This window comes from Solenopsis invicta, chromosome 14 (genome assembly GCF_016802725.1).
Source record: "Solenopsis invicta isolate M01_SB chromosome 14, UNIL_Sinv_3.0, whole genome shotgun sequence".
Classification (NCBI taxonomy): domain Eukaryota; kingdom Metazoa; phylum Arthropoda; class Insecta; order Hymenoptera; family Formicidae; genus Solenopsis; species Solenopsis invicta.
The window spans coordinates 13,512,715-13,573,662 of NC_052677.1; the positions used below are offsets into that span (position 1 = coordinate 13,512,715).

Genomic DNA, 60,948 nt, shown 5'->3' on the forward strand with positions numbered 1-60,948 from the left:
TTAACTGCTTTAGTACGAATCGGGTGTACCTATCTAAAAAATTGACATTAAGGTCTTGAGGTAGGTAAAGCTGTGTGTAAAAAAAAAAAAATAACGCTTAAAAAATTAACATTTCTTTCCGCCGAGTTGATTAATTAAATTTTCGTTTCCTCTTCTTTGCCTATATAACAGATTGGATTGTAATTTAGAAAAGGACGACGACTCGCCAGCCCAGAATTATTAAAGGCGATCTATGGCATCGCAGACTCGGCCTAAAAGAAATAAATTTATTACCTTGCTGAAAGTGTCTGTCTGTTCGATAAAGGATAATCGTTGGCTTATCCTGCGCAATTTATCATTACGAAAGGGGGTGGTTCCGAAGCCTTTTTTTCCTCCTTCTCCTCCCCCCCCCTCAATGTTCGCGGATCAATTATTGTCCCAGTCGGACGGTTTTCAACGTCGCGATAACCTTCAAAAATTATTGCCCGTTAAAATCTCGAACTGAGATCTCGCATAACTGCGAAACGGATGTGCGGGGCGTTCTGCGTGCTCTCGCCCGCGTTCTGCCGTGCCGAGGAAACATTATTAAATATCGCCGTTCGGCGAAGTTTAAGTATCTTCACGGCAAACCGGCAATTAACTTTTTCAATTAGACACACATTCCCGACGATCTTGGGCGTGGATCGTGACTGTAGATGGGCATCCAATGTGATACAAGGCGTCCCAAAATCTTATCTAAATTAATGATGAATCTCAAGAGGCCTAATTGGGATAATAATTTTCTCCAATTAGACGCAACAGTAAGCAGAACATTTTTATACTTTGGGACATTTAAGGATGCACATAAAAACTCAAGTGATACGAATCTTTGTATTCGCAATCAAGGATGTTCTAAATCAAACGCAAGTTCAATGTTTCCCTGGTGAAAATTTCTCTCAAAATTTTTCATATTTAATTTTTCACAATTTTTGATTTTTTAATTTTATAAGTTTTTAGAAAATTTTTCAGAATTTTTTACACAAATCTTACAATTAGAATATTTTAGAATTTACATTTATGAAAAATTCTAAGAAAAGATGTAGACTTTCTCAATATTTCTGAAAAATTTCTGTTTCAATTTATAAAAATTCTGTACAAAATTTTCACCAAAGCTTTATTGAAAAAAATACAACACAAGTGGCCTTTTTTCAATTTAATCGCTTTATCTTCACGAAAGGCGATAATGGATTATTATATTCTGATTACGCAATATTCAGTATATATAACACATGCATGTGCATAATGAATCTACACACAACTTATATAAATGTATACATCAATTATAAATAGAAAGGTGAACAGAACAATAGTTACAATTTGAATAACATTGTCGAGAAAGTTTTCTATTTCTGTTCGTTTCTGTCTATATTTTATAGTTAAAATAATTCCCAATAATTCTCCAGCAATTTTTGTACACTTCACATTCTCTAACAGTTTCTGTAAAAATTCAGTCTCATTGGTGAGCGTAGTGGAGTGCGTTTACTAATATTATTGTTTGTATTTGAATTTCGAGATACAGCACATGCAAAATTTGTTCGAAAAAAAAATCATAATTCTTTTTCTTCTTTCGTTTTATCTTTTATAAGAATTGTTTTTACACAGCTTTATGTAACATTATATAAGTACATGTGTGTGTGTGTATATTTTTTTAAATTTATAATTATGACGGTTTATTTCTATAAAACATTTCTATTCATATTCGAGAAAATATCTTTACAAAAATTATAAAAAAAAGAGATAAAGTTTGATAAAAGTTTTATTAAAGGAATTTTATCAATTTTATTAAATTGTTGAATATACAGCTAGAAAAGGAGTGGCATCTGTTGCGGGTTATTTTGTACATATGCATTCGCGCCCAGAGCCTGATGCGCGCGTCGTGAAAGAGACGGTGGGAATACAAGAAACGAGCCGGGAGGAACGGGAGGCACCTCTCGCGCTATCCTCGGATGTAATCAATTGAAGTTTTTGCCGGAGTGACTGGCTTTGCTTTAACAGTAAATGCTTGCATCGCAAGCATAACGGGTCGCAGTATTTTGCTGGCGCGCGCGGGAACACACTCGTTAGAACGCGCAACTAAACGGATCCAAATCCGGCTAAATAATCGGCAAACATTCTCGCGTGCAGGAGTTTATCGTACGTTATCGCCGTTATGATTACGGTCCACGTATAGCGAATTTGACGTCCGCGTAAAATTTATTTCTATGAATTATGAGGCAAGCTTCCTCCTTACCTCGTAAATTGATGCACGCCACCGATAAATCCCCGCCGATGACGCTTCGCAAACCTGTATACGCGAAACTTCGATAGCGTATTTCCGTCTGCGTTTCCATACGCGTTCGCGTTTGTTCACTTTCATCAGACGCGAAGGATCGATAATCAACATTCATCTCGCGCCAATGTGTTTGCCGTCACTTATCGACGAGTCAATTAAGCTTAATTACCGCGTAATCGATTTAATTATGCCTCGGCGCAACTCATTCGCGTACATGCACTGCGCGCAGGTGCATACACGTATTCCAATTACTTAACGCATCAAATGACGATAATTTCAAGCGCGAGATTACCGTATAGATCTTCAAGATCTCTCGAGGCAATTCTGTTCGGCACTTAAGAATGAAATTTTACGAGAGGCTTCGGCAACCTTTGCCTCTATCCACGAAGATCCACGTATATCCGTTGGAAGCTTCTTGTGGAACACTGTTTAAATTTCGCGCGTAAAACGTTTGATAAAAAGCACATCTTTAGGCTTTAAGTTAAACGAGATTTTACGTCGGATTTCATTAAACTCGAGATTAGCTGAGAAAGCGTTAAACGGGATTGGCAAAACGTTTCAGCTACGTCTCTATTATAAAAACGAATGGATATGATACCTATCATCGACGAGCATGTAATTAGATTTTAAATATATTCAAATTCCTGACAAACGCTTCAATTTCCTTTTACCCGCCTTGAAAAGCGGAATATTTAAGATGATTGCTTTACAAACGAGCGGGAGCTTCCTGTTGCTCGACTCTCGGTATCCTTCACGGTCGCTGCATTTTCCCGGCACTTCCCGATCTCCCGCTGTGTTTCTCTTCTTGGCTCGCAAACATAACGTTGAAGACGTGAGAGACACGGAGGAGCATTTTCGAATTACCAAAGCGTTCAATCGAACGTTTTCCCTTTTCAAAGCGGATCGGCCGTCCTCACGAAAGTGGAAACCTCGATCGTTCCACTTTCTAACGATTAACCGTTCCTCAATCTCGCGCGCCTTCAGCGACTCGCGCAACTCGTGCCGCCGCATTGCGTGTCGCCGATCGCCGTTACGGCGGACTTTTATCATCGCCTGCCTTTATTAGGAAACTAAATGCTTTTCCACGTCGACACGTGGCGTACATTGCGCGCAGCTGGATGCCGATAACGTGACAACGGTACGCGACGGTATTGCTCAATCGTGCGCTGTCGAGAAATCGCGCCAAGTTCCGCGCGATCGGCCGAAGCAATTTGCACTTGCGCTCGCGGCACGCAGCGCATTAATAATGCGTATATTTCTTTTTTTTTCGGAAATTTAGAAAGCAAACTATGCGGTCCGTGATATCTTAAGGGGAATAAAAATGTTTGTGAGGCTGGAAAATTCGATAAACTTTGACGGATTGAACTTTTTTTTTTGATTAGAGCATTAAATTTTCAACAGAACTAACCACATTCAACTATATTATTATTTATTTTTTACATTTTATAATAACAAAAAGCATTCTACTTGTTACAGTTTTTATTAAATTTTGCCGGATTTTTTCTTCTATAATTTTTTCTACAGTAGAAAGCTTTCGTGACATAACGCCATTTGCAATAATTGATATAAAATGTGATGTATATATATATATGTATATATGTTTAATGTAATTAAAATGTAGAGAAGGCCGACGAATAGTTAAAGCAGGATTTAGGAGCTTTATAATATTTCTTATGTGATTTTATAATGCAGTTTGGTTCAGTTAAATATTTCAACTAGGTCTCCCGCAATCTCCGCAAACTCGAGATCCGACTACAACGCAGCTTTACATTTTAATATTTTGTAATTTATAAATTAGCTTTTATTGTTATTAATTTATACGAACAGCCTACAAAAGGATGTCCTATTCAATTCATTTTTATGTTTAACATTAACAGATCAAAGTTTACCAAGTTTTTGCTACTGCAAACTTTCCTACCCCTTCTTCAAACGCGACGTATTCTGTGCATTATCCGTGTTTCCACCCCCGGATAATTCCGGTACACCAGAGGCTGTGCCGAGAATCGCGGATATCCTGGCGGTTTAATCAGCGGCGTAAGGGAGACGCGCGTCCTTTATAATTTTATAAGATAATTACTATCTGCCATTCACTCTCTTCTTAGGGCCGGCAATCGCGAGACCCCGGTATTTTTGCGTCGGTGCTCTGGCGCAAACGTTCATCTAGGTATTTGCAATATTTCACCCGGCGAGCGCGCGAGTCGCATAAGCACGACGCACACGCGATCGAGGTAAACTTCGCCGTATATATCCGGCGGGATTCGATTTGCCTTGGTGGCGATTCTTCCGTCCAATTTGCTCGGATAATATACAGTTACGAGCGACGGGGCTGACCGAACCTGCTCGTCGCTACGTCATACTTCGGGAGCAAACTGCCGATCCACGGATTCCGAATCCGTCCGAACGAAATGCCTTAATCGCTACATCGTTAGCCTTGCCCTGGACGAGCTTATCCGACGATAATTACTCGCTGCCACCGGAAAGCGACGGCCGTTATACCGTATATCCCGTACGCAAACCTGAAGAAAATGTACGAACGGGTATACGTATACAAGTATAAACTCGCGCGTTTAATGTACGAACGGAACCAACCCGCATATGCGAACGTCAATGGGCGGTAAAATGCAACGCGAAATCGTCCGATTATTATTAGCGTGTGGAAGCGTACGCGCGCGCGTCCCTTAACTAGCGGCAATCTATTTGGCTCGCCAAGTTCTTGGCAAAGTGTTCGTCGACGAAGAAAGTTGATGAAGTCGCTGACCTACGAGAACGCGTGGGGTCATAGGTGAAGGTGGTTAGACAGTAATCGCGCCGCGTTCAATTATACTTCATTATTCTACGATCGACGTTACGGTCTTCATCAGCATTTCGATCCGCACCGCTTCTCCTGCTCGATCGTTAACGATGCCAATTGCGGGCGTTGTTCGACACGCCTCATCGAATCGCTTAAAAATCGAGTTTAAACAATGAGCGCGCACGCTACATATCCTTCTTGAACGTCTCTCTCATCACCAAGTATCCGTATAAAAGTAAAAATATCAAATTTAAACTAATATAATAAAAAGATCGTACGTATAGCAATATTTTAAGTATAAGAAAAAGTTTAAAAAAATTTTCATAAAATTCTTTTTTATATTCATAGAAGAAAAAAGATCTGACGACTCTTACTTCTTATTTTAACAAAGGTGTAGTGTTTCATGATCATAATATAATTAGTGAATCATAATAATATAAATAAAGCACTAGTCCCAAACTTTTACTGGACCATTTTTAAAATCCTGAGCATCCTTGCAATACTTTCCCCGTTTATCTCAAAACGAGATGATCGCCTATCGTTTCGTTCAACGTGCAAGTGTATCGGCGACGACGTAAACTTACCCGCCGGGAACTAAGCGCGCTCGTAAACCATGAGCAGCCTAGGAAATCATGTTATGTCATTTAGTCGTAGGTCATTTCCATTATATTGGAATTTCTGCGGTGAGAAAAGAGAGAGAGAGAGAGAGACCGAGATGCCGAGAGCCGCGCGGCGACCTTAACCGACAGATACCCCGCTCGCATAGAGCACAATAGTTATTAACCTCGGTTACGTCGTCGGCATTCCTCTTCGAGGTATCTTACTAATAAGCGAGCATGTCGCGTTGTTGTATACACGTTGCGGCCGTCCACCGCAAGTTTCCCGCCCCGCTCGTTCGCCACGCCGCGCCGTCATAGTTCCACGAACGACCGGACGTCGCCGGTGAAAGCCGGAATGATCGACGCAGAAAATTTACTGATCCGTGCACTTTCGTCGCTCGACTGTAACAGCCGCTGCATCATTGCGAGAACGGCGGACTTCCGATAAAATCGGCGAACTTTTTATATAAGTTGAAATTTAAAAATATAATACCATTGAAATGGGGAAAGTTTGGATTTCTAATATATATTCGCGTATAAATCCGAACCTCACGATTTATATTCGCATTTATATCCGTATCAATCGCGTTTCGCGTAGAGAGAGAAAGAGAAAGAGAGAGAATGAGGACTTTTTTTTCGATGTACAACTACGATAAAATTTCCATCGTATATTGTAATGTGCCACGTTCTGCCATTGATTATAAAAGCGTACGATGTTAAAACGTTAATTTATTGTTATTATCTTATAATGTAACGTTGCAAAATTGGGCCTGCTTGAGTTTCGCTGCGATAAACACGGTGGTTTGCATTTTAGAAAGCGTATACCTCGCCGCCTCTCGCGGATTCATCAATCTGATGAAGAAATCCGAGTATACGCTCGATGGTGATTTCAATGCTTGGTCGAGTCTCAATGCCAATGCCTCCGCGTCCTGTTTTCTTCGCATGCTCGTCGTTAAGTTTAACTGAGCAGATAATTCATTCGCAGCGGGTGAATAATCTGTTTTGAACTTGGCTTATCTAATCTACGCGGGGCCGCGCGCTGCACCGAAAACAGCCCGTTCAGGTAGCTACATTTAGCGTCGTCGGGGATGCGAGGGCCGCGCGTGTAGCGCATAAGAACACGTAAAATGCACCTTGTCTCCGCGCGCGCGCGACCTTGAATCCTTCCGTTCGGGTTTCGAATATTCCGCCTCGCGATCGCGCGAGCGGCAGCGACGACGGCGGCGGCCTGCCTACACGTTTCTCCCGATCCTGATAAAAATGTTATGCATTCAACGCATGCTCAGCTCCGTCGTTCGAGCCGTATTGCCGCGGTGCGCGCTTAACTACCCTCGGCGCTCTTATAAGAATTCTCAATTAGTCGAGGTCTTTCCTACCGACCGAAAGAAATGGGAAGAATGACGGAGAAATGCCGATACGTTCTCAACATGTCCCGAGTAGAGTCTCATTTCGTTCGTTCTTTTCCTAATGCCGTTCGTTCGCGCTGCATTCCACGTGGATATTTTCGTATGACGGAAAAGACGTAAAAGAACGAACGTAAGAGGGGCAACGAGAGCAACATATTTTATCCTACGAAATTATTCTCCACCCATTTCTGTGTAAATTTGCCTCTCCTCCTCAACTTAGAATTACACGAATAAATAAAAGAAAATTGAATGTATAAATTTCTTCCGCGGAGCGGTGCGAGAAGGCATGGGGACTGGAGAACGCGCGCGCGCGAGCGCACACGCGCGGCCTTGGGAAGTCGCGGCCTTGCGCAATGCGCGCGTATCGCGGCCGATGCCGGGGCCGGGTCGCCGATGGGACCGTAGTTCTTCGTCGAATGATTTATCAGAGCCGAAAGATCGAGGCAGGTGAGTTACGGGGCGCAAGGTATATACGTACTACACGCACCTATGGTGCCGCGCGGATAACGTTGCGCGAGAGAGCGACTCGAACACGATGCCTTAACAGCGCAATTTATCAAGCGCTCCTTTCATCCGAACCGTTCCACGTAGCAATTAACGTGTCCACCGCGGGAACATCGTATTTTAAAGCTTTATGGCATCGGCACGCCCATGCGAAATTCACTAGCCGCCGCTCGCCGCGTATCTCGGCCGCGCTTTTTCTCCGCGCGTCTCTATCGCGCCGATCCGGCGATTTATCGGCTGTCGCGGTGACAGCGTCCAAGAAGATACGAAACGAGAGTCGAATAAAGATCGAGCACGGCTCGATAGATATCGTCCTTGCAACACACACGCGGTTTCATTCTACGATAACTAATTTTCAAACGAGAGAGAGAAAGAGAGAAAGAAAGAATCACTTATATCGTATAAACCATTGTGCGAGGAAAACAACGTTTCACCGAAATGATCGTTAACGATTATCATTTTATTAATCTCCCTTGCGTTTTAATCAAATTTCCGTTCAGCACACTTTATCGTCGTATGAAGTTACGAACCTACTGCTACGTATACTCGTTCTGTATACTAATCTCCAACGTCAGCCAAGATACATGGAGTGATACGCATGTATGCCGGGAGCCTTGAAAGGGTTAAGGGTGAATCACGCGGTATTTTCTCATCGCTGACGCAACGGTACCGGCGCCGCACCGCGATAACTTACACGGCGCTCTGACACCGGTGTGTACGAACCCACGTATACGCTATACGTATCTCCGATAAATCGATACTCTGTTTTACGGACACAGAACGAGCACGTCCGATTCCCTCGTCGGGATACGCGAGAGAGGAGTGCTCCTCCAGTTTAGGAGCGGCGGCCATTAGGAGCGCGGAGAGAGGAAACATACTTTAGACATTAACATTGCGGTCGTTTAGTGTCGGCGCGCGCTTACGTTTAAGGGAAAGACTTTTGCCCATCCTACCTTCTTCTTAATAGCCATTCCCGGCCGCGGGACAATGAGACAGGGGCGGATGTTGCTTCTCGATGCTCGAAACTTGTCAGCTTCGGAGTATAACTAAACTAGATTATCGAAGGAAGCTTATTTCTATCTACTCCACGCGATATGTAACTTTAAAAGACTGGGCTGAATACTTTCGAACGAGATTATTCCGCAATCTCGCGGCGGTTGAAGATCAGAGAAATTAATTTTATTATAGTGTTGTCTATTATTAGTTCTTCAATGAAGACGAAGCCTTCTCTTTTCCCCCCGGAAATTTGATTCAGATATTTATGTCTCTGCAGCCTGCATTTTAACGCCTTGTGCCAAGCTTTGCTCTCTCTCTCTCTCTCTCTCTCTCTCTCTCTCTCTCTCTCTCTCTCTCTCTCTCTCTTTCTCTCTTTCTCTTTATCCGTGAGCTCGCGCAATGGATGCATGCGCCCCTGCGACGAGAGGGTCGAGGATGCACCCACGTCGGGAGCGTTATCAATGGCGCGCTGCCAATGAGAAAGGCACTCGTTCCCGAAGAGGGACGCCCGCCCTCTTCTTTCCTCCTCTCGTTGGGGCGCATCTACGACACACCAATTACCGGGTTTATTCGGTGGACGCGACAACTCCATGAAACCGAGGCTTCACGACCGCGCGCGCGCGTCCACCACAATTACTTTAACCGCCGCTTGTACCCTTCCGCACGGGCCGTGCGTGCACGCATCGCGAGCGAGACGAGCAGGTACAACACGCACGCACTCGCAGCGAGACTTCTCGGCTCTCCTCTCTTTCTCTCTTTCTCTCTCTTTCTCTCTCTCTCTCCCCCGCGGAGAGTAACTTAATGCTGACGTAAATATATGCTTAAGGCGTCGTCGATGTCGTTTTTACTCGCACGTCCCGAGATCGACATGGTCATTACACGCATCGGAACGCGACGCCCGCCGCAATTCCTCCTAATGCCTTGTAATGGATAGAAATTTGTACGGTCCAAAGACCCGAGAAAGGGCTACGCGAATGATCATATAGGGTTTCATACGTGAATTATGTAATCGCGCGGGGAAGCACCGCCGACATTTTCATTAGTTAATATTATTGGAGGGTAATAAGAGAACGCGAGAGGTCGCGAGTACTAATAGTTGATTTGATTAAATCGTGATTTCATAGAAACAGAATTAAAAGAAAAGGGCAAAGGAGGGGTGGGGGGGTTCGTTATAAGAGAACGAGATTAATTTTCTTTTACTAATTTATATCTCTATTAATTTCTATAACGTACAACTCGAATGCTATAAATAGCAATCCCCATTTCTTCTCACCATCCTCCTCGCCGTCGTACGGCACAAAGAAATCTCCCTCCCTCTCTCTCTCTCTCTTTCTCTCTTTCTCTCTCTTTCTGCTTCCAGAACACCCTCTATAATCACGTTTAATTACGAGAGGAAAAAACGGTGAGAGCAAAGTAATCCGAGCGTGGCCGGCCTCCGAGCGCCTCCAATCGTTGCTAAATTATATCTCCGCACAGTAAGTGAATCTGGATCGTCTTTTTTTCACATTAATGCGAGCATCGCGTACACTCCTGCGCGAGCCCGGAACGTAATAGAATCCGGGCCTCAGGCCGCCCTTTTCGTGCTCTTACGACCCTCGGCGGAACCAGTTTACCGCGATCCTCGAGCGAGAGAATGGGGGAGAGAATGCGCTCCGTTCACATTAATCGAACGCAAACAGTTTAGGCTTACCCGCGCGGTCGTTAGATCGGATCGAATCGACGATTTCTGCGACGCGAAGGTGAGTCGAATGGCAAGAACTTCTCGTGATCACCGGAACGAGGTGACGCGAGTACCGATCGCGCGATCGTTACGCGCTCTCGTTTTCCTTTACTCGAGCGTTCGTCTCGTTTCTCCTTTCTGTCTTTTCTCTCTCTCTCTCTCTCTCTCTCCCTCGGTCCCTCACGAGGTCTATATCGAGGAGCATATTCCGCGCCCGCGGAACGATCTCGAGTCGCGACGTCGCGCCGGGAAGTACCCGGGATTCCAAGAGATATCGAACGATCTCGAATTGGATTAGGGCGGACGTGCGTATCGAGGCAAGACTCGGTCGCAATAAGTTAAGTAAATAGAATGGGTTTTCGCGAGCTAAATGCGCCGAGCGCGTGAATCACGACGATTTCAACCGCTTAAGTGGTCACGGAGTCTCGCCTAACGACGATATTTATATTCTCATCGTCACGATGGTCTTCTTCACGCTGAATTTACACGACTATTTTTTTTTCTCGACGGAAAATTTAGTGCAAGTTGCACGAATGCGATTTTATTCAGCAGAGTCGTGTTGCTAAAAACAGATGCAAAGCGGCTGGAGATAGCTTTAAATGGTTTTCAGTCGATACGTCGAGTAATCCCCGGTAGTAAATAAAGAGATCTTTGCAAGGATATTTATATTTTATATAATAAAATAATATTTAAAAATACGTGAAATATAAATAGAATACAATTAATATTAATAAGAGAAATTACACGAAGAAAAAGGAGAGTTTACGAGTCAAGCTGCAGCAAGCTTTTCGTTCCAATTGAAACGTTTATGTTAATGTATGTACAAATAATAAGAAAACAAGATACAAACGTTGCTCGTTAAACCAAAGGTCATAATCATAAAATGTCAACCAAATTTGCACGCAAGATGTTCAGATAATGCATACAAAAATTAAATTAAATAAGTTCTCCAATTTTATTGCAATTGTTATCTATTTGCTTGATATAATTATTTAATCCCTATTATTACATTACTCATTAAATTTTTTTGCAAGTGACAGAGTTTAAAGTTTTCTTCGATTCACAAGACGTTAATGTATTAAAAAAAAATTAAATAAAAAACCTATACACAAGAGGGTTTTTTCTACGATTTCCGCACACTCTCCTTCAGACAACGTCGAACTCCACGTCCGTCTGGACAAACGAACGAACGACCACCTGCAGTCGGCGGGGTAACGTCCTGTTCGCCGCAGGACGAAGCAAGCAGAGATGCGGCGACCACGTGCAGCCGGCCGGGCCGCATCGCGAGTCTCGCGGAGTCGGCGAAAGGGTCCGATTCGGAGGAATGTTAACGAATCGCGGAATCCCGCGGCAAGATGGATAACGGCGGTGTCGGTCCGCGTTTAGCGACGAGCCTCGCCCGGAGGAGACCGAGCTCCGCATTCGAATAACGCGTCGCATCGTGCGGTGCGCGAGCGCGCTCGTCGCGTCGGACCTCGTCGTCGTACGGGTCGTCGAACCCGCTGTTCGTTCGGCTCCTCGGTCGCTCCGGATGCAGCAGCCGCCGGTGCGGACGCGAGAGGGAGAGGGACAGCGAGAGAGACGGAGAGGAGAAGATGCGGCACATGTAAGATCGGGCAGGACGTATCGGGGAACCGAGAACAAAGTACCGGGGGCACCCATCCACGGCCGTGCCGTCGACATCGTCGTCGTCGTCGTCGTCGTCGTCTCTCGCCCGGTATAGTAAGATTGATCGCCGGGGTGTCGCGGCACCAAACTTGCGCCAGGAGTCTTCTCGGTCCGTAAACGAGAAGAGGAAATCGGACGGTGAACTGTCTCGGCTAATGACGCAGCTCGCTCGAGAGAATGCGAGTGAGCGAGCTGAGGCGAATTTTGCATCGTGTAAGAGTCTATTTCATTTTGCTTCCCACACTCGTTAATAAAACGCACAGCTAGAATATCTTTGGGTCAATGCTAAGATTCAATTAATATTTCTATACGCGTAAGTGAAGAAATTGCTAATGAATTATGGATAATATAAGTGTTCTTACGCTTCCGACATCGCACTCGATAAATGGTTTGCAAAAAAGAAAAGAGCCATCGATCGAGGAAGTACGCGCGACACGGTGTACGATCGAGCTATTACAACTATATATTTAGAGCAATAGGAGTAATCCTATCGTAAACACAGCACGTCGTTGTTATTCCCGGATAACCGTAATCAGCGTCTATGATAGCGCGTTTCTGCCGCGCGTCCGCTCTACTTCTTAAATAACTATCGCCCGCGATCGACTCGCGATAACAACACGAATCATAGACCGCAATCATCACAAACGGCAAATCCCAATGGAGAAACTTAGCCTTTCTCACGCCGGAGCGCGGGTCGACTTTTATGCGCCGGATTTTTCAGGAATTTTATTCAAAATTTTAAATAAGATTAGAGAATTTTTTAAATGAAATAAAGTTATTTTATTATACCTTTCAACGTTCCTTAATCTTTTATGATCAAAATGACTTCAGCGTGTTTAACTAATCACCGTATTCACAGTTTTCGTTCTTCAAAGTAAAAAAAATTACTGAACATTGTACTCTAAACATTCTTAAAAATATAACAAATACATCGATTTTATAAAGATTTTAATTGCACATTTTTAAAAAATCGCCAAAATAAACTTTTAAGAAAATAGGTTTTATTTAAAAAATCATAGCTTTGTTTTCTTTTTTTTTAAATAAAAAATTGAATTTAGAAATATAGAGCGTTAAACTTTTTTAGATCAAACAAATTGATCCCATGTACTCACGAAGGATTCATCGTACAATTATAAAGAAAAACCACCTGAGTTTTGGATATTAAATTTGGAAAAGTAAAAAAATAATATTGCATATAACGATCTGTATGAAATACACGGATTTAGATACACTCGATAGACACAGAATTCGAAATATAAAACAGGAAATATAAAATATAAAACTAAATGTGATCAAAAACACAACGCTAATTTAAAACGACGTATTGTCTTCTAGAATTAGATAATAAGACTCTAAAGATTAAAGTCAAAGAATTAAAATTAATTTTTCTTTAATACAAGAATAGTCACCTCAAATGTTTTTTACAGTATTGAAGAAATAAAACTTACGTATCAGATAATTTTTTTATTTAAAATTTATGTCTATCTTTCGAGGATTTCGAAATTGTGAATTTGTATAACTATATGTATATAATAATTTGGGTTAAACGTCCGAAGTTGATCATTTACGCAAAGAAAGAAAAAAAGAGAGTGTGACTATTCTTCGGTTAAGACATCTTACGTCTCGATTTGGGACGTACGTGTATGTTCTGCCTGAGATGCACATCGCGGAAGCAATTTGCTCTTGAGATTACTTGCGATTTTCAATTATACGACAGTCGTAATTTATTTCTTTAGAAAGTTCAACGTGATGCATATGTAGTAAACGTTTTTCTTCTTCCTTCCTTTCTTCTGTCCTTTCTCCTCACAATGCCGAACGCTCGTTCACTCGCTACTCACCGGTTTATGTTGGAATCCGGCAAGAAACGCGTATTGTATATCGGTAAACTGCCGCTCGATCCACCGGGTCTCCAGGTTGTCGGTACGATCGCCAACATAATCGAGCGGTATCAATTGGCAACGCCTGCTTCGGCAGGCAACAAGTAACTGTAACTTGATGACTTCGCGCGGAATTGTACATCATGCCGCGAGTGCCGCTTCACGAGGACTCCCGATAGGTTCCCATGCTCCGTCTTTTCCTTTTCTTCCATTCGCGTGCAAATCAGTGTTAAATTGCGGGAACATAATTTGCAGATAGTCGCGGAATCATGCGATTTTGCGAATTCAACGAGCGTGCGCCGTTACAACTTACATTCCCTATTTCAATTCGCCAGCAATCTGTACTGATTCGTAGCATTAATAGGCGGCAATAATTTACCTCATTGATATGCCCAGCGTGTGTCCAGGTCTCTCTATTAATTTCAATTTTACGAAAATGTATTCCACATTAACTCTTGAAACGCATGAGTTACGATAGAATCGTATATAATTAATGCTCGATCTATACAGTCATTGTTACAGAAGTTTGTAAGTGGAGTATAGAAAAGAATTTATTTTTTTCAGCCGCGTTCCGCTGAGAAGGGACTCGATTACAATGTACAACTCAACCACACACATCTACCTATATCCTGAACTTTATGGTTAATTAACATCTATCTATCAACTGTCACTCATAAACCTATTTCCATACAATCGTTTCTTACGTTATTAATTTGCCTAACGCAGCCTTTAACACCTAGACCTCCGTGTTACATAACCGTTTTCTTATCACATTATTGCAATATCGCCAACGATTTCTTATCCTACGCTTTTCGTACTTATCTCTCATCTCCTTTCTCTTCTTCGACTCGTTAATTCTCACAAAGACTTAGATAAAATCTGAATTGAGCCGCCTTCGGTTCGTTTTGTTTGCGCTTTCGTGTGCGTTACCGTCGCGATCGACAGTAATGGATCGTTTTGCGTTACGCGGATAGAGATGCACGGAGGGCCCATTATATCGTGACACGTTATGCATCATTCCTAGCAGTAGTCCGTTCGGCGTGTAAGTAGGAGAGGAGAAACGATGGGAAAAGCGGCGAGTACCGTTGCCTTCGATCCTCGATCGCGTATATATCGACGAAGGCGGACTCTCGTTATGGTAGAGACGACAGTTTGCCGGTCAGTAGCTCATCGTGCAAAATTTTAACGACCGCTGAAACCGAGACTCGCCGCGCGGAGCAGAGAAAGTCCGCTTCTTCAGCGCAAACGATCACACGAGCGTGCGAGCTTGATCGCCTAATTAAGGTTCTCTCCCCTCCCTCCTCCCCGTGCAATCTTGCAAATGTTCGCGTTAATAAATCTGTACGTTTGATGATTCACGAGGTAATAGACTATTAAGATTACGTTACCATGGTGTTCATAAATTATACGATGAACGAGCCCCGCCACGCCGCCGTTGCGACGATTGCGTGTACCTTGACCGACTATGTTAAGTGATGACGCGACGATAAATCGGTGGATTGAGACACGCATTCGCGCGTGTCAAGGAGTACGAGATTTTTCCGAGAATGTATTTCGCGTCGTATTACGCGAGAGGAACACTGAAGATTCCGATAAACGCTAATGTATCGTCGTGTAACGATAAATCTTCGTTGAAAGATCCGTCCGGCTCGCGAGGCGCTGACTAGACGAAAAAATGAGAGAATCATCGTAAATCTTGCCGCATCGAATCCATCTCATGCGCGCTAGCGAGGATTAAATGCCCCGACGCGACGCATCGATAAGCGTATCCCGGTCGTCCTTATTCGTGTCTCATTTCATTCGCGGGCCCTATATCGGGAGGATTTACCGTAAGACAGCCGTCAATCGTGCAAGGAAGGAATCGCCCGATCACAATAGCGGTTCCTGTGCCAATGTCAAGTTGATTAGCCTGTGCGCGCAGTTTAGAGGCACGTGTCCTTTGCCGGGGGACCGTTATGCAGACGTGACCCGTGTCGTCGGGGACAAGGAGGGTGAGGGAGGCTGAGGATCAATGAGCGATCGTTTCTTGGAAGTCGGGATTACGCCCGTAGCTATGCATAATGCCTCCCCCCGTGGCTCATACCGACTCATAACGGTCTGCTCGTACACCAGTGACCCGAACGTGATGCACAAACTTGGTTGCTGCGCTGCGTTGTCCTTCCTTGAAGCGCGAAGGCGGCTATGTAGGCCTCTAACGATCTCCTTCGTGGCGATGCGGAGCGAATTACGTTTGACGCGGGAATAATTACCTGATTGTATAAATATTTGACGCAGTCATTAGACATTGCGTACGCAGATAACTAATTACGAACGCGCCCAGAATAATTACGCTGAAAACTGATTGACATTAATTAGTAATCGGTCCCGCGCATCACGCGCTCTTTTTTTTTCATTTTTCTTAGATGGGCTGTCGAGAAGAGCAAGATGTATGGCGGGCACCCGCCTGTCGGAATCCTTCCCCGATAATCCTTAGTTATCTCTGTCGGTTGTACGCCTAATTTGCGACTCTCTCTCTCTCTCTCTCTCTCTCTCTCTCTCTCTCTCTCTCTCGAAAGAGAGGGCGAAGCTCTCGCTTTCGGCCCTTGCTCATCGTCGTTCCTCTCGCGATTTGCTTGTTTTTTCGCTCCTCGATGTTCGCGGCCTCGTAACGCCTTAGATCCGTCGATTAAGATAAGGGTTTCGGATCGAGCCGAAAATTCTAAGCGAGGGCTGGACCCTTGCCTCAGATGCCACGAAGATTACCCGGGGTGAGCAACCTTATTTGGCACGACGACCTGCCGACTCCCTGACGAGTGCGAACAATGCATTCGAAAACCGCAGCGCAAAACTAATGTTCACAATAAATTAAATCGAAAATAAAAAGAATTTTGGAAAATGTAATAATTTATAATAATCTATGCATGATTGAAAACATTCGGTGCCACATCTGAAATGATTTCTGATACGATAATTGAAATAAGTTTGGTACCACGTTACTCCCATTTTAATTCTAATTTTTAGAAATTAAATTTGATTATTATTTTATTAAATTACAACTGTTTTTTTTGTGATCGATGATCGAATAGCAAAATGCTGTTACAAATATGAACTATTTTACATGTAATTGTTTCAATACAAAAATATTAAATAAAAAGTGTTTTATTAAGATTAAGTTGTAATTGAATGTTCACACTGCTCTGATAACTTTTCTTTCGCTTTAAACGTACTGCATTGCCAATTTGCTTGTCGTGCCAACGTGCCCAGGACTCCTTCGGAATTTAGCGGAGCTATCGCAGATACAGAGCCCACCGAAATTTGACAAAGGTCACCGATACTTTTTCTTATTTGGATGCAATCGTAACACAAAAGGACAAAATATGTCTTTCCGCCGTCTTGTCGACGTCGTCGTGGCGACTTTCAACAGCATCCGGCTATACATTATCACCCGGTGTCACAAGCGCGATATCTATTCAGCTCGCGGACGAGCTGGTTCCTTCTCGTAACAAACGATAAGTCGATAAATCTCGGCGAGTCGGCTAGCAAGGCCATCCCCTGCGCGGGCAAAGGATACGAGAGAGATATTATGCGTGTTCTTTCTTAGAAATTCAACGCGGCCATTCACGTGGCCGCCGCGTATTTGTGAGCTCGCCGACGTGGTCCTGAACAGTCGCGACAGGAACGCGTGGGCGTCCACAGGAGCGTCGTCCTACGCGACGTACCATTTCGGGGTACCGTATTCCCGCAGGGTGCGTTAACCTTTCCCTCCTCGCGATCCGCCTCATCCCGAATCCCAGTCGAGGGGGAGAGATAGAGGGAGGGAGAACACAGAGAGGACCGGGACACCGGCGGCAAGCCTTACGGCGGCTCGTTAGAGTCATTGTGCGCCGTTCGTCGCGACTCGGTTCGACGAACCGGCCCCGACCGTTGGATGAGATGCACTTAATCCTTTCGGTTCCGCTCGTCTATTTGTTAGGGAGATCTGAATATTTCATGAGTTGTTTTTACATGGCTGTAGATAGTTCAAGATCTTGTAGCCAAGTTTGAAATACGGATCATAAAAAGTAGAAAAAATAGAGAAAGGAATGATTTTCTTCACGCACGCATGTGCAATGTACTGAAAAGAAAATCACTCTCACTTGTGCGTGTTAAACTAAAATTTTCGAAAAGTGCGTTATTCGTCTTTATATAATCGCTCAAGACTCGAGCTATATAGATCTTTCTTCTAATTTTAATTGAATTTTATGTTTATTCGCGGCACGTAAAACGAATCAACTAGATTCGCATGCTGCAGGAGGATTAAATTATGCAGCGGTGGTTCCGAGACATTCCGTACACGCAACTTTATGGACAAGGCGCGCGTGCCGCGAACGCGGCAAGAAGTCCTTGCCCATCCTCGGCTTCTATTCCATACCGGGATCTGAGAATTCCAGCCCGTTCGTGGCGTGGCAGAAGAATCGTCGTAGGCAAGACCGAACCACGGAGACCTTCGTATATGGACACGCGGGACATGTCGAGCGATGTGGCACGCGTCGGCATTCCGAAGTGCGGCGCTCTTTTCCGGTCTGCGTCCGCGAGTTCCGTTAGCCGCGTTACGTTAGGAGACGAGGTAGAAAGAGGAGGAGGAGGAGGACGCGACGCACGTAGTCGTGATTGTGCTAATGGGTCAAATCGCATCTGTCACTAACGAGCTATCCGCTCGTGGGCGGTTGCCTCGGGACGGCCGGCGTGTTTATCACGCGCATCCACGTCTCGTCCTCCCTTCGACCAGATTGCGCTCGTTAAACCGAGAAATTGGATCGAGTGCTAATACCGTCGAGCGTTTAGAGCCCGAGTCTTACCTTCGAATATGAGCGCCTCAAAGGAGAGCATTAATTAACGGCCGCCACCGTGACGAGGATTATTGGATCGTTTCGATGATCGTTTGCGACTTCGTATGCATAGGGCGACTATTAATGTTTCCGGTATGTTCGAAACGTGTGACTGTAATTTATGATCAGTACTTACCGAGTCAACTTGCAACACGATAGTTGTCAGTTCTCCTTTCGGTCTTGAAATGCGTAGAGATTACGGAGTATCGTTCGAGTGGCACATTCAGATCTTAAATGCGACAATTTCCGAGACTCTCTGCAAAGAGAGTGAGAAGAGATTTTTATCGCGCTGAACCAGTTACGTGCTAATGTGTGCGGTAAAGAGACAATTTACAATGTACAAAGTGTGTAAAACTTTTCTTTTCATTTTTCGAAGGTTTCCCTTTCATTTTTTAAATTTAAAATACACTTATATTTAAAAACAGATGAAAAGAAATTTAGCAGCAGAGAGTTTAGAAGAGTCAGTGAATATAAATGCGCCGGTGATTGTTTTCTCTGGACGCTAGCTGGTAGCGCGGAGTGATACCAAATCAGGCTATTGAAATCCTATTAAGATAACCCGAGGGAGCAAATGGGCGCCGCTTGCAACGACCGCGGTCACGCTCGCCTCGGGTAGGCTGTTGCTAGCTTTCCGGTGTATACGCACAGCGCAATATGCTTATTCTTCGATTTATTTAATATACCAATACTCAAACCGATCAGCCATCGGTCGCTTGCGGTTTCGGTGATCTATGGGGAGATAGTCTCGACAGCAGCGGCGATAATGCACCAGTGAACATGGAAGCCTGGTTAGGATCACTGCCAGGCCAGGCAGGTCGATTCGGTCGAGCTGATCAATAGCGATCGCCGATCGAGGCACGATCGAGCGAAAGATCCCTCCGCGTGTAATTTATTTCGAGACGTTAGTGTGGGTTAATCCCATACGCCGTAGAATGCCATAGAATAATTGCCAATTATCTCCAATGATCCTATAATTCATTTGGGGTTTTTAAAGTCGATAAATAGATTTCAAAATATCGCACGGCGCGATTTCATATTTTCTCCAATGGCATTATACAGGCGGCGTTTCAAGAAGAAGCTGCTTTTCAAGCGGTGCAGAAGGATGATGCAAAGACACGCCGGAACGGAGAATACAATAGGGCATGAAAATTTACGAGGTGGGCGGAGAGCGGACTCTAGCCGGCGTAGTAAGTAGCTAATCGTGATCATGAATAAACATCGTCGTGGAAATGATGACATCTTCTCGGAGAACAGCGATGTTACTTAACCACGAAACGTTTCATTACCGTCGCATCTCGTTGCGCCAAATTCCGCAACCTACGATCGCCGATATTTTCCAAAGTTCTCATCGCTTCTCGTTAATATTAATCAGATGCGATTATTGCAGATAATCATTAATATTTCATTTAAGTTAATCTTTTCGTCATATTTACTTTTAAGATTATTTTAAAGTTAATGGAGGCATTCCGAGAAAAAAATGTTTCAAAAATTTCTTACTTTTTTTTACGTGTAATCCGAATTGCACGAGTAATATAAATCTGCAATAAAAAGTACTATATTCTCTTTATTTTAACAGGAATGTACAGGTAGTCTGGAATACTCTGCATTAAAAAAGTATTATTCCCGATATTACTTTAAACAAAGAGATAATTTTTCTTGCTCTTTGTATAAAATTATAATTAAGCTTTCTCTCTCCCTCTCTCTCTCTCTCTCTGTCTATACAATATACATATATTTAGATAGCAGGTGTTTTTCTATATTTAACGAAGTGAAGAATATGCTAATAACGTGTTTCTTAAATTTGCTATCTAATCGTGAGTCATCCGTTAAAGATTGAACTATACAAGCGCGATAATCTCTGGAGAGAGATGCAGTTCGTCTCTCGCAGGCTCTGTCGAGGAACGAGAAGGTGTAACATCCCTTTAATATAAATCCTCCTTAATTAAGTCTCCTCCTTATATATTGACAGCAGGTGGCGGCCAATAATTAAATTAATCGAAGTACATATGGTATCGAAGAGTTGCGTGTGTTGCGAAGAGGAGATGCATTTTTAAGGCAGTGAAAGCGGCGTTGCAATGGGACGCAGGGGGATGGGGAGATATATAACGCGTGGACGTCGAAGGTGCGCAGTCGGAGTGAAACGACCGGTAGGTAGGCTGTAAAAGGTAAACCCGTCGTATCGGCACCGTTCGTGGTCCGCGGGCATTCCAGGCGACGCCAACGTACCCTCCTCTCCTCCTCCTCCCTAGTCACTCCTCTCCTTCTTCCAACTTTCCTCTCGTTGCACTCTATCCCCCGGAGCCCCTCCCATTACGGATTCGCAGTAATGCAACTGTATGCAATCGTGCAAATTATTATGTGACTACGTGTACGTACATATGCGAGAACGGCTCGATACTGATCCTAAATTCTTCAAATCAGAATAAAGCGCGGTAGTCGCGCGATTCCAAGTATCTTAAAATAATATAACAAAAAAATATAATAAAAAATATAGAAGCGTATATAATCACGTAAGTAAAAAAAAAATTCTACTAATTTAAGATTCATTTTTGTAAGATTGAAATTTGTGTCAATAATAACTTCATTCATCAGATTGATTTCAAAACTATAATTTTGAGCAATTAATTTTTTAATGTTTAATAATGAGTGTACACTTTTAAATATTTTTTAAGTACTTTGCATAAATTTGTTTAGAAAAAATTTTTTAAAGATACGATTATTTGAACAAGCAAGAATAGAGAATACTAAAAATAAATTTCGATGAAAGAAAAAAATGTTGCAATCGAATTTATCGGATATAAAGAAACGTATTTTTATATATGCTGTTTTAAAATGAGCTATCTTACGGAACACAAAGGATTAGAACGTTTATACAACAGCGAGCTCGCGTAAATTGTAACATGCTGTAGCGCAACGAAAGCGTGCTGGTGACGACGAGTGCTGGTACTATATGTGTATGTATGTTGCGCGCATAAGTGCGCTCGAACTGGCAAACAGGCTGCAAGGCCAGCCGGGATAGGCTGATTCATTCAATTCCTTCGCCCAGACTCGGCGCTACGAGCTACCGACAACTGATTTTCCAGAACTACTTAGTATGCATTGGACAGAGGCCGGACACGACACGATAGGGTATATCCTCTCCCGTCATCTAACGGGGATCCAACGCTGCGACGACGGCGGCGGCTGCTCCTGCAACAAGCGAGGCGCATCGGACACACAAGGCGCAACTGCTACGGCCGCTGCATTCTGCGTTCGTCAGCCGATCACAGTCGATCCGTTTTCCCATGCGTCGCGGTCGATTATGTCACGCGCGTGTACTTAGCGGCACGCACGCGTGTCGCGATATCGTTCGATTAGTGGATCACCTTAATTGCGCAACGCGAAGGTCGCGGGCGCACACCCCGTCGTAGACGTAAACGTTTCTCAAAACAAATGTGCCGCGCGATGTGCGCGATACAGAACGAGTATCTGGATGCGCGGGGGGAAAAAGGCTGCGTGCCTGGGAGATTGCGAAAATTCCAAGTTTCACTCGCTCCCCGGTAAATTATTGCACACGAGTAAAGGGGATAATACTTTTAATTGTGGAAGATTAAGATCGAAGATTACCTCCCTGTCTCCATGTAATTTTGATCACAGGCTTTATTCGACGCGCATCGATCTTACGTGGCAGATACATATCGCCGGTATCACCGGCGAGGCCGCCGCGCGCATATAAGGGGCTCTCGGGCGCGCAACACTTGCGCGAAACTTGGCTACCGAAATAGCAGCGCGCGCGCGCCGTGTTGGTGGCGAGTCTCGCGTCTCGCGGCCGATCGCGGGACATTCATGAATAATCGCAGCGCTTAATTTTTGTCGACGTCGACGCGATAGCATCGCGCAGCACGGCGATGCATTCAGCGACGTGCTATTTGTTAACCGCGCCGTAAAGCATGGCTAGAGCTCGGAGATATCTCGCCCGCGGCACGTGATCCGGGATAGCGAAGGGAGAGAAAGAGAGAGAAAGGAGAGGAGGGCATCGAGGGAAAAAAAGGGAACAGGGAAAGAAAGAGAGAAAGACGGAGTTTTGTATATTGTGACATATCGGACAGGTAGAGTGCGACTAATTGACTCGTTCCGATTTTTCCACGAGCGCGCCAGCACAGTACACGGCAGGCCGTTTAATGCGACCGGCCTATTGATGACTCTTCGTTTAATCTCGCTCCGTTCTGCGTCCTCGCATAAAGGGCGCTCGTTCATCATCGGAAGATTATGATAGGAGTCGGGCTGAATGAAGACATTACGCATGCGATAGCTCAAGGATCCGTCCCGACGCATCCGGCCACTCCACATATAATCCTTTTGTATCGTCCAGGAAAGATGCGCTAGAGATTAGCGTCTAGATTTAATCCTTCGCGCCCGATAGCTTCGAATCACGGAAACTTGATAAATCTTCGCGAAGCGCACGCGCGAGCGACACTAAATTACATAAATAAAGTATTAAAATATTGCAATTGTATTAATAAAAAACCAGTAAGATTTCCCAACTGTTCTCTTTACCTAAACTTTTAACGTTACTATAATTATACGTCACGCACGCATCTATGTGGAAAAATTTCGATGAACGCGCGATAGGTTGTACTCTGCGTCCCAGAATTACGTTACGGGTGACTGAATACCGGATGAAAACGAAAGGAACGAAATGAAAAAAAGGAAAGTTGGATGAAATCCTTGGGGCGAAGCGAAAAAAGGGGATCTTCTCGTGGTCGCGCCCTCGTCCTCAGGCCGCAGGATGACGATCGCGCGAGATGCGCCTAGAGAGAGAGGATCGGCGAAGAGGAGGGCCGGGAGGGAGGGAGGGAGGGGGGATAAGAGACGACGAGGGGTCGCATTATTTGCATTTTAATTTGCATATTAAAACATGCCTCCTCGATCGGCCGACCCGGGTCCGCGAAATACGATACCTCGCACTCCATGTCTGTCGCATTAGCGTTGTAAAGCCGAGTTATACACGACCGCAAAAGCAACCCGACGTCCCTGAAACCGTTCACGCATGCCGATCTTGAAATATGCACCCGTGGACCCCAAGATCGCCGGATCTCGATAGCGCCCTGCGTTGTCCCGATCGATCTGCGCCGCGTGTAAAGCGCGGTATTTGCTCAGCGTACGACGCAATACTAATAATTACGGTAATAATAGCGTCTGTGAGACACGGGACGAGACGGCGGTCACTCTTCGCTCTCCGTATCGCGCTTTTTAATCCACCCTCGAACGCATTAACCCACATCTCGGCGTTGCACATTGTGCATCGCGCCGCGTTTTTGCACGGCAACAATTTTCCACGACCAATAACAGGATGCCGCTACGTTACTTCGCTATCTCACTTTTACATTATTTATTACGTTATTACTTTTATAAGAACGTACGGGCCATATGGACGTTTAACGCAATATTTGATTCTAATCCAAGTTCACACACGAAGCGCCGCCCAGTGTGAGTTATCGCTCGCGTGACTGCAAGAACAAAAGTACTTTTCAAAGCGAGAACTTTCGGATCGCATAATGTTTCTTGTCGTTAAACAGGCACGATCTCAACCGTGAACTTACCTGGACGATAAAAACCGTCGTCGCACTTCCCTGGCATTGTCGATCTCCGCAGCGAGCACGATGCATGCATCGGTCACGTGAGCTACACGAGGGGGGCCGACGCATGCTGCACACGACGTGACCATCGAAGAGAACACCTCTCTGCTTCCCTGTGGCTCCCCGTTATTATCGTTGTTTCGAGCCGTTAATATTAATGGACGTAAATGCGCGTTGCCGTGCTCGAGAGAGAAATAAAGAGGGACAAGAAGACGGCGGAGGTGGACGCGGGAGATGAGCTGCGGCAAAAGTAAGGGAGAGGCATGCCGGCGGGGGCGGGGGGGCGCGAGCTGCGCCTGGACCCCACTCTTCGCTATAATTGAATAGACGCAGCTGTGCGTACTGCATGCTCGTAAAACATTAATGACCAATAGCCGGCGCGAGCGCCCGACGATCGTTTTGCGTTATTATTCCTTAAAGTCAGAGGCGGCCGCGGTGTGTTTAGGCGCGAATTTTCCACGCTCGCGATCGTGGGTGAGCTCCGGCCGAAGTGAGTAATCGTGAATATGTGCGCCGCGCCGCGCCGGCTGGCGCGAGAAAGTGGAGTATCTCCATATGTATCATCCGCTAGACTGAAACACGAGAATAATAAAAGGATAATAAAATGGCGTGACAAAAAATGCTTCTTTTGTTTGTACAACGAAAATGCTTCTTTTATTTGTATATACATGAAAATAAGTATCGCAAGGGTGTGTTTTATGTTTCTTCTAATAAAATATATTAATGAAAATATATTGATACATTTTATACATCATTAATCTCTAATTTTAATTCACAATGTTACAATTTAATATCGGACCACGGTTTCTTATGGCGTTCATCGTTTCTTATTGCGTTACGAAATAACTTGGATGGTCCCATGGTACGTAAGTTGTTCTAACGCTTTGCACCATTTTTATAAAAAAAAACTTATTCATTATTATACCCAGAGAAAAGTTTTTTAGAGTTAAAAATTATTTGTTTAAATCAAAGAAAGTGCATTGGTCATACATGGTTAAAGAAAAATTTTTTTGATTTAAAGAAATTTTTTAGTTGTTCGTTGTATGAGAATTAAAGAAATAGTTTAGTTATGCAACGCAAATCCTTCTTTTAATAAAAAAAGATATATTTTTAAAACCAGAATAACTAAATCATTTCTTACATTTCCGTCAATACTTTCTTTGATTTAAAAAATTATTTGTTTAACTTAAACAAATTATTTAAACAAATAATTTATTAACTTAAATTTTTTAAAAAGGTTGCTAACGTCCTCTCTCGAAATTACATTTTTATTTTCTTTCAAAAATATGTTCACTTCAATTAAAAAGAAAAACCAAAAAAGGATTTCATAAATTTAAACATATCTCTTCTCTGAGAATAATATTACACTTTGATTAAGGATGCACATAGCCACCTATTCGATTCAGCCGTGGAGCTATGTGGACATCCTTTTTATCAAGACTGTAGTCACGCAATCGGGCGCGAGAGCGCGCGAAACTTCGGGGTCATCGTACACGAAAAGGAAGCTAAATGCCGCGAAGCATGACGAGCTAATGGATTAATCGTCACAAAGTATCGCTCTGGCCGGCCGAGCGAGTAAGCGTAGCGTGGCTCGGCCGGCCAGCCAAGTCGATACTGCCTCGTTCGATCTTCGAACGATCCCAATGATGACCTAGACCTTCGAAGGACGTCGGTAATTTTCTCTTCCTAGAAGCCGCCAACCGACTCGTTTACATTCTACCGTCGATTTCTCCGTGCCGCGTCGGTTGCGCGCTTCGCGATACATTGCACGCTGGCTCCGGACGTGTTCGGAAAGTTTTAGATCGACGTTCAACGACCTGCTGCACGTTCCCTTCGTATGACCTCACACATGAGGTGCTTATAAGATTATTAACTTATTTACTTATAAGACAATTAACACCTTAAAAACAGGAAACCGAATTTTGACAAGTCAAATTTTTGCGGTAAGCGCTTCGTATGAGCTGTCGTTCAATATATTCTTGCATCATTAGGCCAAATAATTTGAGATCGAATCACGATCGGTAAATCGATTTTTACATTACAAACAAGATCTAGAAGCAAAGTACGAGAACAGACACAAACTTTGCTTAACGAGTATGAACCGCGCGTTGCGAGTCACTAAAAATATTTAAAGATTTCAGAAATCAATTCAAGACATCACTCGTGTCTAATATGTATTATCCCTGAGGGGGTTATTGATAATCCCCTCAATAAGAGGCTATCCCCGCGCTTCGCAACTCGCGCGCGCTGATTCCTTTTATAATTCAGACACATATAAAACTAATTTATCAACATGTAATTGCAACAATAAAATTATGAGTTTCGACCTGGAAACTTATTGTGGAAATCGCCGGAATAAGAAGGCTTGCAAGCTTGCCTCATTAATTAATTCACAAACAAAAATTCCTATTACTTCTGATCCAAATCCTCTCCCCGAATTCGTTCCCCGAGTACCACCCTTGCACTCTCCCCTTTGCTTCTCCCCTCCCCTTGAACCCTCCTTGAACTCTCCGGTCCCTCTCGTCGAAGAGGAACCGCCATCCCCTCCCGAACCCCGTCAAAATTCCCCAAATTCAGCTTCTAGCCGAATTACTTACCGAATCATCCCTGACTCCCCTGACTCCCCTATCACTCTCTTTTCACCTCCCTTCGAATCTCTAATCCTCGAGTCGGACGACCTAGAAGAAGAACCTCCGGATCGCCAATTCTCGTGTAGCATGACCTAGAAGAAAAACAACCTCCCCCCTCACCCACTTCCAGTGTCGAATTCCTGGAAGAAGTTCCATATTAACCTCCCGCTCCACGTTGCTATTTCGCCCCCGGTTCCCTCCAATATTTTGATTCTATTATGGCGATCTTCCCCTTATCCTCCGATCCCCTTCCAGATGGTATCTATACCATCGGTTCAGATGGTTTTAACCTGGAAGAGATACGCACCGTTCTGCCCCATATTCCCCGTGACGCAAAAAATTCCCGTGTACTTGCCCACACGTATCCTAGATACCATCTCGTCCCAAAATTAATATTTTTAAATCTTTTTCCTCCCAACTTTGCCGTTCTAAATGAAATCCAAGAGTGAAGGATCTCATTTAATCATATTCATAGACACGCACGCACGCACGCACGCACGCACGCACGCACGCACACACACATTATTTACACATATCTCTCTGTATTTAAGATTACTCGAATATTGTAAAGCAAAAAAATAGATATCAAAGCTAGCAGAATCAAAATAACGTTAAAATTAAAGTCGTTAAAAACCCTAGAAGATTTTAAAATAAACCAATTTTTCAACATATAGAATCGACCTATAAAAAGAGAACTATACGCAACCGGCAAATTCAATCCATCGCATTCCCTAAAACCCTACGCCATTCGACTGTTGAACCACGCCACTCGCAATAACTGCCGATCTGAACGCGTAACCATTATCCATCCTTTATCAGGATCGACGACTGAGACGGGCTCCTTCCCCCATACTGTTTGATACGTTTTGACATAATAAATATTAAGTGAAATTAGTGTTTTCCCCGAGTTTAACTTAAACTCAAATAGAAAAAAGAAAACATTCAAGAAATATTTAAATAATTTTAATACTTTGAAGAAAACTGTAGATAACTGTGCAAGCAACATTAAAAAAAAATTTACCTTCTCCTCCTATTCCACCAGTATTTTCAGAAAGATTTGTTATGCTCATAAGATGCAATAAAAAAAATTTCTTAAAATAATATCTACCCTCTAGGATCCTATCCCCTCTACGTAACCGAATTGAAGGTTCGAAGCAGGTATAGAACGGCAGGGAAGGGTCTTCTCCCCCCCCCCTCCCCCAGGGCAGAAAGTAGGGCCGCGCCGCCGTCATCGCGGCGTGAAGAGGCCCGGGAACCATCCGGCGGGGGCCGGACCCCGGGCCTGTACCCCCAACAACAACAGGGGAAGAGGCGGGGGAGGGACGGTGTCCCTCTCCCCCGACCTAGGGCAGGCTAAGCCCTTAAGCCCTGCCAGGGGCGCATATCGCTAAGGCGCCCCTGGCGAGATGAGTCGGCCGCCAACTGAGGGCCACAAAGTTGATGCATTTATTTCAAACGTGTATTTAATTTTCCTACTCTGCACTGCATTTCAGATTTTTCTTTATATATGCTTCTTCCTAGAGGCGGGAACCTTGGTACACAGTTTGAGCCTTGTGTACAAAAAATTTTATCAAATTTTAAAGGATACCTTATTTTGGAAGAAGCGAATTATCCATATGTGGCCGGATGCTCGCTATAGTCCGTTCTTGTCTCCCAGTTAGTTTGAATTGATATTACCCTGAGTCCGGGGGGCTCTGCAAGCATGCTGCACGCGTTCCCGGAGCCCCCCAGTCATGGACCAGGGCAGGACACCCGGGGAGGTTTTAGTGGGTAGGCCCTCGCCGGCACGTTGCCGGCGGGGGAGAGCCCCACATAACCACCAGGCCTCCCCCGAGGCCTGGGATATGCGGTAACGCATTTCCTCTTCGTAAACAAAAACAAAAAAAAAAAGTATAGAACGGCAGATGCCGTTATAGAATTTTAAAAGCAGTCCTTTTCTATGAGTATATGAGTAACTTATTCCATATCGGTACAGATTGTACTTGTGTTAGCAAATACTGATAGATGCTATATAGCATTAACCGTTGGTGACACGTATAAGAAAATGTTTAAATAGAAGTTTGCTCAGATATCGGCAATCGTTTTAAAACATTTAAAATTATAAAACCGAAAAATTTATCAGTTGTTCTTTGTGATAGTTTGATCTTCAAATTGGAAAGTATTTCAAATACTTCAGCACTTACAAGGAAAATTTGCAAATTCGGAAATTCAAAAAATTCTGAAATTTTGTATGCACATAGAGGATTGTCCGTTCTAATTGGACGATTTCGGCAAGTGGCGACGATCCTGGTTAAAACCCACTGCAGTCGAAAATGCTATTAGTTTTGTACCGCGTGAAGAAAAATGAATGACTACAATGCAAGCAAGAATGCACTCAAAAATCTACGCAAAAAGAACAACAAGAAGAACATAGAAGAACACCAAGGAAAGCAGCAAGACGAACTGTCACTGCAGGATCTCCCGACTGAGGTTTGTATGGAGGAAAAAAAAAGAAACCACTCAAAAATTTAAACTAGAAACATACAGCTATAACCCTAAATGGTCAAATATTCAAGAAATCAGAAGTCCTCTGATTTCTCAGTCTCGTGTTTCACGTACGCGCGCGTATAAGTCCCTTTCTTCTATAAATCGCCGTTGTCACTTAAGACTGGTCTACAATGAGTTGCAAAGCGTAGTTGCAAATCGCGAGTGGCTAGTTGCCAGCCACAAGTTATAAATAATTTCAACGCCTAATCTGCATTTGAATATCGAGATTATCGAAAGATGCAATTTGAATGTTTGGTTAAGCGAGATATGTGAGTACCAGACGTTCAAGATATCACTACCGAAAATTGTCCTACCACAAATTACATTTGTCGTAATTCTTGCCGCGCTTCGCCATGCTCTTTCAATTCACTTTATAGGGTTAAGATGGTGCGATCGCCAGTTGCTGTCGCCAGAGTTAAAAGTTGGCCAACTCTTGTTTGACAATCGCGACAGCCGGCGCCACCGGAAATAGCTAGTTGCCATTTTTTGCAACTGGCGATGAAGCGTTTGCAACTCATTGTAGAACAGCCTTCATTGTCGATCTCGTTACTACTTGTTTATCAACGGCGGAAAGAATGTTAAACTAGTGACGGTATTAGACACTTCCTCTTTCTCTGTCTCTCACTCACAAAGTTTCGTTTATTTCGGATGTGTGTTTAATTTTTTTATTCTGCCCTGCATTTCAGAATTTTCCGTACGGATAATTCGATTCTTCCAAAGAAAGTTATCTTTTAAAATTTGATGGAACTTTTTGCACACCAGGCTCAAACCGTGTGCCAAAGTCCCCGCATCCACGAAGGAGCATACATGCAGAAAAATATGAAATGCAGGGCAGAATAAAAAAATTAAACACACATCCGAAATAAACGAAATTTTGTGAGTGGGAGACAGAGGACGAGGGAGCGTCTAATACCGTCAACAAAGTTTCGTTTATTTCGGATGTGTGTTTAATTTTTTTATTCTGCCCTGCATTTCAGATTTTCCTGCATGTATGCTCCTTCGTGGATGCGGGGACTTTGGCACACGGTTTGAGCCTGGTGTGCAAAAAGTTCCATCAAATTTTAAAAGATAACTTCATTTGGAAGAATCGAATTATCCGTACGGAAAATTCTGAAATGCAGGGCAGAATAAAAAAATTAAACACACATCCGAAATAAACGAAACTTTGTGAGTGGGAGACAGAGGAAGAAGAAACGTCTAATACCGTCACTGGTTTAACATTCTTTCCGCCGTTGATAAACAACTAGTAACGAGATCGACAAGGCTGTTCTACAATGGCCGGATGCTAGCTACAGTCCGTTCTTGTTTCCAAGTTAGTTTGAATTGATATTACCCTTACGCATTGCATGACCACACTCACACTTTGTATATAGTAAATAAAACACCATCTGTGTACCGTTTCAGTAGGTGTGCTGTTTAAACTTAGACATGCACATACATGGTGTTTATTATGGTTGTATACACCTTTTATCGTAAGAGATGACTAACCGACTTCACTCCATATAAATTACATAGAGTGTAGTCGGTAAGTCATGGTTATAAGGTTATAAGGTGCACTCTTATGGTAAAAGGTGTATAAAACCATTAATGAACACTCTTTACAGGTTGCACATCACTTCCTCACATCGCGAGGCATATTGATATGATATTTTTATATGTTATTGTTATTGTTTTATAACATTTTATTGTTTTATAACACATCCTTTAATAACATTATACGGTAACATTGATTTTTCATAATAATACATTCCTGTTTCATCCGTTTGGACCGACATTTTTCCTTTTTGAAATTGTTTGAAGTAATTCATCATTTGGACTTCAGGTAGGATCACCGAGAATCATTCTGCTCCCTTTATTGCGATTTTACTATCTTCCATAACGAAGAATTCTATCTTTTCATCAAGAAAGTCGATACCACTGGATTGTCTTATTGCTCAATGTCAAAAAAATAATAGAAATAAACATCGATGCCTAAACGAAGGTTTAATTTTGCGGCATCTCGCAGTATTTTATCAAAAGCATGGGGTAATGCGAGATCCTGTAATCGCTGTAATTCATCTGGAGATGGGTAAATTTTAAAGATTTTATATTAGTCTAGAGTCCTTCAACGGGTTTTCTTTACAAATTCTACAGCTTCCGATCTACGCTCTTGCCCGCAGATCTTCTAGCTGCACTATCCTATCTGTAAAAAAAAAAAGGAATATTCGCATTCCGTTTTTTTTTTATTTTGCGCGCAAGTTAATGTGAGGGTTTTTAATTTTATGCACTATATGTTCATTATTCAGATAAATCAAGACGCATGAAGATGTTTATATTGCTCCCAGATTATAGGTGCACCAATTTGTTTTCATAAAGAGAAGTATTTCTTCCAGTCATCTGAGTCCAATTGGTAGTGTCACCGAGTGTGCTCAGATTATTTTTAATATAATAATATGGAACAAATTTCTTCTCGTAATAAAATATTCCTGTTTCATCTGTGTAAATTGACATACCTATCTGTTCGCTAAAATATTTAAACCAGTTTAACGCTCGATTCTTTGGCAGGATTGCTGAGAGACAAGTAGTGTCATCTGTAGCAATTCTGTCATCACTCATTGTTAAATAATATAATATATTCTTTCGTTAGCAAAATAGGTGTAATTGTGGCTTTTAATTTCCCGGTTTCCGAGGAAATTGTAAATATAGATATTCTTATTAAATCAGTAGCTTAGAATTGAAGCTTTTTGTATCATATTATCGGTTGTATGTGCAAGTGCATAATCTTACAGTGTATGCAGTTTCTTAGTTGATGTTAGTAGCTTAATCATTTTAATTATTTTTAATGTTAACAGTACACAACATATGTTGGTTATTCAAATGAATCAGAAAATGTTAAAATGTTTATTTCGTGCATGAGTCTTGCATGGACCGTATTCATTGAATAGAATAAAATATCTATTCCAATGATGATGAGACTACTCCAATTGTATCTTCAATTGTATCCCAATTTTCTTTAATAAATCAATAAAGTACAGATTTTTCCTTGTAATAGAGTATTCCTGCTTCATCTAAATAAATGGTTAAACTTATTTGCTTGTGGAAATACACAAACCAGCTTAGTACTTGACCTTTAGACAGGACTGCTGAGAGGTAAATGATTCCATCTACAGCAATTCTATTATCTTTCATTATTAGGGTTTTAATCTTTTCTTCTTCGCAAAATTTGTTGAGTATTTCTTTTTTAATCTCGCAATGTCCGGGATAATTATAGATGTATACGTTGATATTTAATTGAGAGCTCAATACAGAGGCTTCCAGTAAAGTTTCGTTTGCTACGTGTGCAAGTGCAATGTCTTGCAATTTGTGCAAACCTTTGACCGAGATTAAAAGTTTTATTATTTTTGAAACAGTATTCTTAAATTAGTTTGCAGTTATCCATACTAATGATAATTATCCATACTAATGCGTCGCCACATTCCATCACGTATCCTCCTTTTTGAATCTCTCAAAATCATAAGATGCTGACCTCGCCAAATATTCTAAATAGTCCAAATCATCGATGAAACTAGTTTCGTTATTTGCAACGTCATAAGTCACATTACTATTAAAGGAATTTATGTCCTCACCCATTTCACTTCTTTTTACAACCAGAGTGTGCAACCCTCGCTATCCACAGGGATATTAAACATATAATCGTCAGGTAGAGTAAATCTAATACGATCTATGCCCTTAAGTTTGTTATAATTACGCTCCACCTGTTTACGCCAAATGTTCTTCAGAGTCTTCACCGCTTTACGCTGATAGACGCTCTTAGACTACAAGCTAACGTCGACCGTATCCATAACTTCTCATGTGAAAAACGGTATCAATTGAACATGCTATGAATATTTTTAGAACGTCCGATATGGGAAAAAATTATAAGAAAATTATAAAAAAAATATTTGAAAACTACTAACAAAGACAAGCTTTGCAAAATAAAACAACAATTGACAGTCAAACGAAAAAATTGTTCAAAATGGAAAAACAACACTAGCGTGCAGTCATCGAAAGAATAATAGAAATCGTAAAATTCTTAGGCCAACAATGTCTTGCATTTAGGGGAACATCGGATGTTTTGACCAAAGAAACAACAGAAATTATTTAAAATTAATGAGACTATTTGCTAAATTCGATTCAGTGCTTGCTATCCATCTTTGCCGTATGAAAAAGAAAACGAAAGTGCACTACACTATCAAGATGAAATAATTTCTTTGTTTTCCAATAATATTCTCATTTATATTTTGTCATTAATTAGAAAAGCTAAATATTATTCTATAATCTTAGGCTGCACACCAGATGTTAGTCGTAAAGAACAGATGACAATTATTTTGCGATTTGTATCGATAAAAAATAACAGTGTTAAAATAGAAAAACACTTTATAGGCTTTATTGAAATTTATAATTCGACTGGTAAATGCATCCACCAATTACATAGTTAACAAATTAAAAGAATTTAATCTTGACATAAAATCTTGACTACAAAATTTACGCGGACAAGGTTATGATAATGGAGCCAATATGAAAGGAAAAAATAATGGTTTACAGAAACATATTCTGAATATTAATCCTAGGGCTTTCTTTGTGCCTTCTACAGCTCACACCCTTAATTTAATAGTTAATGATGCAGCAAAAATTATTTTCGAGACGATCAATTTCTTTAAAATTATTCAGGCAATTTAAAATTTTTTTTCTGCTTTAACAAAATGATGGAGTGCATTAAATAATCACTTTTCAAAATTAACATTAAAGCATTATTCCGATACTCGCTGGGAATCTCAAATCAATGCTCTAAAACCTTTAAAATATCAGATTGGAGAGATTTACGACTCATTATTCGAAATATTTGAAGATTCTAATTAAAATTAATGCGCAGGAAGCCGACCTTCCACCAACGCTCTCCTGCTGAGACCGACTCGTTCTCCGAGAAAAGCACTCGAGGTCCTCAAGCCAAAGGAAGCATCAACTAATCCACCGTCTGAATAAGTAAGTTTAATTTGCCACGTTCATTTCTCCTTCAGAATTCCCCCCCCCCATCGAGTCATTAATTAGTATCTTTATTTCCAGTAGGAAAAATATTCATCCCTAGGAAATCGCAACCTAATCGCTAGAGTGGAAAGACTTCAGAAAATCCTAACAACAGAAAGACGCAAGAATCTAAACCAGAAACCAATTCCTGGACGGGCAGCGTTTTCAGAGATGTCCACATTACCTTCGCCTTCCCCTGTTATCCCCGAGGAGCGCGACTCACTTTCTCCTCCGCCACCCTCTTCAGCCCCCACAATATCATCCCACCTTACATACCGAATCTATCCCGACACCCCTTTGTCCTCCGTTCCAAGCCCATCATATTCTCCTGTCCCTGTAAATTTCTTTGATTCTCCTACCCCTTCGAATTCCACGTCCAGTGTGGAATTTTTAGAGGAAATATAGAAGCACATGAGTTCTTTAGTAAATGATACGAGCAAAAAGAAAAGAACTCGCAAATCAAATTTGAAGACTGTAATCAAAGATAGAAAATTAATAAAGCTCGATTAAACCAAAGTCGATCAGGTTCGCAAGGAGCAACCTGATGATGAAGCTAACTCAGCAAAGGTTAAGTCAGGACCGAAGAGGTCTAGCCCGGCAGTTAGAAGACGAGGCGACAAACGACTCGAAAGATTCAGAGATCGCAAGAGCACCGAGCATACAGCCAACGAACACAAGAAAATATAAAATTACAATTTGTCATTTGAATAGATATTGCTTTAATTTTGTTCAGGTGTATTATTTTAAAGCATGCTTTATGTTTTATTACAATATCTATTTCATTTTTTCTTAAAGGATATAAAGTTCGGATAGAAAAATGATTCTTAATCGGTGATACTGGTCATTCAATACCGAAGGTGTGAATAATACCGATAAGAATACTAACTCAATCTATGCAACGAAAACTAAAACCCATCAGATGATTCCTATTTCCTGGGAATAAATGAAAAAAAAAAAAAAAGTACAAATTCAGTTGAAAGTACCATCATTAACAACCGTATGAAAAAAGTAATTATCAGAGTTGGGAAGTTATATGATGTTTTTTGCTATAGAAGGTACACATTTTATTAAACATTTCTGTTACAGAAATTAGAATACAACGTTCTAAGAGAAAAGCAACTTAGAGCATTCATTTTAATATATGCTTATCAATTAGTAGCAAAGAAACTTACAAAAGAAAATATGCGACTAATACGCATTGTAGCATGGTGTATGGAACTGGTAAGTAATTTTGTAATGTACGTTCTGTTTTTTACGTTTTTAAACAAACTGATAAAAACACAGATGCAAGCTGCTACCATCGTGATTGACAATTTACAAGACCAATCATCATTTCGGCGAGGAAAGCCATGTTGGTACCGACGCGACCAAATTGGGCTGGCAACTATAACAGATGCCTTAAAATTGAAGCATTCTAGATTTTATTTAATACAAAAACATTTCAAAGGAAAAAAAAACGTGAATCTAATGGAAACATTCGAGGAAGTAAGTGAAAATATCTTTTTTCAATTATATATACCAATTATATAAGTAATGTTAACTTATCTGTTCTTTCGAATGCTCTAAAGTTACAGCATGAATCGAAAGAAACGATATAAAGGGGGAGAGAAGAGGTGGAAGCTAAGACACAGGCGCAGTCAAAACGACATACGTGAACAACCAAAAGTATCGGCAGTCATAAATTGATTGTTCAAGTGCGAACCGAAAAGAATTAATAAAAGCAATAAGGAATTGGTGAAGTGGCAAATTTAAACCAAAAGTATTTTGATTGAAATACACTGGAAAAACAATTTTGTTAAATTAACCAAAATTTGGTAAGTTTAACAAAATAATTTCGTTGAAATAAGCTTAACCAAATATTTAGTTAAGCTAACTAAAAAATTTGGTTCCTGCTACAAAATATTTTTCTTGCTGTAAACAAAAATATATTTGTGACAATAGTATATTGAAAAAAGAATTTGGCAACTATTACCAAAATTTGGTCTATAGTCTAAACTGTAAAGGATTAAGCTTCGATCAAGGTTACATCTAGAGCTTAGAAAAAAACATTCGAACATATTGTATGTGCGATCTGTTTGAAAAATTCGAAGTAAAAAAAAAGAACATCCAGTTCGAATTCTTCGGACAGTTCGAACTTAAGCAGTGATCGATCTGTCAATTCATTATCTCTGAAGCAGAGAGAAAGAGTTTTCTCTCTGCTTTCAACAATACAACAGAATTGCAAACAAATGAAGATTTGGATAATTATGAATACGTGAAGCTGTTACGCGATACATTCGATCGGAGTTTATTTCCGAGCGACTTCGATGGACAGTGAGCCGAAGATACAAATGGATTAATCTGTCCGGAAGAATCTGTCCAAATTCTATCCGAACGTGCCAGTCTTTATTGGAATTCATTTCAGCTTTCTTTCATCAAGGAGATGGCGGTCAGTCACCGGTGAAAAAACCCAAATGATTGGATAAATACCGCAGGGACCAAAAATTACCATAAGCGTAATGTTATCGCTGTTACTTGCATTTTCTTTTAAAAGTATTTTAAATCCAGTTATCCTAGGTAATCAAACTCATAAATAATTCTGTAACCGCGGTGAAGTTTTTCGTGCCTTTTCATTTGACACGTGCGCGTTTTACTCTTTTTCTTCTACATGTATGTATGTATGATGATTGTATCATTATACATGCTTAATTACACTCGCAATAGCGTGAAGCATATGTTTACTGATAATTGAAAATTGAAATACACGAAATAAAAAAGAAAGAGATGGAGAACGAAAAGTTAATTTATTCAGAAGAAAGTAGAGATGAAGAGAATACAACGAGTGCGTCGACAGCAATGTCAATAAGATTATAATTCGTTTCACTTTGAACTGATTACATCGAAAACGAATTACTACCGGTTTCCGAACCTGATACCGAGTAAAAGGCGCGACGTATAACAAGTGAAATCGAGGGCGAGATTGAGCGAGCACGAACTTACCTGTAAATGAGCCGACTTGATAAATATTATAATAGTTACATCCGTAATTCTCGTAGATGTAAGCGATACGTGGATCCCGCGAGAAAATTTCTCAATTGATTTGCATCACGCATTACGGAAATCGCCGAGATATGCAAAGCGTGCCTTTTTGCATGCGTTTTATCGTTTCTATTACACAGTGAAATTGCGGATATGCGTTCATACACCATAAATCGCGCATAACGACACCGTGATAATTGCATAAACGAGCGGAGCAGAATGCTTATTATTAGATTAGAAAACAAGGAGGCAAAAAAAGAGGCAATAAAAAAATAAATTTAAATAAAAAGGGGAAAAGATTTTTATTAAAAACGATCTAAGTTGGGAGGAAAGAAAAGTTGAAGAGAAAATCAATAAGCGGAAAATCAATAAACAATTTGATAGTCACTGGCTGTAGTTATCGAGAGTGATTTTATAATAATCCGCACTACAATAGTACCGTAGCGCGATATAAATGTGCCATTAACCGCTATTGAACAGCTACGTCGTTGTGGCTCGAGATATACTTTCCCTTCATTCAGAACTGGTCGGTTAATTGGGACTTATCATACTGTACTTTCTTCATTTATAACGTTTTATACTCTTGTATTACTTTTTAGCTTGCACTTCATATCTTTACAGCGAATGGAACACGCGAAGGTTTTATTACGCACAGAGAGAGAAAGAGAGAGAGAGAGAGAAAGAGAGAGAGAGAGAGAGATATGTGCGAGCATAATTGCACTTAATGTCCTCCAAATTCAAAATCCCGAGTCGTCAGTAGAAGAGATGTGGAATAAAAAGAAACGGTAAAATCTAATTAGGTGCACTTGAACGAAATTTAAATTTAAAATTTATGGCGCGCCATGGAGTTAACGGCGCGCGTTTATCTCCGCCTTCCGAAAGAAAGACATTGCGATTTAATCTTACTGTATCGCGCGCCGCGAAGGCCGATTAACGATAAATCCGAAATTGGCCGTAAACGTCCGAATAGCCGATAGCCGATAAAACATTCGCAATATCCGTTCGTGGAAAGGACGTTTCGCGAAAAGGGTGGAACGGTCATTGAGATTCGCGCAACAGGCTCATTGTATAAATCAATTCGAGATGGCGGAAACGCGATGTATAAATCGCTTGCGAAACGGTTCGGCAATTTATATGCCCGTATTGTAAACACCGTATTGCAAAGCTTGGAACTAGTCAACTAGTATACATGCAAGATGTTTGCTCATTTCGTGAATGCGCTGTGTAAAGTCGAAAAATCGAAGATCCGAGCCCTAAGGATTCAATTATTATTGACAGAGAGTTGTTTAAAAAAGGAGCGCTTCGATGCTGCGTCGATAAAAAGGCATGCACAGCAATATATTAAACGCCGAAGGAGGCGCTTCGGTTTCCTCAATGCGGGTGGGGGTAATTTTCGGTGAGCGACTCATGCCGTCACAAAAATCTCGCTCTCTCTCGATGACTTTCATGGCTGGCGGAACGCATCCGAACATTTCTCTACTGTGAAATTTCTATTGTGCACGAAAGTTTCATTCAAAGGGAATTAAAAATCCTCAGACGACAATATAGAAGGTGGCAAATCTCAACCATTTACGAAAACCTCTCGCAGTAAGATAAAGAAAGAATTGTTCTAATTCTTTAACCAGGTCAGTAGTTCGTTTGCGAACCACGAGGGTCCGACAAACACCTTTCGCCATCTTTCTCATTCGTCTTCAGATCTTCCGTTTCTTAAAGACACCTGCTATTCCTTCAGGAAACGTTCGTCTAAAGATCATCAGGATCTTATAGACATCTGCTGTCCTTTCGGACAACGCTCGTCTAACGATCATCCGGATCTTATAGACACACATTGCTGATTCCAGAAACGCACATCTTAAGATCGCGGGAATAGAAGCATTTTACACTCTCGTTAATAGAACGTTCTCGTTGCTTTGGCAATATATATAGTTTAGTACGGGTCAGGCTTCATTGCTCAGGTAACAAAATCTCGAGCCGCCCGTAGAATTGAGTGACGAAGTCTTTATCTCCTTTTCGTTTCTCTTTTTCTCGGTCACTCGCTCGCTCTATCTCTCTCTTTCTCTGGTTAATACACGTACCTCTCTCTCTCTTTCTTAAGCTCATACATTTATCTCTTGCTACGTGCAATTGACCGGATCTCTCTATCTCTTTCTTTCACAAGTGAGGAAGTCTCTCTCCCAGTCTTTATTTTAATTTTCAAGCGTTCGTGCATTACATTTGAATTAGTCACGTTTTCCTGTTTTTTTTTTTTTTTTTCTTTCAGCCGTTATTCTTTAACAGAACTTTAACCATGTTATAATTATTTATCTTTTGAGAATTAATATTCATAACTTATTTTAATAAATTATTGTTATTTTCTTTTACTGTGTCTCGTTTCTCTCGCCGCTGCCTCTCCACGAAATAATTTTCAAGTTTAAATAAGATCGATTTCAAACAAGAGTAGAAACAGAGAGCCCGTGAAATAAAAGAATGCAAGATTAAAATAGATAATAACGACATTAATTGCGTTAAAGTCGACACAGGTGATCATCCGGTGTTGCCACGCGTTTTAATGTCAATATCGCAATATACTAATTGGAATTAGTAATACTGTAAATGCTGCCAACTACGCACAACTTAATGCTTTGAAAAAAGAAAAAAACGGCTAACTTACATCCCGAGATAAATAATTGTATTATATACTTGTAAGTTTCTCTTACAAGTGAGTTAGAAAATTGAGGTCCTGGGATCCCAAGCGAACCAGTCGACACCCTAATATGCCCTAATGTCAATATGGCAATATACTAATTGGAATTAGTAATACCATCAATGCAGCAAACTATACACAACTTAATGCTTTGAAAAAAAAAAAACGGGTAACTTACAAAACACCCGAGGCAATAACTAACTTCTCATATCTTTATATCGAAAGATAACAGCAAAAGGAGATTATTAAAAGGTACTTCAAAATGTTTGCCATATTTACTGACAATGAGACACATAAAGTGAAAAACCTACAGAAGCTCGCATTGCCCCTTGTCGCCAATAAGGCTCTGCGTTATGCCTCTAAGTTAAGCCTTCGTTTTGGCACAGACATTTATTTTTATAATACCTCAGGAAATCGAGAGATAAAAAGGTATAGTTCTATAGATTTCATCAACGAATCGATAGAATTTATTATATTGGAAGACGACAGGATCGCAGTAAAAAACGCTCCATATCTTTCTGCGATCTGGCCGGAAATCCGCGCAACAAAATATTTTAAATACTTCGAAAAAAGGAAACTACCAATATAAGAATACATCAGGGATATATTATTATGAAAAAATGTTACCACCGTATCATGTAATAAATCAAAACATGTCTAAATTCGGCGATACGTCTCAATGGTCTGACGATCAGTTACATCCTGAGATAAATAATTGCATTATATACTTGTAAGTTTCTCTTACAAATGAGTTAGAGAATTGAGGTCCTGGAATCCCAAGCGTACCAGTCGACACCCTAATGCGCTACGCTACGTCGCTTACTCGAGAATCGAACTGTCGTTCGAAGATCCCTGTCAAGTAATCGGTTCTATCGATCTCGCTTTTATTTAAAGGCATTTAAATTTTATTTAACATTTTGTTTATACGATTTAAAAGACACTCAAATAAATGTATAAATTAAATTATTATTCATTGTGACTTAATCTTTTTTCAGTCATGCCATGTGACATCGATGGAGTGATTTAAATCTAAACATTTAAATCTAAATCATGTCATATAAGGATTAAGAATCAGCGACAAAATAGTCCAAAGTGTGTGTTACAATCACAGATTTAACGAAAATCGTGGCCGGGCGCGGTATAGAGGCATAACTCGATCAACGTTACACGGTGACTTGAATTGCCTCTATGAAACTGGATCTTACAATCTCGTTAGGCCGAGCTATAAACGTCGACGTTCGTTTCGAGATGCGGAGAGCCGCCGCGCTCGTGCTTCGTACTCGTATTAACAAAGTGGGTCAAATTGACATTGTGATTTCGCAAAAGGATTATTAGTTGGCCGTCGGTGATTTTAATGGCGTACTCGAACGTAGGTTTATGAAACCAGTTGGCGCGGTTTTTCTCCGTGCTATGCGAAAGCGCGCGCCTCAAAGTGAAACGAGTTTCCACGCGGGTGTGCGCGAGCAGCAACCGAGAACAACTGAGAGATTTAATGTTACAAATTACTACTAAAGTTTTTTTTTTATTCAAAAAATTAGAATAACAGAAATCGTCAAGATGAGTTAGTCAAATTTAGATAAGGTAAATATACATTTAAGTTATTATTATTATAAAATTAATATAATTATAATCGAAGATAACATTCAATTTCATTCAATGTCAAAATATGAAATATTTATTAATTTTATTTTACAGGGACATCTTATCAGACAATATCCATGCGCCAATAGTAATTGAGCAAATAGATAAAGAAGATGATTTCTCGGACTTTGTTATTGAGTTTTGAGTGGTTGCCTTTACCACAATTACAAGATCCAACTAAAATCTCTGACAAGGAACTGGTTTTGTTGTTGGCAGCCTTATATAAACTTATAAGAAAATGTAAGGGCACTGCTGATCCTATGTTTTAGTTTTTATAGAACAGTGGTTTTATATTGAGTGTATGGTTCTGATATTAGTTATCATACCATTTACGTTAATGAGACAATACGACAATTTATGCACTACTAATAATGTTGTTAAATCTTGACAAAAAAAATCCTACTCAGAAGTAGAAATACCAAAATTAACAACTATACTGTTTATTATATGATACGCTTTCAATCTGATAAAGATTATTAATCCGGGGGAGATGTAATAGATTATTAAATAGTATAGTATTAACAATTCACGAGTCTTAAGAGTTGACATTTGAAAACGTGATTTTACTAAGATTGAATCCAAAAACGCTTCAATTATATAGTAGTAAAGAGCACTGCTATTAGTAGACATACTAGATATTTCATTTATTATTCAGATGTTGACAATATAATAACAAAAATGATTGATAAGATAATAAGGCGATAGTTAGATTATTAGAAATAATTTAAGTAGAAATCAGGATTGATCGTCTAATATCTAGACACTACGAAATTATTATCTGATATCTCTTGACCATTAAGAAATTAGGAAAATGTTTATATATAAGTTTTAAATGACAAATTTTATAAATTTTACATTTAAATTAAATGCATAAATGATACTATTAACTAATGAATGCGATCAAAAATTCTGTTATCAATGTGTGTAAGATACTTTAAGCTAGCGTCAAAATGACTCAGGCTAGTATATCCGCCAAGACAATAAACGAGATTACGATTAACTTCTTCCTTGCACAGACCCTCCCTTCTCATTCGCCTTCTCATTTACCGTTCCTTAATCCTATTTCCTGACACTAATTAATTAATATTCTCCCTATCTATTATTTTTATACCCCCTTTACATGTGCATCATGATGAATTGGGAATTATTATATTACGCACAAATGAGGTACATTTGCTGTAAATATATAACTTTAATTCATAATTGGTGCATGTAAGTGTGGAATATCGATACTTTAAACACCCTGGACTCGGACGAGTCGACGTTCACATAATCGCGCAAAATTCGTGACGCTCGACCGCTCGGCGCGGCCTTGACGGGATCCTCGCGATGTTAGGTCGTCGACCTTCACATCCCACGCTTGCGTCCGCGCGAGAGAGTGAGTCGTCTGAACAAACTATCGGTTCCTTCTCTTTTTTTCCGTCTCTTTCCTTCTTACTCTTTTGTCTGAATCTGATAAATACGTGTCACGAGGCGGAACGCGACATGTATATTCTCTATCGAGAAGCATTTTTCCACAATCCATTTTCCTTTATTAAATGAGTTAATGGTCGGTAATAATGGAAAAATATTCTATGCGGAATTGTTTCTCTTCATTTATTATTGAATCATCCATGTTTTTATAATCAAATTGTCGTTTCGATCTAACGTCGTCGTACGATTTTGTCGTCTTACGATTGGTCAAGCGGTGTCAGTACCGTCAAGGTATAGGATAAGATTTTCTGGGTCGCAACTTTCATATATGGTGTGGGCGGTTTATTTCGCTTGTCTCATAGTGTTCGCCGAAGGTTAGCTCACTTTCGTCCAGCGCAGAAAAGCGCTGTTCCCCGAAGTAATTTCGCAAATCGGATTATACTTGTTTGACTAATTCATGCGGTCCGTCGCCGATCCTTCTTCGTCTGGTTCACAGATGTTTAGCGTCGAGGGAGTCGCGGTCTTCCGACTTCCAGTTTTCCGTTCACCAGCGCTTGCCTCTTATTTTTACTGCTTTTGGGCGGACCCTGCACATGTCAGGTGTCGAGCAACTGCGTTAATTCGAGTAACCAATTCCGGCTTACTTGCACGGCTAAAGTGGACCACTTGTCTGTGATCTGCGGCATGTCGGTCGCATCGATCTCGAAAGAAAAGAATCGTTACTCCACAAAACGTAACATTATTAATGTAAATAAAGTAACGAAAATAGTAACGATTCGTTAATTTTTGAGTAACCGTAACGGTAACAAGTTACTTTTATAAAATAACTTTGCCAACCCTGCTTATAGTCAAGTAAGATAAAAGAACACAAAAAAATTTTACAGCTAGTTTTCTCATTCTCAAATTTTGTGTTATGTTAACATTTTATAAAAAATTGTATACTGTTATATTTCAGATGGCACTTACAGAATTAATTGGGATTTTCATCGGTGCTCTAAACGTTTTATGGTGTTCAATTTCTGGCAAAAGAGGAAAGTCTTCTACGTTAAACCCGTAGTACCAACTGGTAATATGACCTCACATATTTTTAAAAAAGTGCAAATAGGTAAGTATCCACCTAATATTGACATGCGTAATATAAATATAACTACTTAAATAAATATAAATTTGATTTTTATATTCAAGTATATATTTGTGTATAACGTTATACAGTATTTATTAATCTAAATCTTTCATTAAAAGTGCAAAAATGAATTTCATATTTGAAAACTACTCAGCAAAATACTCAGCAAAAATACTCAGCAAACAAAAAATATAATGACAATAAATATGATACAGGGTTTACGCCTAAAATATAAATAATTTAAATTACACGTATATGATGTAAATTATATTTTAAAGTATATTTTACATGTTATTTATGTAAATAATAATTATAAAAGATTCAGCTAGATTTTATCAGAAATAGTGAAAATTATATTCCATTTTTTTATATTTGTAATATTATATTTGTAATATTATATATTTTTATTTTATCAATACTAAAATCACATATATTTCCATACAACACTGATTGCTACAAAATGTTATCAGAAAGTTCCAAATCTTTCATATTTTATGTTGAACACTTCTGAAAGTATTCTGCAAAAGACCGTATAAAATATTGCAATAGACAAAAATCTATTACATGCAAAAAATTGTCAAATTTTTTGAATTGGGCAAATTTTTTGCTTGAGTATAAAATAAATAAAAATGTAATTTCTGAAATATTGAAATTGTCACGTCCGCGACGTTGCGAGTATAAATTTTTCGACACCGATATTGAACAGACGGGCAAGCCGGCATTCGCTAACAAATCTAACTGTCAGGTCGCATCCTCTTCTTAACATTCCCCAGCGCCGGATAGTCGCGGCAGAGCGATCTGCACGCACGGCCAGTAAGTCGTAAAATCATATTTAACCTTTTCCAGTGACGAAAGGTTGCTAGAGGAAAACTGCGCCTACGACACTCGAAAAGTAATAAAATCTCAATCCAACATTTTCCAGTGCCGGATGGTCGCGGCGAAGGAATCCGCTCACACGGCACTTGAAAGCTACCGCGACAGAGAAATCTGTTGCGCGACCGTTAAAGTCATAAAATCGTGAACTGACATTTCCTTGACATTTCTCAGTGCCGGATGGTCGCGGCGGAGAAGTCCGCTCGCACGGCACTTGAAATTGAGTTTCCTCATTTAAGAAATCTGAGTGGTGGTTGCATCAGCAGCAACCCCCACTAAGGATACCGACTTGCCGCGCTTTTTCCAGAGCTTTGTCTCAAAATCATATAAATAGGGATGCAGCCCGCGACGCAGTGCAGTTCGAACTCGACAGTAGAGATCAGGGCTAGTGTAGCCAGGACGGTTCCGTGTCGCAATTGTAGCGACCGAGTTCCCCTGAGCTACTAGTTCGCGTTAATCCAAGCGAGTCACTCTAATTCTAATCTTAATTCTAATTCGAAAATCCATTCTAATTCAAACTCTAACTCAAGTCCTAAATCGAGACACATTCTAATTCCAATTCTAATTCTAATTCTAAGCCTAACCCTAAATCCACCGTTATTTTTAATTTTACTGTAAGCTTAAATTTAATGTAATCATAGTTTAAATTGTGCTTCTGTAACCCACTTCTTTTACCCTTTATATCTTAGTAATAAAAGGGTAGTTTATACACACACGCTTTCGCTTAATTTCCACGCTTAACCTCCCCCGCTTCCATGCACCCCCGCTTCCATGCACGCAACACCGCGACGCGAGTGTAGTGCATAACCAGAAGTACCACGGTCGAGGTCCAAAGACAACCGGACACCCGAGAAGGACGAGGACGATCATCACCTGACCAGAGCGGCTACCAAGGCATAGGCAAGAGTTTCAACAGCAACCGCCATTCTAAAGTTAAGTCGCAACGTCAAATAAAGCATGTCACATAACGCGTATTTTTCAACTCAAGCCCCATATTTCAATTGGCTTAATTCCGCGTTGTGTAGCCTGGCCACTTTCCATCAGCATCAAATTAATTACACCATCATTTGCGACAGGTGCCAAAATAACCTCCCCCTTCGCGACCGCGTATTTTACAACTCAGTCACGCGTCACTATTTAATTGTCGGCGGGGACGAAGAAGCCATACGCTGCTCGTCCTGCAATTGTTTAATCTCCTTTCCGGAGACTGCGGTGGACTGCGTTGAGTGCTACGAAGCACTGAACGACCCTTTTTACCTTCAGAACAAAGCAAAGAATTAATTTGCACATATGCTTTTTGTTGCCCTTGTAACAATCCAAAATATCGAACGTAATCTTCTGACATTGCTACTTTAAAAGTTTCCCATAGAACTAGACAACGTAATTAACGTAAATGTTATGTATTTCATAAATACAGGATTACGGAAAAAATGGAGGAATGCGTTTCATCAAACACGCGAATAGCAATAAATATGACATTATTGAGCGAAAATCAGGACGATACAAAAAATGATACAATAAAGAAGCTTGAATCGAAAATTTCTCTCCAAAAAGGGAAGAAAAAATTGATGAAAAAGAATACTAAAATCATGCCGATTGAAATAAAGTTTAATCATATGAGTAATCAGTTGTGCTGCTTGCATTTCACTAATGAGACACAACGAGGTAATAGAACAAAGAAGCAAAAGACTAGAGAAGATAGTAATAATAATAATAATAATAATAATAATAATAATAATACAACAACGAATAATCAAATATATGGAATCTTTACATTTGAAACTGCAGACGTAGAAAACAATTCACATGATAGCGATGATTCATCTCTTTCACACATAGAAAAAGCTTCAAGTGTAGGTTCAGAAGACGCGAGAGCACAAGAATATGAAGACCTTCCAGTATCCATCGACCACCTGTATCGAGATCTAGAGCGTCCCTATCACCGCGAAAATAATTATGAGCATCAGATGATGAAGCATATGCTGATTGACACATTCAAACTAATCGCACACATCATTATAAGGTCATCACCTACTTTACTGTGGTGTTTCTTATGCCAAAAAGAAATTCGTCTTAAAAAGCGAACAGACTCTACGGCAAATAAACTTATTCATCACATCCGTAATTGCCTTAAAAATCGTAATTGTTTACATAAAATGGTGGAAGAAAAAAAATTATCAATAACTAAGGAAGAATTTACCGTAGCACAACTAGCACGTGAATATATCATCATGCTTCGCAAAAACTACCATTATCTGGATGGCAAATTCAAATATAAGATAAAGGAACTTGGAAGGAACTTTATAATCGAAGATTACAGATGTTTATTATGCGAGCAGGGTAATTTTATGGATAACACAAATCACCAAATTGAATTAGACGGTGGCAATTACGAGACAATAAATAGACACATAAGTAGTGAAGCACATCAATATTTTAAGGAAAAATTGGAAAGTGTCGAAGAAGTACAAAAAATAGTAAGTGTAATACACGATGCTTTTCGTTCTGAAAAGGGCAAAAATCATCGTTGTAACTTGTGCAAGTATGAAAATACGTTAGAGGTGGAATTTATCAGACACTTAACCGACACCGCTCACATCAATCAATTCACAACATTGTCTGAAAACGATAGAAAAAAATACAATCATTATATTTGCTATGCCTGTTTATTGCGATGGTATGGACATAAAGAAAGTTACATACAACACAACAACAATACAAATCATAAAACCGCAATATCTTATTATCCATATATAGAACACTTGCCTAAAGACTGCTTAGACCTGTTAAAGTATGTTAAACAAAACAAGAATGTCATTGTTACCGACTCTAATTTGACATTGAAAAATAATAATTTACACCGTTTGCTGCGCCATTTAAAAAGAGATTTGCTGTCAACTTTTCCAAATATAAAGTTTACCCTTTCGGATCCAGGATTTCCGGATTAGCTTTACCCAATAGCGATGTAGACATATTTCTGGATTGTGGTAAGTTGATTTTATAATTTAATTTACATAATCGTTACAAATTATTAAAATTTGAAACGCAATATACTATACACAAAATATATGTATTATTATTTGTTACAGAAATATTAATATTTTAATGTAACTATCATTTTATCTTCAATTTATATAGAAATAGGTTTCCATTATCTATTAAGTTATAATTAAATATTTTAATAATTATAATATTGAATCTATAAACGATATATACATACATAATGATTATACATAACGACCGCAAAGTATACACAATAATAATGTAATTTTTGGAAGAAAATATACATGAAAATATAATTAAAAATGAGACTTTGTCTCAAATGCGTAATACGAAGCATTATGTGTAACAACCTAAAGAGTATAGTTTTTTATTATTTTTATTAATTAGTGAGTTAATTTTTTTTGTGCATTATACTATTTTTATTAATAATAACTTTTTTATATTATAATATAGAATATACATATAGAGGCAGAATCTCGTACTCACGGGCCCAGGAGATACTCGAATTTATTGAAAAGAATCTACAGGCCCTAAAAAAGATTTGGATAATTAAGGAAGCAGTTTTAAACTGCAGGACACCTGTTATAAAATTACTGTATATTCCTTTAAAACTGAATTGTGATATAGTGGTTACAAATGGTCTAGGAGTACAGAAAACAAAAATGATTAGGTAAGTTTCTGGTCTGTGTTTCTGATAAAATTTTTGTATGAAAAGAACATATTATTCTCTGTCATTTCCGGAAAATCCATTAATTCACAAGGAAAGGCTCTGAGGTGTCCCTCTCCGATTTTTATGAGCCTTTAACACATTGTAATACAGATAAAAATAACAGACACGTATTTTTTTATACGTTTTCACTTTTAGGGGGTAAAACACTTTGAAGAAAACTGGTTTTTTCTTTCCAAGCGAATATCGTTGACACTATAAGAGATGGAAAAAAAATGTTCTGAATAAAAGTTGAATGACTCGAAGGGTACTTTACAATAATAATTTTAAAAAAAACTTTGTTTAAATTATTTTTCATATTTCCATTAAAAGATAAATACAAAATATACAGGGTGATTATTAATGACTGTTCCCACTTTTTACCATAGGAGCACGCATTTGTAATTTCTAATATAATAATATGTTAGAAATACGTATCCGTCAGTAAATCATGCTTCTATGGTAAAATGTGGAAACAGTCATTAATAATCATCCTATATAAAACATGTAAAAATATTAATCTAAACATATAAAACGACGAGTACAAAAATATTAATCTGAATCATCGTATAGGTGCCAATTTGTATTATACTTTTCGACAGTTTTAGAAGAAATGCCAGTTAGAGTTTTCTTCAAAAATCTTGTTGTATAAATACACGCTTTTCGAAAATATTTCAATTTGCTTGAATCCATTGCCTGTGTTATATTGTGTGATAAATCAAACGCGCGATAAATCATAAAATTCGTCAAAAATTTTCGTCAAAAAAATCACGTACACTTATTCTTCAATCTTATAGGCTCAATCAACTCTTGAATCCAAGACCTACAAGAAGAAGATTCTTCAATCTGCAGACCATCTTTAAACGAGAGCGGATCCATTAGACAAACTTTAGTCGCTAAAACACCCGAAGGCGACGTACTCATCATTTCTGAAAAGAACGAGAGTTTACTTATACAAAGCGGTACTCAAGAATCGAAATTTACAACCCGGCTTTGTTTGTTCGAACCTATGTTTCATCACGAACGGAAAGATGATTCATATGGAAAGCGAGTCCCAAATAAACGGACGCGGCGATATAAAAAATCGAGACCGAACGTTCCAAGAAGAGGAACCGAAGATAACGAATCCCTTAAGCGATTGGATGATGCAACTGCTCCTCTTAGAGTTAAGAAAAATCGGGAGAAGATGGAAAATTAGCCAACGAAAGATCATACGAGAATATGATTAGTAGTGAGCGTTGGTGAACTACCCAACGAATAAGCTCAAAATTTCAACAACAAGGAATCTCCAGGGAAAGGGAAAAAGCTCAAAAAGCTTCACCCAATCAAATCCTCATCTCACCCACCAAACTAATCTCACGCCCTTTTCCTAAGCCCTATAAAATACGCGGCTTCAATCGAGATTCATTCATTCATTCAAAAAATTCAAAGTTCAAGTTCGCACTCACATCCATGCGTTGCAAGTGTCGAAGCTGTGCGCGTTATTTTCAAAATCGTTTTAAACTTAGAATCTGCGCTTAAGAATCACATATATTAAAACTCCGAGCAGCCCACCGTTGAAGCATTCCCAGAGCGAACAGCCTGCGCTGCGTCAAGCACCTTTCAACCCGCAGATTTCCATAGTTCTTCCCTTTCTCTTCTTGTCTAACTAATAAGTAAGTTTTTTCTTTTTTTTCTCTTTTTCGGTTTTACTTCAATTTTCCATTCAACTCGCCAGGAATCAATCGCTAATGAGCAATCACAGCCGTTCATGTCCCAGCTCCTTGTTCCCAATATTATTATTTTTATTTCGGATTAATACAGCAATTCTCATTTTAGACAATTCCCGACTTTCCCTCTAAATATTTCTTAAATCTCTATGTAAATGAAATGTTCTACTTCCATTCTTAAATCTTAGGTTTTGATTTGATTTAATAGTTAAAATATGAATCTCAACGCATAATTACAATTCCCGTAACCGAAATCAATCAATTCCATCTTCTCCTACACAAATGTAATAGAATTAAATTTTTTATTTTTTTATTTTGTACTATAACTCCTAGCGATAATGCATAATACTAATTTCTTCAATAACCTTTAATTAATTTCTTGTTTTGTTCACTTTTACAATTATGTATCGATATTAAACAATGTATATAACTTTTAAACTTCTGAATAATCATTACCTAATCGTTTTGTATTTTAAACTAACCGATTACGTACTGCTGTCTTAATTAATAATGATTACCTTGTTATATTGTTTTCTTTTTTCTATTAAATAACAATAACCGATAATGTATTCATTTGCTAATTCCTTTTGAACCTTTATGTATGTAAAATTCAAATATTAGAATATATGTTAAATTTTAGTTTAAAGGAAGCTCCAATGTAAAATTTTATTTCATCAAACCCATCTCGTACTCACACACTAACCTCCCGACTCGAAAAGATTACACTCGGTCCGATCCCGAGTTATAGAGATTGAATTCTCTGACTCAAATTAGGACCAACGATCGCACGATTTTGAAAAGGCGTTAAAGCGTGTCATTACACGTTGACGCATAATTTCGGAATCTTCAAAAGTGCGTTCGGCTCGTGCCGCACGTCCCACTAGTGCGGTCACGAGAATAAAAGAGTTTTTGTTGCATCCTTCCCTGCCTTCCTTTCCTTAAGGCTGGATGTAACAATATATTTAATAATATTCTTGAAATATTTAATATTAATCTTTATTCAATGCGCATGCATTGAATAAAGCGAAAAAACCGTCATCAACCGTCGCTGAGAATAAAACCGAGAATACACACACTCTTGCATATATGTGTGCTGCCAGCTTCACACTAGCGCGAGTCTGCGAGTTTGCGCACTCTGCGCATGCAGTCCTCGCAGTTCTCGTCTTTTGTGGCATGTGTAAGCACATGTAAACAGCACCAAGCAGCACAGCGTGAATTGGTGTGATCTTTATTCGAACCATTTTTTAGTCACAATTGAAAATTTCTAAATTCATACATTACCCCCTCTACATTTACGCCAAATTTTATTAAAATTAGAAGTTTAAAGCGATAATCTGAAAATATATTTTTCAAGATATTTCTCAAATCTGCAACGATTCTCTAGCTGGTATAACGGAGAACCTTGGATTGAAGGAACGCAAGCCTATAGAGACATGCAATATACATGTAAAATGCATTTCTTGGTACAAGCAAAATTATCTAAACTGGATGACAATCAATTTGAGAGCGAAGCCGAAATTGTGAAGCCGTGGTGTGTCCAGATCACGAATTACTTTTAAAAGATTTCACCGCGGTGTGCCCATTTAATCCACAATCTTTTTATCAAATGATTAATAAGACACCGTACAACTTGAAAAACTTGAATAATGCAAATATGGCGATTGTACAATGCTTTTTCTTGAGTGTAGTTTTGCTTTGGCCGCAAAATATTGGAATACATAATGCAACCAATGAAGAAATCGAGGCCTTTTGCCATATGTGGAGATGTTACGGATATTTTCTCGGAATAGAGGATGAGTACGTATTTCGTTTGTATAAATAAAACGTGAGACTTTATATTTTATATTTATGTAATTTCTTCAGGTACAACATCTGCCGTGGCAATCTCGAGGAAATAAAGCACCGTACTCGAGATTTATATGAATTGATGTCGAGTAATTTTAATAATATTACACCAAAATAGGAACACATAACGAGATGTTTCATCGAATCATTAAATTATTATCCTTTGCTTTATCTGCCTTACAAGATGGTGGTAGTATTCAGCTTCAATGGTAATGCAATATATTATGCAAAATAATTTGACATTAACGGCACTTTGTCAATTATTTGAATTACTTAACAATATTTTTTCAAATCCAATTTTTAAAAGTACGCCTTACTATGTGAATAAATTGCTTAATCCATCAGGACTTGCAACATACCATGTTGTATGCTCATTTTGTAGCACATACTGCAGTGAATATTCGAGTTTAAACTTTGAAGATATAAATTGTCCTGCATGTCATCAAGTAATCAAAAAAAGTAATGATTTCAAACTTTTCATAACTTTGGATATACGTACTTCGGTATTCACTTTATTGGAATGTAATGATTATTATTACAATTCGATTCTTCGAGAACGAACTAATAGTAATATTATTCGAGATATTAACGATGGAAATTTGTACAAAAACTTTTTACGCAAAATGTCAATGGCAGATCGATTTTCTTTAGAGGTTCAAAATGTTCAATATGGCCTATACAACTTATTCTAAGCACATCCTCAGGATATTAGAAAGTCCCTTGACATACATCCGCAGGATGTCCCAGGGATAAATTTTTGTTATGTGGGACATCAATTTTACAATTCAAATATTAATTATTTGTTCTAATCTACAGATTTAATTTGTGGAAAAAAAATGTACATGAAATCAGTGAATTATATAACAAGATATCTATATGCAACGTATTTAATTAAATGCAAAACTTCACCTGAATTTAACAAAATAAGCACAAATGTCATGGATGCATTACGGTACATTATCATCATCCAAGATTTATACATAGCAATAAGAAATCGCATGATAACAGTATCACTACGACTTCCAAAAGTAAAAGATAGCAAAAGCAACCTAAAGTCTCGAATAATTTGAGGAAATAAATCGCGAAAACGCGAATAATTTTTCAAGAAATCGATAAAATGCAATCTCGCGGAAGTTTTAATAAATTTCCGAAAAAACTTGCGAAACATAGAAATATCTAAGCCAACAAGATAGAAAATAAAGAAAAGCCCAGAGTGTGCCACCGGTTCGAAGTTTGGAGCAGGAGTGAGAGTCAAGAAATTATCGAAAGCAATCACCGGCTCATCTCCTCATCATTATTCTCGGAATACGCCGAGTTTCCCCGAAATGAGACAAAGAGAAAGAAAAGTGGGATCACCGCGATCGGTGCCCAGAGCAAAGCGTTATGCCGGTTACATACCGAGTAATCTTTTTTGTTAAACGCTATGGAAGCTCTGCCAAGTAGAGATGATAGATTGTTCGCCGACTGATTTAAAACGGAAGTGAACTCTGCGTCAGCCTGGTCCATTTCGTTATAATAAATAAAAGGCTCAATAGATAAGCTAATATGAAACGGAACGAGGTATGGATGGATGCGTGAGTTAAAGACAAAGATTGTAAACCAAGTCCCTTCATGACTTTTTTGTAAGCTAAAGTAAATAAATATCTATCTATCTAGAAGGCTCAATAAAGCTCGCTAAAAATTATTAAGATTGAAAAACTTGCAAAAATGCTAACTTCGCGAAACAAAAAACTATATCCGCCAAATCCCTTCGCCCTAATGGTAATCATGACCAAATAATTTTCAAAGACCTGCGAACGATGCTCACAGTCATTCTTGCGTTGCCTATTTGGTGAAACTTGCCGATTCACATTCTCCGAATAACTCCGAATGACAAGGAAAACACTTGTAGTGAAAAATCAACTCGTGAATTGTGCATGCGTTTATTGTTCGCATAATGAACACTCTTCGCGAATATATCTCCGATTTAATTATGAGCTTTTAGTATTTCCAATGCAAAGGCATTTGTTAGAAATCCGTTGACTCGTAGCTGCCGGGCGTTGGTATATACTTCGCCTGTTGCATTTCGCTGCAAAACCGAAGATGGCTAATAGAATGGCTGGCATTCCTATACGAGTATTGTTAGCGCCTAACCGCTGCACTTTGTTCGCTTTCGAAGGAATGCACGCGCGTGAGCTCGTGCACCATTCTGACATTGCAACACAATGCACAGTGTGTATATCCCTCAGGGATCCTCGTGACCGGTTTGCCGGAAAGAATCGCAACTCTGTATATTTCCCTTATTACCTGTAGCACAGCATGACCTTGCGATCTCGTAATATCAGGAATTGAGCGCTAGTCAAGCGAAAAGTATTAGAACTCCTCAACGTAGGTCTTCTCGGTAATTACACAGAGTATATTTTGAAAGTTTTACTAATACTTAATGTTATAAATAGATGTTATTATGTATACACAGATGTTATTATGTCATAGTATCACATCTAATTGTATTAATAAACCCAATATTGAATATCGTATTCAAGAAAAAAAGATTTTGAAAAGAAATTCAATTTGGGTCTCCCTATTTATGTTTGCACCTCAAAGTTTAAAATTCTGATATATAAAATTTAATATGGTACAGATTCAAGATATACAAGTGATTTCATAACGTCAACCACTTATCGCTCTCCGAAAAATTAAACAATCTGCGAAGAGAAAATTCTGTTTTGCCTAGCGCTCTAACTTATTTAAGAACTTCCGACGAACCGACCGATTCATCTCCACCAGTCTCAAATCCGTCGGCCGAATCATTCTCTCTTTCCCCCCGTCGTCATCCTTCCCCCTCTTACTCCCCTGAACCTCACGTAAAAAACCAACGTTCCTTCTCATTATTTATTCCCGAAGAAATAGAAAATATCGTAAACGAAATCCCAATAGAACGAATCGAAGAAGTAGCCAATGAATTAAAAAAAATCTTCGACTCGGTCCAAGAACTACCTGAATAACTAAAAATTCCCTGACCGCAATACACACCCACACACGCACATTTATATAAATTTCATTAATCACAAATGTAACCAATTAGAATTTAAGTTTATAATTACATTCTTTGTTAAGATTTCTTAAACCGATCACAAGATTTTTCTTTCTTTTATTACACATGTTCTCTGCAAACAAAAATGTTATTTATGAATTAATTATTTTAATAATCACCATTTATCAATGTAATCGTTTATTTCTTCTATTATGTTAAAATAAACTGTAATCTTTAATTTTAACCATTTTTGTTTATTTTTACCATTTCTAATTCCCGCCCCAATAAAATTGCACTTGGTTCAATCCCGCGTAAAAGCGATTTAATTTATTTACGCAAAATAAGGACTACACGAATGCAAGAGTTTGAATGAGAGTCATAGGCCGTCATTCTCGACACCTGACCTACATTCTAATTCACCTAATGCATTCGACTCGTCGCACTCGCCCGAAAACATGTGTGCGCGAAATTAGGCCTGTTCCGTTCCTCTCTCACTCAAATCATTTCCATAAGTTTCTGCCAGTCGACTCGAGAGACTTATTTCGAGAATTCTGGACGTAACAGAAAAAAGATTTTGAAAAGAAATTCAATTTGGGTTTCCATATTTATGTTTGCACCTCAAAGTTTAACATTCTGATATATAGAATTTAATATGGTACATATTCAAGATATACAACTGATGTCATAACGTCAACCACTTAGTATCGCATCTAATTGTATTCAAAAACCGAATAATGAATATCAAATTTAAGGAAAAAAGATTTTGAAAAGAAATTCAATTTGGGTCTCCCTATTTATGTTTGCACCTCAAATTTTAAAGTACTGATATATATAAAATTTAATATGGTACCAATCCAAGATATACAACTGATGTTATCATTTTCAATTTATCTTATTTAAAATGAAATTTTTTTTCTATATGTAGATGATCAAGATGCAATTGAAAAAGAGCTGAAGAGGTGTAAGATAGAAATGAAACAAAGTAGCAATAAATCAAAACACGCCCGTGAATTTAATATGCAACATAATAAAATAGGTATTCCAATACCTTCTATAAACTATAAGCTATTACCAACAATAAATAAAAATGAATAAAATAAAGGAATATTTCATAAACATGTATTATTTTTCGCTTTTAGATTCGTTTTTCGAGCTATTTACTAAAAGAAACTCTCGAAGAAACTACAAAAAGTAATCCACAAGTAATAAATAAGAGAAAATCAAATGGTGTACCAAACGGTAAAGGTATATTGATTTATTATTTCCACAATTGTTCAATGTAAAACTCCGAAAGGATCATTATGTGCTAATTAAGTATATTGTAGAACATCTATTTATTACTTTTATCAATATGAAATTAATATTTTGGTTTTATTCTTCACAATATTTAACAGCTCAACAACAAATAAACTCCAATAAACATATTCAATCAATTTTATTAAAAAGTGGTTCTCGTGAATCAGATGGACTTTGTGATGAACCTATTGGTCGTGATCCTATTGAAAATCATAGATGCTGCGGTTAATTTTTTTGCATTTATTTTTCTACTAATATAGAACCGCTTTTTTCGATTATGAATTGAGTAATTTGTTCATAGATAAGTACTGGCGAAAAATGATGCAAAAATTTATAACAATTAAATGAAAAATTGATTTCATTACTAAACTTCTGGAAAACTCCAGCCAAGCAGAAAGAAATCCAATTGTACGAGTTGAGAAATTCAGTCTATTGCCAAATTTTCCATTAACAACAGTGGAATAGTTGGAAAATTTTAATATTCAGTTGAGATCGCCGTAGTATCGCCGTCCAACAACAATTCGTAAGTGTATTATTATTTACAAATCGCGGGTAAACCAGCGGATCGAGGGGATCGACGGGAAACTTGGCGAGCTGCGACCTGATCTCGTGATCAGGCACGAGCCCTCCAGGAGTGTCGTCATCTGCGACGTGACGGTGCCCTTCGAGAACCGTTGGGAAGCTTTCGAGGACGCTAGGGCGAGGAAAATAGCCAAGTACTCGCCACTAGCTGAGGAGCTCCAACGCAGGGGGTACCGTGTGGTCGTGACGGCCTTCGTCGTCGGTGCCCTCGGGTCATGGGATCCGAGAAACGGTGCTGAGACTGCTGCGGATTGGCACCCCGTACGCGTCACTGATGCGCCGTCTGATGGTCTCGGATACCATCCGCTGGTCCAGGGACATATACGTGGAGCACGTGTCTGGCACTCGCCAGTACCGGGCTTCTCCTCGCCCCGCCGGCGGTGGATTTGCGACACCGCCTCGGGCCATTCGCCGACGCTGGCTCGCCGACGAAGTAGAGCGGCACGACGCGATCGCGTGTGTGAATGTCGCGTAATTTATTTCGAGTCTTTGTCTTGGCCCCTCCTTTTCAACCTATGCAAGAGGGAGCGGCCCAATGTCCACTTATTTTATTTACTTATCTTGTACGCGCTTGACATATTGCTTTTCCTTTTTCTTCTTTTCTCCAAGTCTTTCTTTGTCTACAAGTGGACGGGGCCCCTCCTTGCTGGTTTTAATTATTTATTTATCTATTTATTTTCTTGTTACTGCGTACTTTTGTACTTTTTATTCTGTTATCTTTTTATTACTATTTCTCTGTGTTTTCTTTTCTAGTCATTTCTACCTCTTGTTATATTTTATTTCTTGTTATCTACCTCTCCTTCTTTTTACTCATTTTTCTCTTTTTAACTTTTACTATTCCGTCTGTGAGGCCCTATATGTTCGAGTATGCATGCCGCGAATAAATTTTGTATTTTAGCGTGTGTGAGTGACCGCGTTATACACTTTTTAATTTGAACTACTGTAAATACTGCCGCGCGCGTCCCCCTGGGAATTTTTAACTTCTGACGACGCCTCTGTGATATCCCAGGGGGCGTCACAACTGTGATAACGTATCCCCCCAGCGCGCGAGCTGGGGGGATGAATGTGATATTTTGCTTCTGTTGCGACGGGCCGGGACGCGTACCCCGGCCCTAACTAGTCGTAGTGCCCACTGGCAGGGGGGGCGACTGTCCCCTGCCCATTCTATATTTTAGCCTTTTGCGCGCGGCCTAGCCGCTTTGACTGTAATGACCCCAGGGGGTACTGTCCCCTGGGGAAAAGCTTCTGATTAATAAAGCGTGCTTTATTTACAAATCATTAAGGCGACATAAGACCACGTTGTAAAACTTTTCCTTCTAATATACGCGTTTTAGCATTATATATTTTATAGTAATGATATTCTACAATGACATTATGGCCGACTTTGAGCTATTTCATTCACTCAATATTAACTCTAGATGAATTCTATATATTTGTTTTTATTTTTAAGGGTACATTGAGACAAAAAATACCCCATGATTTTATTTCCCTATAAGTCAAATCAAAATATATTTTTTTGCCCAAATAACAGAAAAATTCTCGTTATCACATACAATATTACAATACATATGAAAAACACATATACAAATTGATCGTTAATTTGTTTAATCACTCTGTAAAAAGTATGTGCTATTTATTGCATATTTGTTAAAACTCATTCAAAATGTATACATTATACATATTGTAGATTCAAAAAATGTCAAAGACTGGAGGAGAAAATATAACTAAAACGATGAAAAACATCATGTCTGAATGTATTGGGCACGATCTGGCAAAAGTTTACACATGGACAGGACAAACAAAGACGCTAGCCTTCAAAGGCTGTGAAATGTCTAATGCCATTATTGGTAAATATAAATTTTAATAGATATCTTTTAATATTAAGTAATATATATTGTAAACGTAAGAAAAAAATTAGAAGAGCTGTTTGGGATTTAACAGGATCCCACAAACCATAAGTACTTCCTTTACTACTCCATGAGGCTGTTCTCTCAATTATTCCGATCTCTTATCGTTATATCCTAATTTGCTTTATAACTTCCAAATATCCCACATATGTGCGTATGTATATATTATTCCATTGGAGAAAATATACAAAACACACATTGCACATATCTCTATCTCATGTAGTATCTTATATTAAGTGACTTCGAAACTTCCGCATCGACAGCAACTCGCTTTATATTAGCTCATGATATATAAGACAAACTTCGTAATGAAATCGAAGAAGTTTTAGAAGAGCATAGTGATCTAACCTACGACGCTCTAAAAGACATGATGTATCTTCAAAATGTAATAGATGGTAAGTGTACAGACATGCATATCACCGCAATATGCTTCTACATTTTTAACAAGGCAGTAAAAATTTAATTATTTTGGTTATTTATACATTATACAAATGTTACACGATGATCCTAATTTTTTTAGGTATGTGCTTTTCTCAGATGAGGCTAAATTTTATAGTGACGGACAACTTAATAGACACAACTGCCATTATTGGTCAGATGTTAATCCCCACTGGTATAGGCCAATAGATCATCAAAATCGATGGAGTATTATGGTGTGGTGCGGCATTGTAAATTATTTGATTGGACCTTATTTTTTTGAAGAGAACGTTGAAAGACACAGTTACTTATCGTTGCTAAGAGATCACTTACCAGGCTTAAAAGATGTTGACTTAGCAACAAGAACAAGAATGTGGCTTCAACAAGATGGTGCTGCACCGCATTATGCACTCTTTGTACGTGCCTTTTTAAATGCCAGTTACAATGACAGATGGATTGGACGAAGGTGTCCAGTTGAATGGCCTCCTTGCTCACCAGATTTGACGTCGCCTGATTTCTTTTTATGGGGATACTTGAAAAATGTTGTTTTTGCTGAACGACCAACCACAAGAGATGATTTTATGGACCGCATTCGTAGAGCTTATGCAGCCATTCCTAGAGCTACCCTGCTTAGAACTGTGGATAGTTTTCAAAACAGATTGCAGTTATGCCTCGAAGCCAACTGAGATAATTTTGAACAATTACTCCGTGGGTAATTCATTTAAATTACAGTGTCAGTGAGAGGCGAGGAGACTCACGATAATCAAGCACCCCGACGTGAGAAGCAAGGGGACTCACGATGATCAAGCTCCCCGACGTGAGAGGCAAGGGGACTTACGATAATCAAGCACCCCGACGTGAGAGGCAAGGGAACTCATGATAATCAAGCACCCTAAAAGATACAGAACTTACTACGTCCACGTCGTTGTTTCCGGGTAACGCTAAAAGTAAGATGAAAGTGCTTTTGACCTTGATATGACCTTGAAAAAAAGGTCAGGTCGAAAAACTAAAAAAGCCCTGTACTCATTTAAAAAGTGCCATTGTTTAAGAGCCCATTGTCAAGAAACAGGTTCTACGGTCAAATAGGGTTTACTAATCAAAAAATGCGTTATAAGCCTCAAACAACCTTGAAAATTGACCACAAGGTCAAGCTAGTCAAAGTGATTAACACTTTTACAATTCATTGACTTTGTTTAAGCATTAT

The 60,948-nt window shown here is 39.6% G+C and overlaps 1 protein-coding gene and 1 long non-coding RNA gene across 2 annotated transcripts; both read left to right on the plus strand.

Moving 5' to 3' along the window:
* Window positions 1–29,252: 29,252 nt before the first annotated feature.
* Window positions 29,253–30,646, plus strand: LOC120359622. Its single transcript, XM_039457694.1, has 2 exons — window positions 29,253–29,415; window positions 30,450–30,646. Exons 1-2 carry the CDS (start codon window positions 29,290–29,292, stop codon window positions 30,627–30,629), a joined length of 306 nt encoding a protein of 101 aa, XP_039313628.1. The 5' UTR covers window positions 29,253–29,289; the 3' UTR covers window positions 30,630–30,646.
* An 18-nt stretch (window positions 30,647–30,664) lies between these two features.
* On the plus strand, window positions 30,665–37,330 carry LOC120359623. The gene is made up of 2 exons (XR_005576399.1): window positions 30,665–34,473; window positions 34,555–37,330. It is a non-coding gene; the product is annotated as an uncharacterized LOC120359623 (long non-coding RNA).
* Window positions 37,331–60,948: the final 23,618 nt, after the last annotated feature.

Coding starts and splice junctions, on each gene's coding strand:
- LOC120359622 (XM_039457694.1), top strand. CDS start 29,290: ATGAATGACTACAATGCAAGCAAGAATGCACTCAAAAATCTACGCAAA. Junction 29,416..30,449: donor TGCAGGATCTCCCGACTGAG/GTTTGTATGGAG, acceptor CCTGCATTTCAG/ATTTTCCTGCATGTATGCTC.